This window comes from Lathyrus oleraceus, chromosome 5 (assembly GCF_024323335.1).
Source record: "Lathyrus oleraceus cultivar Zhongwan6 chromosome 5, CAAS_Psat_ZW6_1.0, whole genome shotgun sequence".
Lineage (NCBI taxonomy): Eukaryota > Viridiplantae > Streptophyta > Magnoliopsida > Fabales > Fabaceae > Lathyrus > Lathyrus oleraceus.
Genome location: NC_066583.1, coordinates 296,494,403 through 296,566,491, shown reverse-complemented (window position 1 = coordinate 296,566,491; position 72,089 = coordinate 296,494,403). Strand labels below are relative to the sequence as shown.

The 72,089-nt window shown below is 34.6% G+C and overlaps 1 protein-coding gene across 2 annotated transcripts; it reads left to right on the top strand.

Annotated features, from left to right (window-relative positions):
- Positions 1–38,441: 38,441 nt before the first annotated feature.
- On the top strand, positions 38,442–47,361 carry LOC127084078 (uncharacterized). 2 transcript variants are annotated; one of them, XM_051024467.1, is made up of 16 exons: positions 38,442–38,870; positions 39,017–39,148; positions 39,415–39,582; positions 39,720–39,989; positions 40,152–40,246; positions 41,285–41,369; positions 41,453–41,680; positions 42,405–42,464; positions 42,784–42,863; positions 43,472–43,791; positions 43,881–43,972; positions 44,074–44,203; positions 44,926–46,076; positions 46,168–46,463; positions 46,617–46,784; positions 46,885–47,361. In XM_051024467.1, exons 1-16 carry the CDS (start codon positions 38,631–38,633, stop codon positions 47,018–47,020), a joined length of 3,651 nt encoding a protein of 1,216 aa, XP_050880424.1. In that variant the 5' UTR covers positions 38,442–38,630; the 3' UTR covers positions 47,021–47,361. The 2 variants fall into 2 exon arrangements, with proteins under 2 accessions (XP_050880424.1, XP_050880425.1); XM_051024468.1 differs by lacking the exons at positions 38,442–38,870; positions 39,017–39,148 and having other exon boundaries at positions 39,439–39,582; positions 39,699–39,989.
- Positions 47,362–72,089: the final 24,728 nt, after the last annotated feature.

The window sequence follows — 72,089 nt, the reverse complement described above, 5'->3', positions numbered from 1 at the left end:
CGATTTAAAATCATTTAAACCAATTTCAAAAATAAATCACATATCTCTCGATTCAAAGTCAAGCCCATTTTCAAAACACCTTTGTAAGTCGATTACTTGTAAAAGTATCGTCATCAACCTCACATGGCTTACTTTTGGGCCTTCTTACAATGAGACATATTCGGTTTTTAGATTAGATGAACTATTCACTAAATATATTCAATTCATTCACAAAATACAAATTTAAAACCTCGATCCAACATCGAGTATTCTTTATTAAGAATTAAAATACCTAATCACAATCAAACACTATTTCACTTAGGAATAAAAGAGGAAATGGTTTTGAGTTTTCAACTCCTCTCCTCGATTATTTAAACTCTAACTCTTGTACTCGATTAATCGAACAATCGTCATTCCTAATCTACCTAAACACAGATAAATCAAACTCCTTTACAATAAGAATTAAAAAAGGAGATGACTTTGAATCTTCAATTTCTCTCCTCGATTATTCGAATACAAGTTTTCTTACTTGATTAGTCAAATAATTGTCATTCCTCTATAAATTTCCAAACCCCGATTAAATCAAAATATTTTCACAGTAAGCTAAATGAAAAGGGAGTTGACTTTGAGTTTTCAATTTCACTCCTCAATTGGACGAATACGAGTTGTCTTACTCGGTCAGTCGGACAATTGTCATTTTTCCGCAACTTAATCAAATCATTTTCTTAACAAACTATACGAAAAAGGAGATGGTTTTGAGCTTTCAACTCCTCTTTTCAAATGCTTGGATACGAGTTGTCTTACTCAGTCATTCAAGTACTTGTCGTTCATTCCAAAAAACGACAACTGTATACAACCTTATTTTCATAATATTTAGATGAAACAGAAAGCGGTCTAGAGTCTTCTATTCCTTTTCCGATTATTAGGATACGAGTTGTCTTACTCGATTATCCGAGTATTCGTCATCCGTCCAAAACACCTTAACTATTATCAAATCTTTCCTATAATTAAGGATGAAAAAGAAAGTGGTCTAGAGTCTTCTATTCCCTTTCCCGACTGTTAGGATACGAGTTGTCTTACTCGATTATCTGAGTATTCGTCATCCGTCCAAAGCACCTTAACTATTATCAAATCTTTCCTATAATTAAGGATGAAAAAGAAAGTGGTCTAGAGTCTTCTATTCCCTTTCCCGACTGTTAGGATACGAGTTGTCTTACTCAACTATCAGAGTAATCGTCATCCAACCAAAAACATCTCAATCAAACTAAACATCAAATATATTAAGGCAACTTGTCACCCTTGTGTGATCAAAACTCTTTTCAGAAAGAACAATATTTAATCTTTTCTAATGCGCATAACAAACCAATGCTTAAGCCTCTGCCGAGAGTAGACAAGCCAATGTTTAGCCTTTAGAACGCGATCTAAACGGTTGTTCACTAAAAGACACCAACCAACCGTAGTTCCCCGAACTACGAATGCTCTGATTTCCTTACTACACCATAAGGATACGTAGGCCGGAGATTGATGTATCTTCGCGGGCACACTAATAAAAAAACCTCCAATTTACCTTTATGAGGTTCTCATCCATTTCTATTTTCAATATATTTATAACCCGAATAAAACAAACAAACATAAATTGACACTCAAATCGCAAATTAGAACTAAAAGGTTCCCGTTGAGTACAACGGACGTGTGGGGTGCTAATATATTCCCCTTGCGTAATCAACTGCCGAACCCGAATATGGTTACGACGACCATTATTCTATTTCCTAAAGATTTTATCGATATTTTCATATTCCTTCATTGGGATAAATAAAGTTCAATGGCGACTCTGTTTGAACGTAATTTTTTCCGCGACCATCGCGAGGAATCGTATTTTTCGATATGCGACAGAATGGACCGCGTAAGCTTCGATTCTATTTGCACAAACTAGGACAATTCTTGGTGTAGAATTTGCTGGTAGCGCCCTTTTCCGTATTCGACGTCACCGAGCAATCATCCACAAAGCTACATGCTTAAAGCTTTCCCTAATTGCGTCCAGTCGCGACGAATCTAATCGGGATCGAAACGAAGCAGCCACACAGACAGAAATAAAGTACAGATTACAGCGAGGGCGACTTACCAGATTGAAGTGACGCGGAGGTTCCGGTGTCACCAATGTCGTTCACAGGTAATCTTCTGCCACGCCTTTTGCTTCTTCTGGATTTCGATCTCTTCTTCTCCTACGACGTGGGTTGCGAATCGATGCGTCTTCGCTGCTCCTGAATTTCTTTCGATTATTTTGTTCAATCTTCTATCATTACCGTGCGGGAATGCTTGGTGGTCTACGTTCCAAAATGACAGAGATTCTTGATGGAGGCTAGAAGCTCCATTGTGCAAAGCTTCAAATGTTGAAGCTCTCACAGTGATGGACGGAGCGTATGGTGAGGGTTCTGAGAGATTCTGCAAAAAATGGTGATTGGAAACTGATTGTTTAGCTTATATAGGAGCCTGATTTAACAGATATTAACTCTGTTAAATCTCTATTAGTTCAAATCAGTTAGAGGTTAAATTACCCTGTTAGAATGAGTTGGTTTAAAAGTCTGTTAGTTGGGGAACGGTTAGGAGGTTAGAGCTTGTTATGTGTTGAGTTCTGTTTTCGGTTTTTCTGTAACTTTCAGTTGGTGTTGAGTTTTTACTTTGACACCTTTGTGCATGTACTGTTAGCCGTGAGTAAAGTTCCGCAAGATTCGTGTCGATATGCAGGTTGAAGGGTTAGGTTCGATTATCTCCTTAGGTCAGATGGCCATTCCCAGTTATATTAGTCTGCTAGTTATGTATTAGGGATTGGTTGATGTTAAAACATTTGATTTGGTTAAAATAAAAATGGTGAAATCTGGCTGTTGAATTCTGAGTTAATTAAAATTGTTTTTTTTGCTGCAGTTAGTAATTAATTTTAACTTCCATTAATTATTAGAAACAGATTGACAGTTAGGGGGGTTGTTGGACTGAATTTGAGTTCATGTTAGTTATTGGCTTCTATCATTAACCTGGTTTTTCATACCGTTACAAGTTGGTGCACATGGGAGCTTGGAGGTTTCAGAGAAGATTTTGCTCGATTGTTATGTCCGGTTCAGAAGGATTGTTAGAGGAGCTTTCTGTAAGCTCTCTTAGGCGTGATGGAGAAAAATTCCATTGTGAAGTTGGACTTGGGTCTTGTCTGTATCGAAGGGAAGTTAGATGATGTTTTGGTTTTGCAGTGAGTTAGAAAAATGGAGGCCCCATCTGTCATAGAAGTTAGTAGTAAGGTTGCTAGGGAATGATGAAGGTGGATTTTAATTAGTGGATTGGATATTTAAGTAGATATTGGATTGATATTCAAATGCAATTATAATTTCTAAAATAAAAGATAGTTAAAATCAAATTGGAATTATAATCAACTTAAAATTCATTTGAAATCAAAAATCAATTATTTTAAAATTGGAATAAATTTGATAATAAAATTAAATCGAAATTAATTTATTTAAAAATTGAATCATTTTGAAATTAATAGTCAATAAAAAATCAATTAAAGATTGGATTGAAATTCCACGATTAATTTTGAAATTAGACTCGATTTGAAATTAATTAATTTGAAACTAAAAATCGAAATAAAAGTCAATTAAAACCAATCAATCAGAACCAAATTTGCAATTAAAAGCATGGTGATCGAAAAGGCGTAGATAGTGATGGACTTTACTGAAGTCAAGACGATGTGGACTTAGGAATGGATTGTTGACTTTGGTCAACTAGTTGACCAGAAAGTCAACAAATGACCTCAATCAACCGTTTGTATTAAATTAGGGTTTCAATCAAGTACTGATTTTGAATCTATTAATCAATGTCAGCGTGAATGTATATGAATGAAGTATGAATATGCACAGATGAATTTCAAGTCGTAAGTCAAATGAAAAGTAAAAAGGAGAGGGCAAATTTTGGGGTACGACAGTGTTATCGTCCACATAAATCATCCCTTGATGAACAAGGGCTTCCATGTCAATCTTACTTTTTCCTTCCACAACAACATTCCTGGACAAATTAAATTCAAAATCAAGGTATTCAGCGGTTTGGGTAATCATATCCCTTACCAAAATGTCTATGGTAGCGGCTCTAGAAACCTTGCCCAAATAACTACATGCAAATGCGGCGACCTTAACAATTCCGCTATTGGTCATGCAATGCATAAAAAATAGCTATCTTTGGGTAGCAACTCTGGTACTATCACCTCGTCTAGATAAGGTGTAGGCAAGCGCCTTTTGAGCATACTAGAAGCATGTGTTTTGAATTAGGGAGGCCTTGCCCCCCGCGGCGGTATAATAGGGATCACCGAAAATATAACACCAAAAGCTAGTGGTATCAAACTCTTTTAAGGACATCACCCAGCCCACAGATGGGCAATTGAAAGATACACCATAATTCTTATACATTAAGCTCATGGTCTTGGTTAAACAACTGGAGTTTAAGTGTACCGTAATAGTACCTCGTTCCATCAATATACTTCCTTTGCAACTTAAAATCTAAGGTGTTAAATGAAGGAGAAGAGCGATCCAAAATGCAACGGAATTTAAAATTTCTGCTTTAATGATCCTTACGAATGGACATGATCAGTGATAGAATCGTTATCTCTTGTGGCGATTGTAACCTTTAATGCAGATCTACGGAGCGATCACGAACGTTGACCAATGACAATGCCTCTACTCAGTCCACACGAACGAAATCTTTCAATCTCAGTGCTAGCTGTTACGAATGAAGGCTTTGAGCGTGTGTGTGTGTGTGTGTGTGTGTGTGTGTGTGTGCGTGTGTGTGTGTGTGTGTGTGTGTGTGTGTGTGTGTGTGTGTGAGAGAGAGAGAGAGAGAGAGAGAGAGAGAGAGAGAGAAAGAGAGAGAGAAACGAAATTGCAACTGCACAAATGCTTCTACATAAGGGTTCTATTTATAGAACCACTTGTGTGGGCTGCAAGCTAAAAATTGTTGGTGTAAGCCCTAGAGGCCAATTTTGGTACTTGTATCGAATTATTTAAAGGCATTTTCTTTATTATGGTTGATTAATAAAGTCCCTAGAATAGATAGTCCGTTTAATGTATTAAGTGTGACTTAATCATGAGAACACATTAAACATAAGGGCATTGTTCTTAAAGTATCCGTAGTCGAGCTTTAATGTGAAGTGGGATAACATTAAAGCATTAAGACTATTATGTTTGTAGACTGATGATCACATCTCATGGATCATGGATAAAGAGTTATCAAGTCTTAAACATAGGTATGAATATTAGGAGTAATATTTATACCGGATTGACCCGCTATGAGAATACTATATAGAAAGTTATGCAAAGTGTCATAAGTTATTCTCATGGTGATAATAGTGTATACCACTCTTCGACCTGAAACCACTATGGATCCTAGATGTAGAGTCGAGTGCTTTGTTGCTGATCCAACGTTGTCCGTAACTGGATAACCATAAAGACAGTTGATGGGTACTCCACAAAGCATGCTGAGGGACATGAGTGTCCTAGATGGAATTTGCCCATCCTGCGTAACAGGATAAATGTCTATGGGCCCAATATTGAACTGGACAAGGATGACATGGTCTATACCTTGTGTTCAATATAGACATAAGGGCAAAGGGGTAATTATACACATAATTATTATCACAGGAGGTTTTGTCAGATCACATGACATTTTCGTGACTTGGGTAGCAGTGATGTGTTGCTAGATACCACTCACTGTTTATTATGTTAAATGCGTGATTTAATATAATTGCCAACGCCGCGAAAACCTATAGGGTCACACACAAAGGACGGATTGATGAGAGATAGAGTAACTAAGGAACACCGTAAGGTACGGTGCACTTAAGTGGGAGACGAAATATGGTAAGGTACCAAATACTTAAGTGATTTTGGGCATATTATAAGATATGGGCCAAAATACACTTAAGTGGGCTTTTTAGCTTGAAGCCCACACAGGTGGTTCTATAAATAGAACCCCTTGGGTAGAAGCAGTGTCACTCCAATCCACTCAGACAGAAATTGAAGTAGAGACTTGGAATTTTGTTTCTCTCTTTCTCTCACTCAAAACCTTCATTCATAACAGCTAGCACTGCGATTGAAGGAATCCGTTCGTGTGGACTGAGTAGAGACGTTGTCATCGTTCAACGTTCGTGATCGCCCCGTGGATCTGTATCAAAGGTTTTGATCATTATCAGAGATCTGCACCAAAGGTTTGAATCGCCACAAGAGGTAACGATTCTATCACTGATCATGCCCATTCGTAAGGATCACTAAATGGAGAAATTTTTAAATTCCGCTGCGTCTTGGATGGCAATTCTCCTACAGTGGTATCAGAGCCACTTACGAAACCATGAATCTGATAACTGTTTTTGTTCTGTAATAATATGATTAAAGACAGAATGAATCAAAGGTTAAATTGAGATCGATCAAGTTACATATATGTGATATATGTAATCCTGATGCAAAATACATTATATATGATATAGTATTCTCGTTTCGTTCATTCAAACCCTCAATGATTGTTTTCCTTTGAGCGATCAATGGTCGTTTGCTTCTTGATCCGACATTAGTATGGTGAAGCAATGACGTGTTGATCAATCATACTGAAATAACAATCGAGATGTGTTTGACGGTCTGAAATTGGTGCATCAGGGTTAGTGACGGCACAAGGGTTGTGTTGTCAGAGAGTTATGCGATTGGGGTTTGACTGCACAAGAGTTGTGCGTTCTAAACACTTTTCCGAACAGTGTTAATCGGTTAACGTGTATGGTTAACCGGTTAACGCAATACGAAATAAATTTTTTTAATTTTGGAACAGTGTTAACCGGTTAACGCATTTGGTTAACCGGTTAACGCAATGCGAAATAAAATTTTTGAGATTTTCAAACAGTGTTAACCGGTTAACGCATTTGGTTAACCGGTTAACGCAAGGCGGAAAACAGTTTTCCAAGAAATTTTTCAACAGTGTTAACCGGTTAACGCATATGGTTAACCGGTTAACGCAAGGCAGAAAAGAGTTTTCTAAAAGTTTTCAAACAGTGTTAACCGGTTAACGCATATGGTTAATCGGTTAACGCAAGGAAAAATTCACCCGTTCGGCTAGAAAAGTGCTTTGAAGTATCAAGTGTTGATACGAAAAACGACGTCAATTTTAAATGAATTGTTCATTAAAATTTTCGAGCAGGGGCGCTGCCCCCTTGACCCCTGTCCGCTGACCGGGCAGCGGACCCCCGGCTAACTCTGCGTAGTGTGATCGATCGTCGAAATTTAATTTGATTTTAATTAATTAAAAGAATTAATAATGATAATAATAAAGTGTTTATTATTGTCTTGTGGTGATCGGTTATGGTCTTAGTTTTCCTTTGTTTTGTTTTGGGTTTTTTAAATACGACCTGCGTGTCGTGCCTCTCTCTTAATCTCCCAAATGTAACTTCTTTTCTCATCTCACTCCCTCGTATGTAAAACGAGTTTCTTTCATACAATGTAATGATATGAAGAAAGCAAAGAAGTCAGTGCCAAAGGAGGACAACCTTGAAGATCTTGCTTGGAGAAGCTTAGATCGTTGTAGGTTAGCTTGGGTTCTCTCATTGGCTTGGGAGAACAATTGCGCTAGGGGCCATAATTGTTTCATTATGTATGTATGTATGTTGATGCATGTGAATGTATGTTGATGCATGTGAGAGACGGTTTATATGATAAACAAGCCGGTGAGATCAGAAAAATTGCAATTCCCTCAAAATAAATATTAAGTTTTAAGTTTTCCAAGTTTTAACACTCAACAAGACTAGTATCGAATAATGTAGGTTTCGCCTACGCGAGGTGCATGTTCTATATTAGTAAGGTGCGATGGGATAATTGTAATATCCAACTGTTAAAACAATGGGTCAAACTTAACTAAACAAATTATAATAAGATTATATATATGTTTAGAAGCAAGAGTTGGGAATGATCCATATGATGGATTGGAATAAGGAGTTATTCACCCAACTGAAATTTTCGAGAGTTGTATGAGATACAATTGGAAGGAGTTCCTACCTAAATAACCTAGTTTTGTGTAATCCGCCTACGCGGACTTAGAACGAAGTGAAATATGGGTCTAGACCCACTAGAAAATCTTCCAACGGGATTTTCCGAATCAAATGATGAGGGTCATTTGTTTTGAGTAAAATAGTGGGAGCATATTTAATTAAAGGCCTAATTGAATATGTCAATGATACTTATATTTTCATTAATCCTTATGTAAATTACCATGACAGCAAACACCTCTAACAACATCCTGCGATCAATCCTTGATAAGGAAAAATTGTCTGGGACAAATTTCCTGGATTGGCACCGAAACCTGAGGATTGTCCTCAAACATGATAAAAAGGTGTATGTCTTGGAGACACCTGTTCCTGAAGAGGAACCTCCTAGTTCTGCACCTAAGGCAGAAAGAGATACTTATAAGAAGCATGTCGATGATGCCAATGAAACTGCTTGTCTCATGCTGGCTACCATGAACTTAGAATTGCAAAAGCAACATGAGAACATGTCAGCGTTCGATATGATCGAACACCTGAAGTTGCTCTATCAAGAGCAAGCAAGGCATGAGAGGTTTGAAGTTTCAAAAGCCCTTTTTCAAGTCAAGTTAGCTGAGAGAGCCCCTGTAGGTCCCCATGTACTCAAGATGATTGGGTATGTGGAAAACCTTGAGAGATTGGGTTTTCCCCTCGAAAAGGAACTTGCAACTGATTTGATCTTGCAATCGTTGCCAGATAGTTTCAGTCAATTTGTCCTAAATTTCAATATGATTGATATGGACAAATCGCTTCCTGAACTGCTCGCCATGTTAAGAACTGCCGAGCAGAATCTGAAGTCAAAAGGGAAGTCCATTCTGATGATCGGAAATGGAAAGAGACAGAACAAAAGGCCCACTAAGCAGAGTGATAAGGGGAAGGGCAAGGAAGTTACCAATCCCAGACCCACTACTGCTTTGAAGCCTAGTGGAGGCATAGCAAAAGAAGGCACCTGCTTCCATTGCGGTAAGACCAGACACTGGAAGAGGAACTGCCCAAAGTACCTGGAAGATAAGAAGAATGGAGTAGAGACTTCAACTTCAGGTATTTTTGTTATTAATTTATCTACTTCTGTATCAAGGGTATTAGATACTGGATGCATTTCTCACATTTGTACAAATGTGCAGGAACTAAAAAGGAGTAGAGATTTGGCAAAAGGTGAAGTCGACCTACGAGTTGGCTATGGAGCAAAGGTTGCTGCTTTAGCCGTAGGAACTTTTGTATTGACTTTACCTAGTGGTTTAATAATTCAGTTAGAGAACTGTTATTATGTACCTGCAATTAGCAGGAATATTATTTCCATTGCTTGTTTGGACAAGTTTGGTTTTTCATTTATAATAAAGAACAATTGTTGCTCAATTTATTTGAATGATATATTCTATGCTACTGCATAAATGAACAATGGACTATATGTCCTTGATCTTGAAATGCCTATTAATAACATTAATACAAAAGGGTGAAACCTAACGAGTTAAAACCAACTAGGTAAGAATATTAAAACTCTTCGATCAGATCGAAGTGATGAGTATTTAATCCTAGAGTTTGATGACCATCTGAAAGAGTGTGGGATCCTATCCCAACTTACTCCTCCTGGAACATCCCAATGGAAGGGTGTATCTGAGAGAAGAAATCGAACCTTGTTGGACATGGTCCGATCCATGATGAGTCACACCAATCTTCCAAACTCCTTTTGAGGACATACACCATTGACATCAGCTTACACACTTAACCGTGTTCCATCCAAAAGGTTGAAAAGATACCATATGAGATATGGAGTGGTAAGAGACCACATATGTCTTACATGAAGATTTGGGGTTGCGAAGTTTATGTGAAACGACAAATTTCAACTAAGCTTAAGCCCAAATCTGACCAATGCTTATTTGTGGGGGTATCCTAAAGAAACAAGAGGATATTACTTCTACAATCCTTCGGAGGGCAAAGTGTTTGTCGCTCGAACTGGAGTTTTCCTAGAAAAGGATTTTAATTCCAAAGGAACCAGTGAGAGGAAAGTAGAGCTTGAAGAAATTCAAGAATCACAAAGCATCGATACACCTATGGAGGAATTAGAGCAGGAAACACAAGTAATTGTGTAAGAGCAACCTGCTCAAATAGAACAAGACCAGCGTAGGTCAGGCAGGATACGTCACCTACCTGAGATATATGGATATCTGATCAAGGTGATGTATTACTCATGGATCAAGATGAGCATGTGACCTACTCATGGAATCTTCGTTTTGATGAAACAGTAAAACTGTATGGATTCATCAAGAACGAAGATGAGACTTGTGTCTACAAGAAGGTTAGTGGGAGCATGATCGTATTCCTAGTATTATATGTAGATGACATATTACTCATTGGAATCAATATCCCTACCCTGCAACAAGTAAAGTCTTGGTTGGGGAAATGCTTTTTTATGAAGGACCTAGGTGAAGCAGCCTATATATTAGGAATCAGAATCTATAGAGATAGATCACAAAACTGTTTGGCCTAAGTCAAAGTACATACATAGACAAAGTGCTGAGACGCTTTAATATGAATGATTCCAATCTGGTTATGTGTTTTGCTTAAATGGTGGCACTGTAAGCTTGAAAAGTTCAACGCAAGATACAGTTGTTGATTCTACAACTGAGGCCGAGTATATTGTTGTCTTAAGTGCAGCAAAGGAAGCTGTTTGGATCAATAAATTTGGCATAGTCCCTAGCATTGTGGATCCCATTGGTCTCTATTATGATAACAATGGTGTTATCGCACAAGCTAAGGAGCCTAGATCTCACAAACGATCCAAACACATACTTAGGCGTTGTGCGAAAATATGTAAAGTACCTACACTTGACAATATAGTTGACCCACTGACAAAGCCTCTTGCGTAGCAGAAGCATGATGGCCATACTAGATCAATGGGCATACGGGGTATGCCTGATTGGCTCTAGTGCTAGTGGGAGATTGTTGGTGTAAGCCCTAGAGGCCAATACTTTTGGTACTTGTATCGAATTATTTAAAGGCATTTTCTTTATTATGGTTGATTAATAAAGTCCCTAGAATAGATAGTCCGTTTAATGTATTAAGTGTGACTTAATCATGAGAATACATTAAACATAAGGGCATTGTTCTTAAAGTATCCGTAGTCGAGCTTTAATGTGAAGTGGGATAACATTAAAGCATTAAGACTATTATGTTTGTAGACTGATGATCACATCTCATGGATCATGGATAAAGAGTTATCAAGTCTTAAACATAAGTATGAATATTAGGAGTAATATTTATACCGGATTGACCCGCTATGAGAATACTATATAGAAAGTTATGCAAAGTGTCATAAGTTATTCTCATGGTGATAATAGTGTATACCACTCTTCGACCTGAAACCACTATGGATCCTAGATGTAGAGTCGAGTGCTTTGTTGCTGATCCAACGTTGTCCGTAACTGGATAACCATAAAGACAGTTGATGGGTACTCCACAAAGCATGCTGAGGGACATGAGTGTCCTAGATGGAATTTGCCCATCCTGCGTAACAGGATAAATGTCTATGGGCCCAATATTGAACTGGACAAGGATGACACGGTCTATACCTTGTGTTCAATATAAACATAAGGGCAAAGGGGTAATTATACACATAATTATTATCACAGGAGGTTTTGTCAGATCACATGACATTTTTGTGACTTGGGTAGCAGTGATGTGTTGCTAGATACCGCTCACTGTTTATTATGTTAAATGTGTGATTTAATATAATTGCCAACGCCGCGAAAACCTATAGGGTCACACACAAAGGACGGATTGATGAGAGATAGAGTAACTAAGGAATACCGTAAGGTACGGTGCACTTAAGTGGGAGACGAAATATGGTAAGGTACCAAATACTTAAGTGATTTTGGGCATATTATAAGATATGGGCCAAAATACACTTAAGTGGGCTTTTTAGCTTGAAGCCCACACAAGTGGTTCTATAAATAGAACCCCTTGGGTAGAAGCATTGTCACTCCAATCCACTCAGACAGAAATTGAAGTAGAGACTTGGAATTTTGTTTCCCTCTTTCTCTCACTCAAAGCCTTCATTCATAACAGCTAGCATTGCGATTGAAGGAATCCGTTCGTGTGGACTGGGTAGAGACGTTGTCATCGTTCAACGTTCGTGATCGCCCCGTGGATCTGTATCAAAGGTTTTGATCATTATCAGAGATCTGCACCAAAGGTTTGAATCGCCACAAGAGGTAACGATTCTATCACTGATCATGCCCATTCGTAAGGATCACTAAATGGAGAAATTTTTAAATTCCGATGCGCCTTGGATGGAAATTCTCCTACAAAAATCCCACTCAAGTGTATGTGGCCCATATCTTATAATATGCTAAAATCACTTAAGCGATTGGTACCTTACCATATTTCGTATTCTACTTAAGTACACCGTATCTTACGATGTTCTACAATTTACTTAAGGGCACCGTACATTACAGTATTCCTTAGTTACGTTATCTCTCATCAATCTGTCTTTTTGTGTGTGACCCTGTAGGTTTTTGGGGCATTGACAATTATATTAAATCATGTATTTAACATAATAAATAGTGAGCGGTATCTAGCAACACATCACTGCTACCCAAGACACGAAAATATCATGTGATCTGACAAATCCTTTTGTGATAATAATTATGTGTACAATTATCCTTTTACCCTTATGTCTATATTGAACACAAGGCATATACCGTGTCATCCTTGTCCAGTTCAATATTGGGCCCGTAGACATTTATCTTGTTATGCAGGATGGACAAATTCCATCTAGGTCACTCATGTCCCTTAGCATGCTTCGTGGAGTACCCATCAACTGTCTTTATGGTCATCCGGTTACGAACAATGTTTGATCAGTAATAAGGCTCTCGACTCTACATCTAAGGTCCATAGTGGTTTCAGGTCGAAGGGTGGTATACACCATTATCACCATGAGAATAACTTATGACACTTTGCATAACATTCTATATAGTATTCTCATAACGGGTCAATCCAGTATAAATATTACTCTTAATATTCATACCTATGTTTAAGACTTGATAACTCCTTATCCATGATCCATGAGATGTGATCATCAGTTTATATACATAATAGTCTTAATGCTTTAATGTTATCACACTTCACAATAAAGCTCGACTATGGATACTTTAAGAATAGTGTCCCTATGTTTAATGTGATCTCATGATTAAGTCACACTTGATACATTAAACGGACTATCTATTCTAGGGACTTTATTAGACAAATATAATAAAGAAAAAACCTTTTATTATTAATAAATAATTCGATACAAGTACCAAAAGTATTGGCCTCTAGGGCTTACACCAACATTAAGGAACTCCAGAGTAATGCGCTTAAAGGTAATCGATTCCTTTTGCATGAATTATAATAAACTGATCAAATGGAATATCTTATTTATTTCCACTTTTAAACCAAGAGTAGTTAGGGTGTTTTCACAAACATACCTTGACGGAGCGATCCTCCGCTTGATGAGTGTTATGTACCTCTTTTCTTGCGAGTCATCCTCAAAGATGATGTTGTGGAGATTTAGTGAATGAGAGTTTCCTCTCTTTTGCGGTCTTGACGACTCCATCACTTGCTTTTACTTGTCGGTCCTCTTTGGTGCCATTGATGAATGAAGCTTTTTGAGAATTGGAAGTGAAGGATTTTGAGAATTTATGCCCGGAAGTAGGCTTTATATGGTAAATGGAGAAGTTTTTGTGAAGGCGGTGTGATTGTTAGAGGTATTATAAGGCTAAAGTTGAAAGCTTTATGGTGGAGGTTAATGGAGTTTTTGGGAAGGTTTGGAGAAAAGTTAAGAGAATTTGGAAGAAGGTGAGAGATTTAGAAAAAGAATAAGTGTTGTAATGATGGGTTAAAATTCTGATTTGGTGCATTTAAAGATAACTAATGGATGATGATTGGTGAGATTTGAGGTGTGTGGGGTCTCAATAAAAGATTTAAAATTTATCAAATTCAAATATTCAAATTCTCCCTCTGCATTCCCTTTTATGGCCTGTTAAGAAAGAAGATGATATAATTGAAGAATGAGGGAGGGGATACAAACATAAATAGTAATCCTTGTTATAAACCTGTTTCTCTATAGCAATGTGAATGTCAGAAGATGCTGAATAATCTTGTTTCAATTTGAGAAAATAAATCAAATAAATCGAAACTATTGAATAAATAGTTTTCGGGTTTTAAATAACTAGTTTGTTTTTTAGTTTGGTTTACTTTTCACTCATGTGAAGTGCAAAATACTTTATAACTTTTCTAACGATATTGATATGAGTGAATTTTATATGATATTTTTTTTTATTCTAAACTTGTTTTTAAAAAATTAAAATTCGTTGAATGCACATTTTAGGTTTATTAAAAGTATATATTGTAAAATATAGAAATTATTTATTGGATTTTGAAAAAAAAAATGGTAAAATTTTAAATATTTTTGAATTTGACGTCGATTCACTCTCTAATTTAATTTATGAAACATAAATTAAAAAATGTTCAAAATTTAAGAACAAAGTATATAAATCATCCAATTATTATTATAAATAAATAATTTATTTTCAAGTTCAATGAATAATTTTTGTTATTAATTAATAGTATTAGAAAATAATATTAATTATAGGATAAGTCTTTTCTTTAATAAAAAAAGGCTTAATGCATCATTTAGTCTCTTAACTTTATGCCATGCTTCACTTTGGTCATTTAAGAAAAAAACGTTACACAATGGTCTTTTAACTTCACTTCTGTTAAAGTATTTGGTCATTTCCGTTACTTTGTATTGGAAAAACGTTAAAAAATGTCAGGATGGACTATTTACATCTGACGTGGAATTCCAATATTCCTAGAAAATGGTTAAAAAATGTCATGCTATAAATCGTCATTCTCTTATGATAATTGGCACACAACTTGCCAACACAGATCAAACTTAGGGCACTGAAAAAGATCCAAAATAATTTCCTCCAAAGAAGGGGGTATCTTAGGTTCATACATCGATTGCTCTTGATAATCATCCCATATGTACAAGCATACATATTCGAGTAATGAGTGTTTCCTTGATAATAGTTGTTATAATGACCCTCCATATGCATTCCTTATGCAACAAGTAACCCTCGAGAATTACATTGATTAGTCATATGACCACCTCCACACTAATCACATATTTGTCCACATTACTCAATTCGTCCCCATCTTATATCGGGTAAAAATCACACCCAAACACAATCAAAGCGGGTTTCCCTATCAAACTCATAGTAGGTTCATGTGGGTACATACAAGTACAAGTTATTTTTCCATGCCTAGCAGTGTTCATGAAAAAAAGCTAGAAGGTGGATATGTCAAACTTACCAACAAGATCTTACAACTTGCACACATGTCCCGTTAAATACTCTTACAGGGTATTAAAGGATATCTTTGTAATCTTAGAGATGCATGTAAATGCTAATATTTTTATCCTCTTAAGAACACCATTATTGGAAATTCTCATAGCCATGATTGACATAGATCTATGTGAGCTCGTGTCGAGGTTTCAAGATCATTGAGTAGTCTTTAACATTTTTAAAATAATGTGTCACAAGAATAAAGATGTTCATTGTTTCAAGATTGACACCCTTCAAGAACTAGTAGACGAAGTAACCTAACAAGCAACACCATATCTTCAACTTGAAAAAGTAAAATGAAGTCCATGGACAATTTGGTGCATGACATGAGAAAGACATAAATGATTGCCTTTTATAATTAGAAGTTTGTGAAGTTAACATTATTCATGTGAAGAAATAAAATATATGCTTTGAGGAAGTGCATCAGACTATTTCACCAAGACTAAATCAATTTTCTCTTTATTTGAAGTATTTGTTTTTATGCTAGGACTCAATGAAGCCAACAATAATAAAAAAAACTTTGTTTCCACCATGGAAGATGAAATATTGCTGAGGCAAACCAAACAAATATGTAGGTGGTGGAACAAATATATATATATATATATATATATATATATATATATATATATATATATATATATATATATATATATATATATATCTTTTTACATGCACATTATCAAGTACAGATCCGACTCTGTGTCTGTGCAAGGAGTGTCACAGCACAGGGTCTCAAAATGTAAGGGGCCTCATAATTTTATCAAATATATACTAAAGGATATGTTTATATATATTAATTTACTTCAAATTTTTGTTGTCTTTAAAACTAGAGGTAAAGGAGAGAATCTTGGCAAATGAAGGGTGCGGGTCCTATCTCTCAAATCACCTATTTATTTTGTTCTATAACAAAAACTAATATATTTCTTTCAATATTGTTTAAAATTTAAAATAAGTATTATTATTTTTATCTAAAATATTATAATTTTCTTTTAGCTAATATATTTCTTTCAATATCGTTTAAATTTAAAATAAGTATTATTATTTTTAATTAAATCATTATAATTAAATAAATAATTTAATCTTGTCTAACTTAATTTAAAAAGTATTATTATTACATTTACATGATTCTTTGAAAACCTAATTTAATCTTGTCTAACTTATTATTTGTAAAATTTTATAACATTTCTAATTAACTTATCTTTCTTTCATATTATTATATTAACTCTTAATAAAATTTATAAGTATTTTCTAATGAAAATACTAATATGTTATTAAAATATATATTAGCAGGAGTGAATATCAAAGTGTGTTTGTACAAATTCAATCAAATATTTAATATATTGTCTTAAAAATTTACATAACTCATGATTGTAAATATATTTTTAATATGTAAAACTATAAATATTAATGTGAGTTAACACACATTATGATTAATCCGGTGGTAAAAAGTTTATAAATAAATAAATCCTATAAAAAATAAATACAAAGATAATATTTATACATGTTAAATTCTAGTCGTTTATTCATATATTTTTTTAGTTTATAATGTTATTTACAATTTTTCTTTTAAAAGAAAAAGATTAGTTACTATAAACTATTAGTGTAAAAAATTTTACACTTTCAATTCATCACTATCATTCATTTGCATTATCTTATAGGTGGTTAAAATAAAAGTCAAATTTTCTCTCAACATCCAACGTTTAGGATTAATTGATTGTGTAAAATTCTTTTACCCTATCGATGCATTTTAATTAAATTCTTTAAAAAAATAATTCTCGTTTTGATTTATTTTTTTATATTTTATTTTTGAAATCTTATTTTTAAGATTCGAACAGGACCTCTGAATTGTTTGGGCCGACTCTGATCAAGTATGAGGAGTATAGGTTTGTCATTCAACCTAAGAGGAAACTAAGTCCATCAATGAAGAAAATGGTGAAGGAGTGTGTAATGTCTATTTAATACATAATAGTGAATGGATAAATCCAATGTGTGTAGTATCAAAGAAAGGTGGGACGACAATGTTGTGGACTAAAAAGAATAAATTAATCGTTACTCACATTTTTGTTGATGAATAATGTGCATTAACTACAAAAAGCCCAATCATGTATTTAACATTATTTTTTTTCTTCACAAAGATAACAATTAAAATTAATTTTTAAAGAAAAAACATGGTTGTGAATCGCTCACTCAAGGATTACACCTAGATAAAAAGGTGTTGCACTATTTCATCATTATGCCTATTGTTGAATCTAATAACTTTAAGATGAAACCCTCATAGTTGTCCGTATTTCAACAAAATATATTACGGGGTTCACCAAATGATGATCCAAACTTACATATTTATGTTTTTTTTCTTCCAAATATTACGACACTTTAAAAATGAATAGTGTTATTAATGATACCGAAATGCTAAGATTTTTCTCCTAGGAAGGTATATAGACACAACATGGCTACACTATTTGGATGCAAATTTGACCACGACATGGGAGCAGTTACCTAAGGCATATTTAGCCAAATACTTCCCATCGAGCAAAACTAGACACATATGAAACCAAATTACCACACTTGTTTAAAAGGAATATGATTATCTCTACAAAATCCTTGAAAGATTTAAGGAGATGTTAAGAGTGTGTCAGTAACATGTCTTGGATAAGGGGGTAATTGCTCACGCCACTCATAATATGTCAACGTATATCGCCTAATTGATTGTTGACATCACTACAAGAGGGGCATTTATGACAAAGAATACGGTCAAGGGAGCGTGGCAACCTAGTTAAAAAGATGACAATGCATGACAATTATGTCATTTATCTTTTGTATTATAAAATATATAAATTATTCAAAAAGATTGAAAAGTTATATATGAATTTTGTCACTCCAATGGTGTTGCACTATAAAATATGTGGAGTTACTAGCCATAAGGCCACAAATTGCCAGGTTGAGATGACCTCTTATACGAAACAAGTTAATTTTGTTAATGAACCTTGGGGAGAGAATCTATGTTCAAGTTCCTACAATCTAGAAACCACTCATTCTTTTTCAAAGAAATCTATAATTGAATACACTCTTACAAATAGGACTTAGACTTTTATACTTTTAAGGACCAATGTCTTTTGGAACCTAATCTATATGTCATACTTGAATATTTAATTTAGACACAATAAAAAAGGAATGAATAGTTTAGGCCTTAAAATAATCAGACCAGATATTTTAAAACAACTTGGTTCTAGAATAAACTTAGCGGCTACTCGTAATAAGAGGCTTGAGTCACAAATGTCCAAAGTGCTCACCGAAGTCTCCCTATCTTCTAAGACCTCTGTTATGTTTTCGGGACAACCAAAACACAACCCGAATGGTGGAATAAATATGATAAGACTAAGTACTAGGAAGAAATCAAAGGGATTTGAGGGCAAAAATGAGGATAAAAGTAAGTTATGGAAAATAGGAGCAAAAACTATGAAGCATATTGAGAGATAAAGTATAAAAAAGAAAGAGGAGAATAAGAAAGAAAGCATTTACAACTAATATAAGTTACCCATAACAAATATCACCGTTCATGCAAAAATTGTTGAACGGTTCAGGAAATTCATAAAACTTCTAAATGTTCCTTTTGAGAAAGCTTTCATACGATACTCATTCATATGTCGTACTATTGAATGAATATTTGAATAAGAAAATGGACCATTTTGACAAAAAAAAAACTTTAATATAAGAATATGGTATGTTGATGTTCACTATGTTATTCCCAAATATTAAAGAGACATGAAACTTTTATGTGCCTTACATGATTTGTAATACATACTCTGAAAAAAGCCGTAAGTGAGTTAGGAGAAAACATGAATTTAATGCCTTTGTCTTTGTTCAAAAATTAGAGGAATAACGAGTTAAAACCAATTAGCTTTACTATTTCTTTAACGAAAAAAACATAAGTATGGTCGATAAGAATATGAAAGGATGTTCCATTTAAAATTGAACACTTTATGATACAAATTGACCAAAGTACTTCCATACCTAATAATTGACGAGGATCCATTCCCATAGTGAAATCATTATTAATGTTAATGAGGATAATGTTAATGAATGCTTATGAGAATACAAATAGAGATTTTTTTCCATATTTTTAGTAATGAGCTTCGAGCGCCTTATTTACGTCCCAATACACTTATGACATAAAATTACGACACTACTACTTGCAACTTCAACAAAATTTCAAGCTTTTCACCATTCTCCGAAGTTTCAAATACTTATTTAATGTTAGATTTATTTTATTAAACTTTTTGATAAATATTTTATCGATTATGACTGAATATGTTGTACGCGTAACTACAAAATAACTCTTGTTTTAAAGATGTTATGAAAGGTGAATTCTAAGTCATTTAAGAGCACTTGTTAACATTTTCTTACATTTAAATACATGAGAATAGTATAATTCCACTTTAATTTTTTCAATCACAGCTTGTTAAAAATAAATTCTTAATCATACAACATTAGCATATGACTGGAACAACACAAAACTCCCTCCAATTTTTTCTCACGCTAAATTCAAGTCCTAACCACTCTCATCTTTTATCCATTCACCATTACCCCCAAATTCCAAAACCTTAACCAACAAATCGAACAATTTCAGTTCTACTACGCAATGGTCGATCCCCTCACAAAACTCAGTCCCTCAGGCAATACCGCCATGCCGCAGACCCGTAATGTCCGCCGGAAGTTGGTCCAATCAACTCTCTTACCTCACAAGCCATGAGAGCCCCGCAACAAACCCTAGGAAAATGGCGACAGTCATGACGAACAAGATGAGGATTATCGTGACATGAAAAATCGCAAGAAGAAAAAGTCCAAAGGAAAAGTCACTCCCACAAATAAAGGTTCTAAGGTCGGTGATCCTTTTTCGTCATTTTATTTATAGAGAAAAAAGACTATACACTGACAGTGTAAAATATTTTTACACTATCAACCAATTAGAGACGTGTATCCCGTCCAATCATACGTTTAATTTTAAAATACTGGTATGACATGGCAGAACGTTATAATTCTATTGGATGGTGGTGTAAAAATATTTTACACTGACAATGCACTACCTTTAATCTCTTATTTATATATTTTGCATTCCAATTGAAATTTCCATTGGAGTGATATGTCGATTAGAAGTTAAGACTTTGAATTCATATAATGTTTCATTTGAATCTAATTTTTCTCCGCATGCTTAAACATAGTGTTACACCAAAGAAAAATGCACAAGCTAATGGAATTATGAGGTCGACTTTACTGAATATTTTGTCTGATTTTGATAAAATTGATAAACCTCAACCGGATTTGTGGTTAGAGGCAAAGTTTCCTGCCGATGTTAGTGTGTATCAAATATGCATTATTGGTGTTTGCTAATACACAACTACCTTTAGGACTAGGGTTCTAAATGAAATTTTATGATTTGAGTTGCGTCGTTTGGAAAAAATATGGTAAACATGTGTTTGATGTAATTGTAGTTTGGTGAAGACTTGGGTATGGAACTTTCATTAGTGTATCTTTGGTTTGATACTTCTCTTCCTACTTAGCTGCAACCTAACAGTACAAGACTCTCCTGTACTCATTTCTTTTGTTTTTTGATCAGGAAAATTCAAGGTTATTTGCAGGCCGACAAGTTCATCCATGAAGGATCAAGCCATTACAAGACTCTAAAGAGCAATATAGGTTTTAATGCAAGGAAAAAATCAATAGTAGTCGTATGTTGATCCAAAAGAGACTTTGCAGTTTGGACGTCCTCATAATCTAAATCATTGGTACTCTTGTAGAAGGTCTGAAGATATTATATACTCTGGTTGCTGCCAGTAAACGCTTATGAAGAAGCCACCTCTGATACATTTTGTGTCTTCTTAACCTTCTAAAGTCCTCCGATCTTGATAGGTTTTGAACTCTGAATTTGTTATCACGTTTTTTCAACATTATTCTTGAATATTTTAATGGAAGAAGAGTTATTATGCATTGAGTTAATCAAATGTCAAATAAAGAATGTAAGACTTTAAACGACTAGAATTTTTTTCTACCAACCCAGTTTTTTTTACTTTACTTACCTACTATACAACATGAGTGTTTCTCGAAGAAAGCTCAAATCCTTATCTATCCAACGAATCTATTTTTCATCCTCAACGATAACTTAATTTATTTATTTAAAGAGGAATTGGAAGATTATATATGTGTTTATTGAGTTGAAAAGAAAAAGCATGACGCCTAAAGGAATAAGTGCACCAGAAATGAGTGGGAGAGAATAAAGTGTTCTCAAACTATAGTAAGACACTTATAGTGGTATCAAATTAATGGGTAGACATAAGATGTGTTCTCAAATCATAAGAACACTGAGAAACACACTTCAAAGATTTTGAGTTGGACTAAGTAGAGTCACCAGGAGTGGTCTCATACATTAAAGGATCATTTGCAAAAGCACATAAAAGAAAAACATTTATGTAAAAGAAAGAAAAAAGAGAAATGAAGCACTTAGAATCTCAACATTTGATATCTAGCTTAAGTGTACATTCTAATTATAACTTTGTGTAATTTGCTTAACTAAAAAGCACACATGTAAACACAAAACTATTGTAACGCAGTCTGGTTACGTTCCTCAATCAACCAGGTTGATCAAGCTCTTGAGAAGTCAGTGACAATTAATCATTTAGGAAGAAATCTTCTTAAGCGATTAGGCAGGTAAGTCTTAAGCAGTCAATGTGCGTTAAGATTTCTCAAGCGAAAAGGTAGGTCTGACTCTTAAGGAATCAGTGACAAATTGTCATTACTTTGTAATCATGATTTAATTATTGAATTAAGTCATTGTCTAAGGCAAATCACGCAAGGTGGGTAGATTGGATGTAACATAGTTAACGACGAACCAATATAAATACTCATGTTTCAAACTGGAAACTCAATTCAAACTCTCTATTTCTTGTGTTTCATGCACCTTTACCATTCCTAACTACGGTGAAAATTATTAGGTAAAATACCCATTTTCGTCCCCTAACTATACCTTTGGGTTCCGATTGATCCCTTAATTTTTTTTCCGTGTCAGATTGATCCATTACCTCTTTAAAACGTGTCATGCTAGTCCTTTTTGTCTAATTAGCACTGAATTTAGCGATCGATTTTTGAATTTTTCTATCGCTAATTAGATGAAAATGATTAACATGATACATTTTGAATAGTTAATGGACCAATCTGAAACGAAAAAAATAAAAAGGCTAATTTGAATCCAAATATATAGTTAAGGGAGAAAAAATATATTTTGCCAAATCATTATTAAGGTTAATAAGAGTAATGCTAATAAATGCTATGAGAGTATCAATATAGATTTTTGTTTGTTTACATATGTTTTAGTAATGAATTTTGAGCGCCCTATTTGCATCCCAATACACATATAGCATAAAATTGTGATGTGTAATATATTATCAACCCTTCAAAATACTATTGCATAATTTTTTAAATTTGCACTTTCAACATTTTCAATTTACATTAATATTTGGACATATAAGTAATCAACAAATGTCACAAATAAATCTCGATCAAGTCTCTATTTGCATGCCAAATGTTAATCAACTATTGACTATCTTAAATAAAAGTTTTTCTCCCTTCCCACCAAAATTAAACTCGTTTGAAAATCAATTTCAAATTTCTATTTAACATGTAATTTTCCACCTCTTTCATTACTTTCTCTTTTTATTACTTCTTTCATGATCTCCTTACAAATATAATTATTATTTATTTTATAAATAAATAAATCATTTCAAATTTTGCATGTGTATCTAAATAAATTTCATATCATATCAAATAATTTTTTTATCTTACGGGTCATTATCAACACAATATCTATTTTATTTTAATTGATAATTTACCTTAATTTAAAAGACAAAATCCTTATTTTAAAGTATCATTTTTTCTTTCTTCTTCCCACGAGTCATATTTTTCTTCTTTTTGTATGATTATTTAATAGAATTGAGTTTATATAATTATTTTTATTTTACAATTAAGTAATTCATTTTAAATTTATATTTGTAAATAAATATATTTTATATTATATTAAATAAACTTTATATTTTACAGGTCACTATTATCACAATACATATTTTATTTTAATTAATAATTATCTTAATTTAAAAGATAAAATCTTTATTTTTAAATATTAAATATTTCTTTTTTCTTTTATCTCACTTGTTTTTTTATAAATATTTTAATACAATTGAGTTTGTATAATTATTGTTCATTCTAAAATTAATAACTAATTTCAAATTTAAATACATATCTAAATATATTTTATATTGTATCAAAATAAATTTATCTTTGTAATCACACGAGTATCTAGATAGTTTAAGAAAAAAATCAAAAATTTTACCGTTTGTCAAAGTTTTAAATAATTATTTTATGTTAGATTTATTTTATTAAACTTTAAGAATATTTTGTCAATTCTGACCGAATATGTTGTGTGCATAACTGCAAAATAAGTTTTTTTAAAATAACAAAGTATTTCAATTTAATTTCCAAAATAACCACTATTTCAAGTTATTTACCGATATAACCACCATTTCAAGTTATTTACCGATATAACCATGTTTCATGCACACCTCTAAACATGAGCCAGTTGGATTGACGCATGTATGTTGTCATTGAGAATAAGCGCCAATATCATTGGCGTATGTGTCATACCCCAAAATTTCCTGTTAACCGTGCAAGACATTTTTCAAGGCACTCCAACTCATTTTTCAAGACACTGATCTTAAAGGAACAAAGACCCAGCACACAGGTGGCCAAATCCAAAAAATGACTTAAAATGGCTTGCTCGCTAGGCGAGCAAAATCCTTCGCCTAGCGAACTTGCGAGTACCAGAAATTTTGGGCTTCATTCTGAGCCCATCAGGTAAAAAAAAACTATTATAAATACCAAGACCTCATTCAGAAAAGGGAACAGACAGAGGCAGACGGACAGAAACCCTAGCAAGGAAACCCTAACAGAAGGCATAGCAAACCCTGGAGGCTAACCCAGAGAATTCAGAGCAACCCTAAAGGAAACCCTGAAGGCAACTCATCGGCAGAAAGGTTACCTCCGCCCAGCTCAATCCGACACCAACCCTAAGAGTGATCTGCCAATTCAACGTTGCAATCCAATTGCAAACAGGTTTGCATTACCACTACCGTTTTATGTTCCCAATTTACATGTGACATTATGATTAAATTTCTAAACGTATCTTAGGCTTTGCATGTGAGTTTAAGTATATATGAATATGCAAAAATAATATCTTGAATGTTTAACCATGTAATTGTTGTAATGGATGCCATAGGGTTTGGAGTTTCTGAAATCGTGTTGTCATCAAACCCAGAACCCGCAGTCGTTCGCTAGCACATCGCTAAGCGAACATGTAGCGAGTGCTCGCTAAGCCTTCGCCAGGCGAGGCAGCAGCGAACATGACAGTCGCTGATTTTTTGCTGTTTTGATCTTTGCTCATCTGACATGTTTTATTACAACCATGCATTGTTTACCTGACACTATTACTGTTGTGATTCCTTTGTTTGGTGCAACTCTTGATTGCACCCCATTTGGTATTCTGACCTGTTTTGCTGAATTTTGTAAGGGCTCACATACTCCCGGAAAGGGCAGCTTGCTAGGTATTCCACTTTATTTGTGGGATACCCTTGTGGAGATTCATCCTAATTACCTAATTGATTATAATGTGGAGATTCATCCTAATTACCTAATTGATTATAAAATATTGCCTTTGAATATGTGATCTTGGACCTCTCTTTGTTGCCTTACGGTATTACGGTATTACGGTCATGTCCCGCGAATGTGGGGATGCACTTAGCAAAGACCCTTCGGTTAAATCATCATGTCCCTATAAGATAAATCATAGTCCCTCGGATGTTGCCTGCGAATATATGATTTTTGTCCCTCGATGACCCGTCGTTGTAGCCTACGGTTAAATGATGATCGTCCATTCGAATGCTAAGGTATCCTTACAAATGTTGCCTTCAATGACCAAACGATGACCCTACGATGTCCCTTTTACATCCAAAGGATAAAACTACTTACTTCTCAATAGTAAGGACAGTTTTACCCTCATAAGGATAGGAAATGCCCATAAAGACCTTGGGTAGGTATAACTCTTAATTGCTGACTCACAACCTAAAACATTTTTCATACCTCACACTTTGCGAATACTAGAAAATCACCACTTGGTATACATTCGTACTAGAATCATTGCCAAGTTATATTTTTCTAAACCGCTTTCAAAATTAAACGAGATAAACATTTTGTATACATTCGTACAAGAATCATTACAAAGTTAAACTCTCTTTTCAAAATATTTTTTAAGCAATTCACAAACACTTTTTCAGACAAACATAAGTGATCCAGCAATTAAGAGCCCATGCATAACCATGGATACAAAGGGTGCTAACACCTTCCCTTTGTATAATGTACCTCCCGAACCCAAAATCTAACCAAGGTCTTTCCTGTTCTTTTCCTCCTTTCCTTATTGGATAAAAGAAAAGTCGGTGGTGACTCTTGCTATCCGCGACATTTGCTTTCCAAAGCAAAAACACACGAAGTCAGTTCACCGTATGACAGAACTGGCGACTCTGCTGGGGACCCTTAAAAAGAGAGGTTGCCTTAAAAAATAAGATCACTTATTTGAGTTGTCTGATTTACTTTTAAGGGATTGCTTGGGTATTTTATGCTTGAGTGAAAGATCCTACACCCGGATCTAGTGTACCTTAGGTAAGTAGCAAGAGATCATCGCGACTATCCGGTGTATACTGGAATGGTTAAAATGATGGCTACGGTTAATGTGACACTTTGGATGTCCTGATGTTCCTCATGTTTACTTGAGGAAAAATTTGGCGTCCGCGTGGTGTCATCAAAGCGTTAACCAGACCTTTAGAACCCTAATTGACTCATCCTAGCCATTAGAAAGTAGTGAGATAACTGACTTCGGTTCCGACTGGTGTTGGTTGAGACTCGATACTACACTCTTTGAGATTGGACTTTAGGGAAGCTTTGGTCAACCACTTGGTGTTGCACTGAAGTGGACTTAAAGAAAGGTCAATGATTTGAGATCCTTCTAGAACCCGGTTACTATTCTAGGACAGGTTGAACCAACCGAACTTCAGTGGGGAGGGTATTTACCTATGGAACTCATGCAAGCCTTAAAACCTAGGAATGATTGTTGTGTGACTTGTTTGTGTTTGTTACTTACTTAACATCATAACATCATAACATCATAACATCATGGCATTGTGCTAACCATTTCAAGGACTTATGGATTTAACTTTGCTCTGTTTTGTAAGGCTATGGCTTCCAGGAAGACCATCCGGATCAATTTTGTAGCGATCTCTCCTCAACTAAAAAATTTAGTGTCAGAACTTCCTGATCAGGCTCAGTTCATCAAGAAACATGGTTCTCTCCTCAATTTGGTTACCACTGGTTTCAAAGAAGATATGATGAGAGTCATATTCCAGTTCTTCGATCCTAAACATCATTGCTTCACCTTCCCGGATTATCAGTTGGTACCCACATTAGAAGAATTCTCCAGGATGCTTGGTATACCTATCCTTGATCAAACACCTTTCAGTGGTTTAGAAAAGAGTCCGAAGTCCGAAAAAGTGGCCGCAACTTTACACATGACAAAGTCCGACATTGAAACCAATTGGGTAACAAGAAGTGGATTTAAGGGTTTACTTGCCAAATTTCTGATAAATAAGGCCCGAGAATTCCTAAAGGTTATGAATGTCCATGCTTTCGAAGATGTTCTAGCACTACTAATCTATGGTTTGGTGCTATTTCCTAACCCGGATCAATTCATAGACATGAATGCTATTAAGATATTTCTCACTCATAACCCTGTGCCTACCTTGCTTTGAGACATTTTGCATTCCCTTCACACTCGTACTATGAAAAGGCAAGGGACTCTCATGTGTTGCGTACCTTTATTATCTAGGTGGTTTATTTCGCACCTTCCTCAATCAGTCTTGAAGAACGAGCAGAATTTGAAATGGTCTCAAAGGATAATATCGCTCTCCCATTCAGACATCCGTTGGTGTCCTCATCTCAAAGAAAATGTTATCATCATTGACCGTTGTGGAGAATTCTCTAACGTACCACTCTTGGGGATAAGGGGAGGTATTACTTATAACCCAGCTTTAGCCCTACGTCAGTTTGGTTATGCTCGAAGAGAGGGTCCACATGAAATAATTATCCAAGGCACTGTGTTTGACTATGACAACGATTCCCAAGGTCTCCGTCAAAGATTTGTACGAGCTTGGGGCATGGTGAAAAGAAGTACTTTAGGACAGAAAAACTTTATACCTATGGAACCTTATCTCAGATGGGTACGCGCCAGAGCTCGTGAGCTTACCATGTCGTATCTTGCAATCGGACCTCTGATTGTCGAACCAGAAGTTGAAGAAGGTGCCCCTCAGATCATTCCTTATCCAGATATGCCTACCAGTGTTGAAGAATTGAAGAAATCCTGGATCCAGTTGAGAGAGGAAAGGGATAATTTTGAAGCTCAATTCTGTGCTGAAAGGAAGAAAGTGTTAGAACTTACCAGCCAGCTTAATGAGGAACGAAGACTCAATGCATATCTTCGCCCAAAAAGAAGCCGGCCCTGGGAGACTTGAGCTTTCATTGTATTTTTATTATTCTTTTTGTAATGAACATTGATTAAAGAAATTATTAATAAAAGTTTCCCTCTTTTGGTGGTTTACGCAAAGTTAAAATCCAAAAGTCCTTGAAAACATTTCATACATTGCATAGCATAACATAACATTGCATAACAGGTACTCTAAAAGGATCAGTATTCTCACGGTTTTCATTGCAAACAGAAAGATGACTCTCGAACAAACTGTCAAAGATCTTCAGGCTCAAAATGCTCAATTCCAGGAGATGATCTTGAACTTATCCAAGGGGCAGGAGGAGTTGAAGGCCCTCTTGCTCGAGAAGAAAAAAGACAAGAAATCTGTGAGTTACATTAACCCGGGAAGAAGGCTTAAAGGACAGGCCGCAGGAGTCAAGATTAGAATTCCGAAGGATCAAGAAGAGGAGACAGAAAATGATTCGGAAGAGGAGAATGTTGATCCCTTCAACCCTGAGGACGACGATGAAGATTATGAGAATGAACAGTACTCTCCAAAAGATGATAAGTATAAGTTGCTGGAAGAACACATGCTAGCTATGGAGGGTCAGAAGGCGCCCGGTCTAGATTTCGAAAGCTTAGCTTTGGTCTCTGATGTGGTCATTCCCCGCAAATTCAAGGTCCCCGCTTTCACTAAGTATGATGGTGCGTCTTGTCCTCAGATGCATCTGAGAGCTTATGTGAGAAAGATTCAGCCGTATACCACTGATAGGAAACTATGGATCCATTTCTTCCAAGAGTGTCTGTCTGGCACACAGTTGGAGTGGTATTATCAGCTCGAGAGCTCTAACATCCACACCTGGACTGATTTAGCGACAACTTTCTACAAGCATTACCAGTATAATTCTGAATTAGCGCCTACTCGGCTACAGTTGCAGAATATGACTATGGGCTCTAAAGAAAGCTTCAAAGAATATGCTCAAAAATGGAGAGATTTGGCTGGCAGAGTCAAACCCCCATGACTGATCGAGAATTAGTGGACATGTTCATGAGTACACTGAATGACCCATTCTACATCCATCTATTGGGAAGTTCCTCATCGGGTTTCACTGAACTTATATTAACAGGTGAACATGTTGAAAGTGGCATTCGAAGTGGAAAGATACAGGTGGCTACCTCTGCAAGCACCAAAAGGTCCTATCAGGGGAAGAATGAATCAAATGCTGTGTACGGTCAAAGGGGTCATAACAAGAAAAATCGTGACCATACTATTGGAGCAGTTACATTGCAGCACCGCCATCTCAAAACTTCCAACACAGACAAGACAGGCCGAGAAGACAGTTTACGAAGATCAATATGACTTTAGCACAAGCACTGCAGGGTATGCTAAAAGCAAATTTAATTACCCTTAGAGACCCTCCTGCAAATCTCAACACTACTTCTCCTCGTTATAATCCCAATTCCAGGTGTGCATATCACTCCGATAGCCCGGGGCATGATACAAACGATTGTTGGTTGTTGAAGAATAAGATTCAGGATATGATCGATGCTGGAGAGATTGATTTTGATCCTCCGGAGACTCTTAATGTCATCACTGCTCCTTTGCCTAATCATGACAAGACTGTTAATGCTGTAGAAGATGCTGATAACGATTGTGACTTGGATAGTTGGATTTTCCCAACAATTGGTGACAGACTCGACAATTGGAAAGCTGAAGACACTATCCCGATTTCCTTTAGTCAGGAGTAATTGTTATTGCTTATTTTAATGTATTAAATTTTGTTAAGGGTTTTTTCATTTTCATAAGCATATTCACATTCAATAAATCAATGGACCTTTTTTGCATTCAAATATTGCGCTCTTTATCTTTCCTGTCATCTTTCAAACAAGCTATGTTTTCTTACACACACTCACGTAACAAATAACAGATCCATATCCACTCTGGATCCTGTTGATAATAATCCCGCTACTATTCATTATGACTTTGAAAATCCGATCTACCAAGACGAGGATGGAAGCGAGGAAGATTGTGAAGTACCTGGAGAGCTTGCCAGACTGTTACTGCAAGAAGAAAAGATTATACAGCCGCATGAGGAATCAATTGAAACTGTAGATCTGGGTACTAGAGTGGACAAGAAAGAAGTCAGAGGCTTCTTGGGGGCGCTTGAATTACATTGCTCGATTTATCTCCCATTTGACTGCTACTTGCAAACCCATCTTCAAATTACTGGAAAAAAAATCAAGAGATAGTATGGAATGATGAACGTCAAGAAGCTTTTGACAAAATCAAGAAGTGTCTCCAAGAACCTCCAATTCTGATGCCACCAGTTGAAGGAAAACCTCTAATCATGTAGTTGACCATGTTAGAAAATTCAATGGGGTGTGTGTTGGGGCAACATGACGAGTCTGGTCGAAAAGAGCATGCCATATACTACCTTAGCAAAAGTTTACCGACTGTGAAACAAGATACTCACTGCTCGAGAAAACTTGTTGTGCTTTGGCTTGGGCTGCTCGCCGACTAAGACAGTATGTGTTGAATCATACCACTTTATTGATTTCTAAAATGGAAACCTGCTCTCTCCTGAAAGAGTTATCACTGATAATGGTACTAATTTGAACAACAAGATGATTACTGAACTCTGCACGCAGTTCAAAATAAAACACCATAACTCTTCTCCGTACCGGCCAAAGATGAATGGCACCGTAGAAGCTGCTAATAAGAATATTAAGAAGATCATACAAAAGATGACAGTAACATACAAAGACTGGCATGAGATGTTACCCTTTGCTCTTCATGGTTATCGCACTTCAGTGCGCACTTCGATAGGGGCAACTCCTTTCTCTTTAGTCTACGGAATGAAAGCTATTTTACCAGTGGAAGTTCAGATTCCCTCTCTAAGAATTATGAGAGATGCAGGCTTAGATGAAGATGAATGGATTCAGACTCGACTCGATCAGATAAATTTGATTGATGAAAAGAGACTTGCGGCTGTTTGTCATGGGCAGATATATCAGAAGCGCATGACCCAAGCGTTTAATAAAAAAGTCAAGAGACAGGTATATCAAATTGGCGACTTGGTAATAAAGCGTATCATTCTACCACAAGGTGATTCTAGAGGCAAATGGACTCATACATACGAAGGGTCATTTGTAGTTAAGAAGGTATTCTCCGGTGGAGCCATGATACTTGCTACAATGGATGGCGAAGACTTCCCACATCCCGTGAACGCAAACATAGTTAAAAAATACTACGCATAAAAGAGACCCGCTAGGTCGACGTATCTAGGCAAAAGTAAGGGCATCCCGGCGAACCAAAAGGGTTCAGGCAAAAATTAGGGATAAACATATAAAAATGTACACCCGGCAAGTCGGAAACCTGAAAAGGAGGCTTGGGCAAAAAAGGGTATCCCGGTGGACTGAAAACCTGAAAAGGCGGTCCAGGCAAAAATTAGGGATTAAAGCGTATGACTATGTCCCGTTCTCAGTCAGCTTCACCCAAGTCAAAGGGACTAAACAAGCCAATCACTTCTATCCGACAACAGGAGATGAGAGGCTTAAAGACATAATGACAGTAGTGGAATTAAAATCAATAGGAATTTTTCTTCATAGCTTTTTCTTTGCTTCCTCGACAATTTCCTCTTACTAGGATTTCTGTCTCCTTGTACTCAAATTGCCTGTTTATAGGCTCTCTTTCCAAATCAATACAATTTTATTTCCAAAAAGATGCTTTTGTTTTACTTTCTCTGTTTTGTTTGCATAAACGTCCATTGATTTAATTTGAATTAATGTATGCATTTGAACATGACTAATGTTTACCGAAAATACGGGCATAAAATAGAAATAGCAAGTACTAAAAGACTTTAGGATCAAGGGTAAAGTCTAACCATGCTTTCCGATGAGTCCGGTTGCTAATCCTATTCCCCAGCAAAACCAGTTATCCCCATAAGAAATTGGCACTACTAGATAGACTAGTCATCTCTTTTATCCCCAGCCAGGTTCTGTTGAATGCTTCTACCATCAGACAGAAATCAGATATCCCCAGCTAAGAAAGGGTCATCAATACAAACATCTCCAATCAGAATATGGGGATTTATTTTCCCCTGGCAAAATTTTCAGACGCATAATTCATTCATGCATCATTTCGCATCATACGCATGCATACAATGTTCGCATTTATTTTTAAAAGCATAAAACATCTCATGCATCGTGACATGGCATGAGGCTAACTTTTTTCCAGGTTAATTATCCTCCCGATCTAATCAAAACAAAGGTTCATCCAGACGGACACCCTCATTGGTTACATTTGAGATTCAGATGCATCTTTCAGATATAATCCATATGTATATTCATTCTGATAAGCACTCTGATATCCTCCTAATGGTGGCATCTTTAAGCCCATCCCAGAAATTTATTGCAAATACAACATATGATTCCTTCAACTGTGCCAATACGGTCTAACGTACGACCCATTTGGATATTCATCCCCTAAGATACTACCTAGCGTACGGTACATCCCGAGGTGTAGTCTAGCGTACGACTACTTTTTGTCAGATACAGCCCAACGTACGGCTCATTCTGCAACTCAGATACGATCTAGCGTACGATCCATTCTGATCTTCTTTCCTCAGATACTACCTAGCGTACGGTACATCCCGAGGTGTAGTCTAGCGTACGACTACTTTCTGTCAGATACCGCCTAACGTACGGCTCATTCTGCAACTCAGATATGATCTAGCGTACGATCCATTCTGATCTTCTTTCCTCAGATACTACCTAGCGTACGGTACATTCCGAGGTGTAGTCTAGCGTACGACTACTTTTTGTCAGATACCGCCTAACGTACGACTCATTCTGCAACTCAGATACGATCTAACGTACAGCTCATTCTGCAACTCAGATATGATCTGGCGGATGATCCATTCTGACCTGTTATCCCCAGCAGCGTATGACCCATTCTGATCTTTTCTCCCCAGTGAGGTCGCCAGCCTAACGGATGGCTCATTCTGCTACTCAGAGACGATCTAACGTACGACACACTCTGAAGCCCTCATCATTATACCTTCTGGATGGCATCTTTAAGCCCATCTCCATCAAGACTAACTTTGAACAAGTGCAAATTTTAGGGGCATTCTAAGTGTTCAATAATCTTCCACCTCCAGACCACGAATGGCGTACATACCATTCTAACTCTCTCGGTTCAAGAATATTGAACAGGGGCAGCTGTCATACCCCAAAATTTGCCCGTTAACCGTGTGAGACATTTTTCAAGGCACTCCAACTCATTTTTCAAGACATTGATCTTAAAGGAACAAAGACCCAGCACACATGTGGCCAAATCCAAAAAATGACTTAAAATGGCTTGCTCGCTAGGCGAGCAAAATCCTTCGCCTAGCGAACTTGCGAGTACCAGAAATTTTGGGCTTCATTCTGAGCCCATCAGGTAAAAAAAAAACTATTATAAATACCAAGACCTCATTCAGAAAAGGGGACAGACAGAGGCAGACGGACAGAAACCCTAACAGAAGGCATAGCAAACCCTGGAGGCTAACCTAGAGAATTTAGAGCAACCCTAAAGGAAACCCTGAAGGCAACTCATCGGCACAAAGGTTACCTCCGCCCAGCTCAATCCGACACCAACCCTAAGAGTGATCTGCCAATTCAACGTTGCAATCCAATTGCAAACAGGTTTGCATTACCACTACCGTTTTATGTTCCCAATTTACATGTGACATTATGATTAAATTTCTAAACGTATCTTAGGCTTTGCATGTGGGTTTAAGTATATATGAATGTGCAAAAATAATATCTTGAATGTTTAACCATGTAATTGCTGTAATGGATGCCATAGGGTTTGGAGTTTCTGAAATCGTGTTGTCATCAAACCCAGAACCCGCAGCCGTTCGCTAGCACATCGCTAAGCGAACATGTAGCGAGTGCTCGCTAAGCCTTCGCCAGGCGAGGCAGCAACGAACATGACAGTCGCTGATTTTTTGCTGTTTTGATCTTTGCTCATCTGACATGTTTTATTACAACCATGCATTGTTTACCTGACACTATTACTGTTGTGATTCCTTTGTTTGGTGCAACTCTTGATTGCACCCCATTTGGTATTCTGACCTGTTTTGCTGAATTTTGTAAGGGCTCACATACTCCCGGAAAGGGTAGCTTGCTAGGTATTCCACTTTATTTGTGGGATACCCTTGTGGAGATTCATCCTAATTACCTAATTGATTATAATGTGGAGATTCATCCTAATTACCTAATTGATTATAAAATATTGCCTTTGAATATGTGATCTTGGACCTCTCTTTGTTGCCTTACGGTATTACGGTATTACGGTCATGTCCCGCGAATGTGGGGATGCACTTAGCAAAGACCCTTCGGTTAAATCATCATGTCCCTATAAGATAAATCATAGTCCCTCGGATGTTGCCTGCGAATATATGATTTTTGTCCCTCGATGACCCGTCGTTGTAGCCTACGGTTAAATGATGATCGTCCCTTCGAATGCTAAGGTATCCTTACAAATGTTGCCTTCAATGACCAATCGATGACCCTACGATGTCCCTTTTACATCCAAAGGATAAAACTACTTACTTCTCAATAGTAAGGACAATTTTACCCTCATAAGGATAGGAAATGCCCATAAAGACCTTGGGTAGGTATAACTCTTAATTGCTGACTCACAACCTAAAACATTTTTCATACCTCACACTTTGCGAATACTAGAAAATCACCACTTGGTATACATTCGTACTAGAATCATTGCCAAGTTATATTTTTCTAAACCGCTTTCAAAATTAAACGAGATAAACACTTTGTATACATTCGTACAAGAATCATTACAAAGTTAAACTCTCTTTTCAAAACATTTTTTAAGCAATTCACAAACACTTTTTCAGACAAACATAAGTGATCCAGCAATTAAGAGCCCATGGATAACCATGGATACAAAGGGTGCTAACACCTTCCCTTTATATAATGTACCTCCCGAACCCAAAATCTAATTAAGGTGTTTCCTGTTCTTTTCCAACTTTCCTTATGGGATAAAAGAAAAGTCGGTGGCGACTCTTGCTATCCGCGACATTTGCTTTCCAAAGCAAAAACACACGAAGTCAGTTCACCGTATGACAACATGCATGCAGTGAAACCAATGCAATTGACACATACTTACTATATATATATCAAGTGTACGAGTCATTACATGTGGCGCATGCTCTCTCTCTGTGTCTCTCTCTCTCTCTCTCTCTCTCTCTCTATATATATATATATATATATACATAAATTTTTATATGTTATACTTATAAATAAATAAAATAAATAGGTAAATGAAAATAATTATTAATATTATGATATAAAGTTAAAATACAAAACAATTGACAAGAAAATTAATGATTCGCCTGATCGAAACACCCCCTCTGTTCCATATCCTAATGCGTTAGTCTACCTTCGAGGTCTCCCACGATTTCTCTGAGGTGTTTGAGGTATTTGAGTTCTAACATGATGCAATAGTGACTAGTGTAAAGGTCCGGTGGAAGGTTCAACGATATTTGATAAATTTGCCATCATTTCTCCCTAATAGCTAGGGGTGTTGCCGCCAACGACGCTTCCGTAATTGAGTTCGATGCCCATGTTTTCGTAGTTGGGTCGTTGTGGTTGGGTTGTTTATGGATGGTATGGTTGCCTGAATTGGAACATTGGATCGTTTTGGAAACGAAGCAATGTTTCTTGTGATGTAATAAAGTCAAACAATGGTTGAGTGTTGTGGCGATGAGATGTTTGGGTGTTCATAAATGGGGGGTTATGATGGCATGAAGTTGAATCCTATAAATCATTCGGGCTATAGACAAATGTGGTGGCTGCGTATGGTTGTTGGTGGTTAGGGTTCGGTTCCTGGTTTTGAGTTTGGGTGTGTGACATGAATTGGTTGCGAGGTTGGGTATTTGGTGGTTGGGTATTTGGTGGTTGGGTGTATATTATAGGGTGATGCTGTGAGGTTGATTGTTAGGTTTGTGTGGGTTGACATTGGGCGGGGATTTGTTATTGGACGTTTGATGACGAAGCTCGTTGGCGTGGATCAATCAAATACCTTGGCTCAGACACAAGCTGTGACATTGTAACCGACCTAAACCATGCCATATAATGTTGAGTTGGTCTAACACCATGTATGATTGGTTCGTTTAAGATATGCTATCGTCAATTTCTCCAATGACGACACATCTCTTTTGTGAAGTCTCTCCAATCGGAATAATCCAATTGGCCATCGACTCTTTATTGATGTCAATCTCTCAAGCACGTTGGAGATTATGGAATTTATTATTGCATGCCGAACTGCAGTTTTACACGGGCACTCTGGCGCATCTCCACATTAGTGAACCGAATGATTGATGTTTTTACTGTCTAAACTGCATCATCATCATCACGGTTAACTTGATGATCAAGACTCAGATACGACCTCCAGATAAACTGTATAAGAATTTGACATGATTAAATGATATGTAATTGGATAATTTTTTAAAATCAAAAGTAGAGTTACTTAGTAGTAATACATCGTCTAGTCCAATATGGTCTAAAAGATTGTGATAGACTACTACAACGTGTTTGAGACACCTGTTGTAGTTCATCCCCTTAATTGACCACCTAGATCGAAAAGATTGAAATATATCAGTTACAGTCAATTGTAGTATAAAATCTAACAAATTAGAAGATTTAAGATAAACTTATTCTATTGTGTAGGGGAATGTGAATGGCTTCTCGTTGACCGGAGCGAGTGACGACATTCTTGACCAACCTCATGTTTGTAGCAAATAAGCGCAAGAATAAAACGTATAAGTATTTTTTTTTGGCATTTTTATACAACGAACTATATAGATGAGACAAAACAGCTGAACCTCGACTATATGTGCCTACTTTATTTATGTTTCGTAACAACGACAAATATATAATATTTACCGTATTACCAGTACTTTTAGAAAATAAAAAATTACCAAATAGAATCATAATATAACAACGAGCATTAATTATGTTTTCATACTCAGTAGATTCTTTATTTAATGTTATACTTGAATAATACTGTTTAAGATATTTTAAATTAATACCTTGACCCCTAGGTTAACCCGAAGTCTGTCCCATAGTTGTGTCTTCACACAAAGGGGCACCAACAATTCATTGCATATAGAGTTATCTTGGTTAACTCTACCATTTACGGCCTTACCATCGATAGATATACCTAACAATATGTAGACGTCCTCAAGTGTGACGGTACACTCACCGATATGAAGGTGAAATGTGTGGATCTCGAGTTTCCATCTTTCTAACAAAGCAAAAATAAATCTGTAGTCAACTGAGTATGAGACTATGTTGAGTAGATTACCAAAATCGCATCCTCGTAGATATGGTTCTACCAGAGGATCGTGTGGTACATATTCATGTACACGATATCGAAATCTCTTTGAGTTATGACAAAAGATAATTAAAAAATAAGTAAGAATAAGTAATAAACAATAGAAATATTTTGTTAGGAAATAAGAATAAGTAATAACATACAAATGTCACAATATTGTCGATTGTTCCTCCATGTTCATCACCCATGATCAATAGGTACATTTTGTTGCAGATAGGTTGAGTGTTGCAGAAATATCGAGTGTTACAGATAAGTTGAGTGTTGCATAAAGGCTGAAAAACATCAATATCTATAGATGTGAATGTAAGTTAAATGTAAGGTTGATGGTAAGTTGCATTCACGTGAAAGTTTATTTTGCATGTGATGTTTGTGAACACGCGCCATTGGTAAAAACGCATGAATCAAGGGGGCATTCTTTGACATAATGAAATAATATAAAGAAAGAAAAATGGCCGCCCAAACAGCACCCGTATTCGAACCGAAATGGATACGACGAATAAAATAGTTAAATTATGTAGTTCATGTCGCCAATCCGGGCATAATCGTACAAACTGTCCCAATGTTGGACCAAACACAACAACATAATTTTTATTGTAACTCTTTTGCTTTAGATTAAAAACAATATTCATTTCACATGATAAGGAGAACAAACACAATAACAACGTGATGCCCACATGCATTGGCGCACACATAGAATGGACTATGCATGCGCCATTACATGTGATGCCTACACATGCATGCGCCATTCCTAACAACGCCATGACCAAGAATGCGCCATTGCATGTGGCGTTAATGAATAATATTTTCATTGGATGCGCCAATGCAACTGACATCTATATTAGATTATTTAAATTTTTTTCCCCAAAATAGCTCTCATTTTAAAGATAATACGAAAGGTGAATTCTAACTCAGAGCACTTGTTTAACATTTTCTTACTTTTAAATACATGAGAAGTATATTTCCACTTTAATCTTTTTCAATCACAGCTTGTTAAAAATAAACTTTTAATCATACAACATTAGCATATGGCGGGAACAACGCCGAACTCCCTCCAATTTTTTCTCACGCTAAAATTCAAGTCCTAATCACTCTCGTCTTTTCTCCCTCCACATTACCCCCAAATTCCAAAACCCTAACCGACAAATCGAACAATTTCAGTTCTACTACGCAATGGCCGATCCCGTCACGGAACTCAGTCCCTCAGACAATACCCCCAGACCGATGACCCGCAATGTCCGCCGGAGGTTGGTCCAATCAACTCTCTTCCCTCACAAACCAGCAGAGCCCAGCAATAAACCAGAGGAAAATGGCGACAGTTGTGACGAACAAGACGAGGATTACTGCGACACGAAGAATCGCAGGAAGAGAAAGTCCAAAGGAAAAGCCACTCCCACAAATAAAGGTTCCAAGGTCGGTGATCCTCTTTCGTCATTTTATTTCTATATTATGCAGTTCAATTGAAAATTCCATCGGTGTGATATGCCACTTAGAAGTTAAGACTCTGAATTCATACAGTGTTTCATTTGAATCTAATTTTTCTCTGCGTGCTAATACAGAGTGCCACACCAAAGAAAAATGCATCAGCTAATGGAATTATAGGGTCTACTTCGCTGAATGTTTTGTCTGATTTCGATAAAGTTGATAAACCTAAGCCTGATTTGCGGTTAGAGGCAAAGTTGTCAGCTGAGGTTAGTTTGGATCAATTCTGCATTATTGGTGTTTGTTAAATACACAGCTGCCTTTAGGACTAGGGTTCTCAAATGAATTTTATGATTTGAATTGCGTCGTTTGGAAAAAATATGGTAAACCTGTATTTGATGTAATTGTAGTTTGGTGAAGACTTGAGCCTGGAACTTTCATTAGTGTATCTTTGGTTTGATACTTCTCTTCCAACTTAGCCGTGACCTAACAGTAACTGACTCTCTTGTACTTGTTTCTTTTGCTTTTTGATCAGGAAAATTCAAGGTTGTTTGCCGGCCGGCAAGTTCATCCATTTTTTTCATCCTGTAAAGCGGGGAAGAAAGTTCAGGAGCTGTCTGAATCAGGAAGTGATCTATACAAAGCTAAGAGTGGTGATGAAAAGATTACCTGTGGTCCTATTCATGTATTTGAAAATATCAAGGTATGGTACTTGTGGCTTGTATTTCCTGTTTGCTTTGCTTTGATGCGATCAAAAGAAGGTAATATGTAATTGGTCACTGGGTTTTGAATTCTATAATATCACATTTTTTCATTCAGGTGTAAAATTCGTTAATGCAGGATGATACCTCATCCCTAGACTGGAGAAACTGGACATTTTTGAGAAATTCCACCCATGTGAATGGTGGATTAGAAAGTTCAAATTTATCTGTTTACGAGGGTTCTGTTGAATGCTTAAATTTTGATAAACTTCTTAGTACTTTACATCCATTGGCGGCTTCAAGTTATCATTCTCCGTGTCCAGAAAATCTGCAAGAAACATCATTATCAAACTTAACTTTACAAGAGGAGCAAACAAAAAGTGCTCAGATGCCAAAAAATGCCAAAGTGGTAATATGATTTGTTCAATTTTATTTTTTTAAATGAAATAATGCCTCCTATACATAAATGTGGCATGTAGTGGAAGCTAGTTTGTAGGGTCAATACATACTCTCATGGTCTCATCTAAGTCACCTTTCTTTATTTGCTGACTGTTGACCGAAAATTGTTCAGGACTTGGAGGTGGATGAATCTGATACCTTTTCTGTGCTAGCTGGCTATTTTAGAAAGTCATGTACTGAGCCGTCTAGTAGATTTCTCCAAGAAAGGTAAATGTATGCCAGAATCAGGCAACAATATAATCACAGCAATATGATCTCTGTACATTTAACTGTTGTAATTATGCCTTCATTTATTTCACATATTTGCTAATTCTTATAGGTAGGGTAAACCCTCTGTTTAAGTTTTCTCTTTAACCTTATAATCCGAGTGAAATACGCGGAAGTTCTTTGTAAATGATTATGATATAGTGAAAAGATGGATGTTTAAATCATTAAATTCCCAGAAGTTCTTAGAAAATGCTTATGATCATTAATGTTCTTTGCTAATGTTTATTACAATCTCTTTACTAAACTTGTTCATTTTTCACTTTTATCTCTTTTACTTGTTAGTTCAGCGAAGCATTTTATTAATTATAGCTGCCTTAATCTTACAGAATAAGTATAATGCTCGTTCCATATAGATCCCAAATTGCTACTGTCTTGTCATAAATCTTTTATCATAAATTTATGACACAGTAGGAAAGTTCCCAAGTCTTACTTTAATTTATGCTGAAATCAACCCTGTAGCACTAATGGTAGGTCCTTAAAATTCACTCAAGAGATTGGAATGATTTTGAAAAACTAGAAAGTGTTGCAATGATTTTGGTCCTTCAGTTCATTCATTTTTTCACTACCATTGTAGCCAGTAGACAGTTTTTGACTCACAATTGTGTGACTCTTAACGTCTAGCAAAAATTTATGCCATTATTCATTGGTCTACTCGTGATTCTCTTGTGTTAAAGCAGAGCGGCTGTGGATGATTTTTGGTGCTGATATCTTAATAATCAGCATTTCCCGATGACAGCATTTTATCTCTGCTATCTTTACTTTCTTTACTCTCTCTTAGCCTACTTAAGCATTGTCTTGTGTACTTGGTTTCCATGGCTAGTTCAGGGTTCAGAAGTGAAATTTACTCATCTTTAAAGATATGATATTTGTACTCTGTTGTTTTCTAATGAGTATGGCTTCATTTTTAGTTCAGCAAGCTGTTTTTGACAATGATATTTTCCCCCTGATAGTGGAGTTTCAATGTTTTCTGTATTGCAGTCTGAGGTCATACTATGTTGGTTGTGAGGATAAACCAGAAGGCAGCTTATGGGCATACAAATACAAGCCAACTAAAGCCGTTGAGGTCAGTTTTTTTAATTCCAGTCTTGTATTTTTTTGAATTTTCATGATCCTAAATTACACTGTGTTTCATGAATTTTTTTGCAGGTATGTGGTAATGACGAAGCTGTGAATTTCTTGAGTGACTGGCTACATCAGTGGCATGAAAGACGTTACAAACCCAGGAAGGAGACATGTAAGAGGGATACAAGGGTCATGCAAGATGATGATGATGATGATGATGATTATATGTGTTCTGACAGTGACTATGATTCAGAAGATATGAATGAAGAGGATTCACTGCAGAATGTTCTTTTAATTACAGGACCAACAGGGGTATGTTGAAATTTACTTTGTCAAAAATGTGGCATGCACTTCATTACATGAATTGCTTCCTATGCTCATCAGTTATGCATCTATTCTAGGCAACTATTGTTCAGCAGTATAATTGCCACTTTCTGAAATCAATATTAAAATATGGGCATAGTTACATGAAAAGAACCAGATCTTGAGATTCCAGAGCCTTCAATTAAATATTTCTGTCAAATCAAGATAGAAGCTATTGCCCAATTGAAAAGGGTAAACCCATGAGGAAGTAGCATGCAAAAGATCAAACCAACATAGTGGAAAGAAATATAATCATATAACACTGAGCTATTTGAGTTATACCAATATAATTTAAGAATTGCATGTGTTATGGGGAATGAGTAACAAATAGAGACTAGCTATCATTGCATTTTTCACTCAAAGGCCATGAAAAAACATTAGATCTGGTCTCTCGTGCCCTTGTTACACAACCACGTCAATAATGAATACAGAGCCAATATTCTTGAATTTCTATTATTGAATCCTAGGTAGCAAATCTACATGTACACTTTGTACCATCTATACTTTGTGTAAGGGTCCTTACTTGTTAATGACCCTTCCCCCCTTCGAGTTTATTTGGCCGTCACCCTGTTCGTAGTTTATCGTTATCTACCAGTTGCTAGAATAAATGTTTTTCAGTATAAACACTTCTTACTCTTATTGGTACTTAAGGCACAGCTCTATCATTTTACAGAGTGGCAAGTCCGCAGCAGTCTATGCTTGTGCCCAAGAGCAAGGCTTTGACATATTAGAGGTATGACTGGTTATTATTAATATATTTTACTATTTAATTTATGCCATAACTGATACACATTGTAAATAACCACAACGATTTTTCGAATGCACCGCTGAAGATCAAACATATTTTTTAGCAAGATTTGGATTTGGTCGGATGCATTATGAATTTGAACATTGGTTTTAAGATTATCCTTTGCTGCCCAATGCGAAGAATGGTAGTCTGGAAGTTTGCTATTTTTTATAGTTAAAAAAACATTGAAAATTTTCATTTGTCTGTCCTTTTAACCATGAATATAACCAAATATAATGGAGTCTATCATTTGTTGCTTCCACAGCTCAATGCATCAGATTGTAGAAATGGGACTGTTGTAAAGCAGTATTTTGGAGATGCCCTTGGTTCACATGGGTTCAAAAGGTTTGTTAATCTGTGCTGTCTATGTTTGTTGAGAACTTCATGTTAGTGATATATAATATAAAAACTCCATGCGTTTCAATGTAATAGCTTAAGCTTTAGTGCTAGTTAGTTCAAACATGACATTAGAACCTCTATGATCAAGTGATGGCTTGATCCTTATCACTCCCATTTTTCGAATAAAAATGTTGAATTTCTGGTTGGGCCTATGCACCACACCAAGTTTGAAGGACCCTTATGGGAGCAAGTGAGAGATATAATGTGGAAACCATTTATGAATTTCCACCTAACAGTTTAAGCTTTAGAAATAGACGGCATTTCCAATCTTATGAAGAAATAGTGTTGTAGTTCTTAGATGTCTTAAGTTATAACTTATAAGCTTTTGATTTGGGTCTGGGAAGGTTCTCCATCCTTCAATCTTCACTGAGATATAGGAAAATGAAATAGCAGGTTTATGGAAAATGAGAGTATTGCACTCATAATTAGGTCTTATAATTAAATTGCCGTGTACCATGATTCAATCTAATTTTTAGTAGAACCAAGGTACTCATTATAAGCATTTCTGTGAATCTATTCCGTGATAATATATCTTACTCAATGTTAATATTCAGGTTATCAGAACATACTTTGAGTTCACAGAAGATAACTACAAATTTCCCCCCAGCTCCTGCTTTGATTAATGATAAAGCTGTGGATGAGGTGAATGATGGAGTAGTTGAACCAATACCGTTATCTGATGATGAAGCTCATAGCCCACTTAAAACATCCCAAAAGTTACTTGGCAAGAATGACGCTGTCGCATGTGATAAAGTCCAAACTTTGATTCTGGTTGAGGATGTGGACATACTCTTTCCTGAAGATCGTGGATGTATTGCCGCCATACAGCAGATTGCCGAGACAGCAAGGGGTCCAATTATATTGACCAGCAATAGTAAGATTACTAGTTAGAATAATGTATTTTTGCTTAAGATATAGCATTTATCAGTTATTCATATTTATGAAAAATGCATTGTTGTATAGGTGATAATCCTGGCCTTCCAGATAATTTTGATAGGCTTCATGTTTCGTTCTCATTGCCAACGCCAAAAGAGTTGCTTTGTCATTTGTACTCTGTATGTGCACTGGAACTTTCCTCCTTCCTCCCTCAAAAGCAATAAAGAAAATTGTTGACCCAGTTTATATTAATGTTATATATTATATCAATGAACTACAGGTTTGTCTGGGAGAAGGAGCCCCCATCCATCCTCTTCTACTGGAGAAGTTTATACAGTCCTGTGGCGGAGACATCCGGAAGACCATTATGCATCTTCAGTTCTGGTTGCAGAGTATAATATTTAGTAAAGGTGCCTCACATATAATTCTCGTTGTCAGACACTTGTTTATTGATATTCAATTAAGACCAGCTATTGTTAATTCATTTTAGCAGTAACCCATAGCATGTACACATCAAGATTTTTTTTATTTGTATGTATTTATTGGCTATCTTAGAATTTTAAGGTGATACTAGCCACATTTTAGGGGTAATATGAATAAAATTATGCAATTATGATAAGTAAAACTATGGGGAAACCAGCAAAGTTCATTGAACCATAATTTGTTTATTTTTCAAGTAAATTGCTTGTTGGTGATTTGTCTTCCTTCATATTTCCATGATAAGAATTAGTTTTTGAATCAGCATGAATTCCCCCTTCCCTCCCATGTTGATTTTTGGTTTCCACATTGCTTTATGTAGTGTAAAGACTTCAGGAAAATGTCAAGTAATTTTTTAGTCATAGTATTAATATATAATACACTGTTAGGTATCAGCACTGTTTACTCCATAAATTTTCTGGTAAATATGTTTTCTCCTTTACTCGCTCTCCCTTTTACACTCAGTTTAGACTCCAATTTAAGATGAGGACTTTTTCACCTAAGATAAGATGCAATCAGAGTTGACTCTATTATTTTTTTATGATGTTTGTGCTTAGGGAATTAATTTCAAAATATATTATTATACACAATTCACATTATAGTATTACCACTTTAATGGCTTAGGAAACCTTATGAATGCCCCCTTCTGGTACAGATCTAAAAGCACAGACAGGATATGTCTCACTTCCATTTGATCTTGAGGGTGGTCATCGGATACTACCAAAGATAATGCCATGGGATTTCCCTTCAGAGATATCCGAACTAATTGAGAATGAATTTGTCAAATCAGTAAATATAATGGAAGAGAATTGCAGTATGCAAGGGTTAGATGAAGAAGAGCTTCTTCACATAAATGAAGGCCAAAATGATTCAGATGAGCAGTATATGGAGACTGATTATATAAAAGCGAAGAAGGTGGAGATGATTAAGAGAAATGGGTCTGTAACAGATTATGACGAGCTTGAAATTCAATACAAAGCTATCTCTGAGTTTCCCAATGCTTCTGGGTCCCCTGAAGCATCCTATCTGCAAAATGGTCGAAGGAAACTTGTAGTAATGTCCTCTGATTCTGAGGAGGAGGATTCAAATAACCGATATCCTCAAGACACAGAGGACGAAGCTAACAAGAGACATTCCATCAAAGGAAATAATGAATGTACCTCTGACATTCAGTTGAATGAAAACTGCCCCAACACATCTTTTCGTAAACTGGTTTGTTCTGAATTGGAGGATTCAGATGAGGAACGTAATGAATATTCAAAAACAGCTGATGTTACATGCATAAATGAGACATCTAAATCATTTGATGTATCCTGTGTACCAGAATCATCGTTTGTTCCTGAAACTGCTATTGAAAGTGGACCAGATACAATGTCTGGAGCAGTGTCTTCTGGTCAGTGTCTAGAAGTTTCTATGAATAACGAGTTGAAACCGTTCACTTTAAGTGCTCGGAGGCGCTTAACAAAATTATCACACAATTCAGATATGATGGATGCTGAAATTCCAGATTCTTCTCCAAAAGAGGCTCTACAAGATTTTATAGATGAAAATATGGAAACTACAATTATCAAGGTGATGGATGAGTGCAGTCGTGTGGATTTCAAATTAAAGTCAACATTAGTTGAGTCCAGTCCATTATTGGAGACAGATATGGTACAAAATTTATGGAAGAAACTCCGACAAATGGATTTAAGACAGCATACTATCTCAGAACAGCCAGGGGCTTCTCAAGTTGTTAAACTTGCTAGTGGGTTGAGCAATCTAATTTCAGAAGCTGATTTGTTTCACAATTACCAACATAAACACGTAAGTGCTTTTTATAGTTGAAATGAAAATTGTGAAAATTTTCTATCTTTTGACGTCCTTCACTAAATTATAACAATTCATGAATTTGCAGGATATTTCGGAGCCCCGGAGCTTTGTTTCTAATGAAGCTACAACTAGTTATAATGACGAAACAATGATGTCCACAGTTACTGTACATGGGTTTTGTTCTTATGTTAAACTTATAACAGATGTTGGATCAAAGTTTGGTTGTGCGGACATGATTGATTTAACTTCTGAGATGTTGGCTTCCACAACTAATACAATGGCATTGGGGAAATTATCCAGACAGGATCTTGCCAAAAACACAGTTATTTATACTGGGAAGGAATTAGAGTTGAACAACCCCATAAGTAATGTGAAGAAGAGGTATATAGCCTTACTTTATTTTACGAAGGTTAAATACACAATTTCATCTGAGTTATGACACTTTATGATAGTATTTTTTACTGTTTCTTTTATTTTTATTGTTTTCTGCCACATGTTAATGTCAAACCCTTATTTTGGGAACTTGTAATACAGTGAAAATAAAGCATCTCTGTTTGAGGCTGTCCAATCCATTGTTCCTGCAAGAATATCCTTAGCACTGAAAGGTGATATCTTCTATGAATATTTATCTTCAATGCGCCAAATTTCAAGGTCAGAAGCAGTCCGTGTTTCACAATGTGTTGAAAAGAAGAGAAGAGGAAGGTAAGTGTGCTGCAAGTTCAGTTGTTTACCGCCTTTTGATTGCAACAAGTTAACCAGATATCCTTAAATAGTTGCTCAATCACTTGATGTTTAAATTCAGGTCGCAGGGGTTTCAACATTATTTGAGCAGATGTACAATGTTGTCTCCTGAAGCTATAACGTTGGTCAGTAATAGTGATCTGTACAAAAAGATTTCTTCACAACATACAACTAACGTGGAAAGTACACCATTGTAGCTTATAGGTTTAGTAATACAGCTATCAGTTCTCTGATATATTGGTAATTGGTTCCTTTAAGCAAACTACAAGAACACCCCTATGAATAAACACAGTATGGTGAAATGCTATGCACTGGAATGTGGGAAGCAAGGCTGGTTGTCACACACCTCAGGCTGTTAAAAGTCCATGTCTTATGTTTTTGCAAATGATGACTGTCTTTAGGCTGAAGTTGTAAACTAAAACTAGAACAGTGGTTGATAGAAGTTACAAGTAGGAATTGCTCCGTTCTTAAAAATAATTTACTAGTCATTTTTTTGTAAAGTTTAAATTAGTATTATCTATGTATGGACGATTTGTTATTGGCTGCTTCATACAGTACAAAATAACATCTTACAAGTGATTGAGTTGCAAAACTGTATTTGTTAATAACATGCATTATTCGTTAGAATTGTAATAAATTAGAAAATTGAAATGGGAAGTGTTTTTTTCTTGTGAGATTCATAATCTGTAGGAGAAATTTTTTCATAAAGATTGTTCTGTGAGCTACGTTTTACAGTTACCAGGGTACCTTGCAATTTGCTTGGGGAGTCTTAAAAATCAAACAATTTTACTATAAGGATCAGTGTATACATCTCAGTTCATTAATATGGTCAAGGATATACCTGGACTATACTCAAGTGTAGTGACTGGTGACAAACATACAAATTTGAGGCTGTTAAGGAATAAGCAAGACAGTTAGCCTGTCTCGTGATAAAAAAAACCCATACGAATGTACATAATATAGGGGGTTTGCTCTTTTCACCTAGTGAAGAGCTGCTCCATAAAAATCCAAAATTGTCCCTCAAATTTTTGGAAGTGTATTTTTGAGCATGTCATTTCATACTCCATCCATTTTTACACTCTTAATTTATTATAAATGAGTTTGGAGATGATTTTAAAAATAATATACAAAAATATACTTCCGTAATTATCTTTTAGACAATATAATTTGATATTTTTAGAAAAATACATTGATGTTATAAGAGCATCTCTAATGAGAGAAATAATTTTTGATTGCTTGAGCTATTATTGTGTGACACCAATTGTCATATCATTTAAGCAATCTAAACCAATTTTACTCAAATGATAATTTTAATAAGCAATCTATATCTAACCTAATTAATTGATATTTGACCCCATCAATTATTAAGATTAATATTATTTAATGATAAACAACACATTTTTTGTATTATTTCATGAAACAACTTACACAAAAATTAAAGCAATGAGAATGTCACATGTACTTATGGTAAAAAATATTAAGCATGAAGACTTATAAATCCACATGCATTAAGCAACCTCCATCGGAGATACTCTAAGTATACAAATGCTCTAAGTATACAAATGTAATAGACCATCTATACTATCATAATAAATTTGTTATCATTTAAACCATACATTAATGTAATAAGATTAAAATGTCATATATTAAAATCACTCCAAAATTCACAATATTATCGATATGACAAATTACAAACTATAATACTATCCATAATTCATAATACAAATACTATTAAATACTATTGGGTATATCTGACTCTCATGTTCCTTCTTTGCCTCCTATACTGCAATATCGCGTGTGACTCAGATATACATGCTCGCACAATGACCTATATACTACGACATGCAGGTAACACATCAACAACATGAGCTGCCATAACCCGCTCCTCTAATATCTCCTGACGAGCTCACCTTGGTTGATCTTCGAACATCTGGTGTCTTGTAAGGATGTGATACTATGAAATGCCATTGGATGTAGTCGAATACACTACTCCATTGTTGAGGTGCTAGCACATTTCGTGCTTCATATGGTACTAGTGAGTATATAAATCATGATATATCATATGACACATATACATCTCTGCAAACCATAGTGGAAGAAACATACACAAAGGTGTCTCTTGGAACAATCTGTAGATACCCGAATTGATACATGAATTGCTCAGGAAGATGTGGATACATCAGGTGTGACCCACAAGCCAACCATCTAGAATAGAAAGCTATGCCATTCAAGTGTCGCGTCTGACAAGGTTCGTTATACAATGTGTAGCTTATATAATCTACTGTAGTGCAATCAAGAAACACTCTAAAGGGCTCGATCGCCTGAATCCCTTTGAGTTGGATGAGTGCACAAGCACATGGTTGATTCTTAATGTAGTCATCAACATATGACGAACCTAAGATGTGTGGAAACTGCTGGAGTATCCATGCCTGAAAAGGGTACAACTGAAATATTAGTAATGACGTAGTACAAGTGTTATGAAAATGGTACAATAATAGGAAATGTGCAAATATATTACCTTAAACAACATGCAACTTGTTATCATCTATCTGATATTCCAAATACAATCCTCACTAACTTCGAGTGCAGGTAAACCAAACAAGCGGCTCCCAGTTGTACTCATGAATGCAGTCGAAGTCAATGAAGTATCGAAGGTAAATCACATAAATTTAATAAACAATTTTGTTCACAAAGATGGATGTGTCAACCAAGTACTTGAGGTATGGACTCAATGCACTTGCTCTATGATGCATAACCTATGAATCATCACCATCGAAATCCACTTCCCCAACCAAGGGATGTACATAAAGGTTCTCTAGGAATGCAAATTTAATATAACACATTTTAGTGTCTTCTAACTCCTTTAGGGCATCCTCAGAGTCAACTCCCAAATATGAAGTGGTATAAAAATCTTCCCTTGATTGGAAGATGTAATGGGGGTGACACATTATCCAGTGTGATGTACATCTCACCATGCAGAAGATGAAAATATGACGCCCCTAAAGGTCATATCTCAACGAAAGCTGACAACATACCATGATTAATAATAGTATGATCAATCAAGCATAAATGTCATAGTTCAGATAGCTGCATGGCATCATGAAACCATTGCTTCTCAGGTTGTTGCAGCCTCACAATCTTCCTACCATGGTTGATGCATTTTAAAGCACCACGGTGCTGCAAAAAATACATCGTTGTAAAAAATTTGAATATTATAAAACATATGTTTCAAAGAATAAATACAGATAAATTTTAATTCATCATCCACACGTGCCTAGCAGCATGGTTTGCATACATATGCAGTAGTGAAGTTTCATAGGGGCCTTCTCCAAATTCCTTAGGAACGACACCATCGACAATAGGTGCATCAACCTGGACTAGTGGGGCTTTCAGGGTAACAACAAGTGACACCTGCCTTTAGAAAGACGAAGTCAGAGATATCTGAACCCTAGTATAGTGATGCCCACTACGAGGCCCCGATAAAACTAACCGGGGTCACACCTTCTTCATCACCATTCACCCTAATCACTGTTACATTCCATTCATACACCTAGCCACCTTCAACCATGGTCAATAGGAGAGCTCCGTCTCTAACACCAGAAGCTACCAACATTAACGGTGATGTCGACACCCTGACAGAGATGCATGCCGCCATGGAGGAATTACACATTCATAATCAGATACTAGAGGACTATGCCCACAATATTAGACAACGATTACGACAATTTAACTTAGTCATTATACCCAATTCATTGGTGTATAACTCATTATTCTAGACTACAACTCCTTAGTTCCTTAGGTTAGCTGAATAGTTGAAGTAAACAAATTTAAGAACGCTAAACCCCAAGTCACAACTTATAATCTCTTATTCCTAATAAATTATTAAGTTTATCAATTACTTTAGATCCGATTCATATGGTTATGGTCAGTAAACAATATGAGTTATGAGTTTGAAATATGAATTTGTCAACACATATAAAGCAATGAACATAAAAGTTATTGAATAATAATACTAAATTAATCAAAAATCCAAAGAGTAAAAACGCAAACATATGATCCAACTGATTCATACAAGTTCATCTAACAAGCCCTAACCATATAAAAACTTAACTACTCGTACTACTAGGAATTATAACTGAATACACAAATCTTTGCTTAGAATTTATTAAATTATTAGACAAAAATTATGATATAAATTATGCTGAAAATACTCTTTTCTTTATAATTTCTTCTCATTTTCATTTTTTCTCTTTGTTCTTTCAATTCTTCATATTTTTTTCTTATTTCTTCATAAAACTTAAATATAATTTATTAAAAGTCATTAAAAATATATATTTAATAAAATTACATGATGACCTAATACTCTCTCTCTCTCTCTCTCTCTCTCTCCTCTCTCTCTCTCTCTCTCTCTCTCTCTCTCTCTCTTCTCTCTCTCTCTCTCTCTCTCTCTCTCTCTCTCTCTCTCCTTCTCTCTCTCTCTTCTCTCCTCTCTCTCTCTCTCTCTCTCTCTCTCTCTCTCTCTCTCTCTCTCTCTCTTCTCTCTCTCTCTCTCTCTCTCTCTCTCTCTACATACATGATGACCTATACATATATATATATATATATATATATATATATATATATATATATATATATTATATATATATATATATATATATATATTATATATATATAATATATATATATATATATATAATATATATATATATATTATATATATATATATATATATATATATATATATATATATATATATATATATATATATGATATCTTCAATAATTATTTGTAAAAATCAATATTTTATGAAGCTTTATCAGACATATTAACTTTGACTTATTTTATTAAAATATTAAATAATTTCTTAATTAGTTAAATATATTAATAAACATTTAGTATAAAGGTATATTTTATTATACACATCTATAATAAAGAATTATTAAAGATATCATATTATTAATAATGTTGGTTAATTAATTTTGATTAATTTAAAATGTTTTTTCTATAGAAAATGATTTATAATTTAAAAGTGACGAGTATATCATCCAAACTATATTTAGCCTAATCATATTCTCTAGGCTGTATTTATGTGATATGCATTCTCTCAAACTTCTTGTGCGTGATTTATCCTTCATGATTTTGTTTGTGAAGAGCTTTAATTTTATAAATATTTAAAAAAATCTAAATACTCATAAAAAATAATAAATATTTTAAATTTTGATGTATTAAATCAGTTCAATTAATACTTACGTAGAAACACCCTTGTGTTTAACCAACATAGAACATAAAATCACTGGATAAAAACACTAAAGTTTTGTCTCAAATGTTTATGCATCTTCCTAAGAAAAAAAAAAGTGGTGGTGAGGGATGTTTTCAATTCAAATGAGGTTGGGATACAAAATAATCATTTTAAGCTTCTAAAAAGCCTTGTTGTGTCTTGTTGGAGCAGTTCTTTTTCTTTGCTTTTCCTGCCAAATCCCCAAGCTTTGCCTCTGTCTCAGTCTCACACAGCTCTTTTGGGGCATAGACCCTTCATAATTGCCATCACTACATTTTACTTTCTCTTTCCAAACACCATCACTACCCTAAACACATATTGCAATGAAACATTGAAACCATACACTAGCACTATTCACCAATAGTAAAATTAAATATTATTTTTCAAATATTTTATAAGAGATCTAAACTATGTCCTTTAAATTTTTAAAAAACCAATATTTTAGTACTAAAGTGATAACCACCCAAAGAAGAGATTATGATTTGTATGCCTTATTATTTTTTTGCATGTGATGAGATGATATCATTGGTTTTTCTTTAGCAGTTCACGAGTTGCGAAGATTGATTCAGAGACTTGACGCTGAACACTAATTCGTCTCTACTCTCTTTTTCTTTAGATTCCTTCCCTCTTTTCAATGCTTAATTCGATGAATATGAATGTCATGCCCATGCTCCCTTAACCGTCCTTTCACGTTTTCTACTTCAAAAGTATATTTGTATTTTTTTATAGTAGTATTTTTTAGTTTTAATATTCTTTTTTTAGCTTGTATATTAATTGAAGGGTTTATTTTGGATCTTTAATTTTAAAAAAAGTTATATTAGTTTTTTAATTCTTTAAAAAGTACTATGTTAATTCTTTTTGTTTGCAGTAAAAAATTCAGAAATTGATCGTTAAATTCGTTGATGGTTGGACGTAAATGACTGATATAATACGTTTTGAAGAGTTAAAAAATCAGTATGAAATTTTTTAAATTAAGAGACTAAAATGAAAAGGTATTGAACCTATTTTTTATTATGTAGTGCAATTTAGTTAGCGGTGATAAACGAGCATGTCCGCCCCGTTAAGATTTACTTTACAAAAGCCAACAAAAAAAAAATAAAGTGGGGTGTGGCAGACATTTTTTAGGGTGCATATCTAAAATCTTAAACCTAAAAATGCAAAAATTTATGTTAATATATGTGTCTGCAAAAAAAAAAAAAGGCATGGCGAAGCAAACACATTAGATGGTGTGGACTTAAAACCTTGGTCGATCCGACAAAAACATGTGTGCAAAACAAGCGTATTTGCCACCCCTATGTATAAAGTGTTTTGGAGTATTTAGACTACTTGTAGGGTTAATTCTTGTAGAGTGAAGAGAAGCTCCGTGAGATCTTTTTGAAAAAAATGGAGGTCTTTCCCTCATTACGAGAATGTAGTATTTATAAAGGTTCCTTGGCCTGAATTCGAGAGTTAGATGATAACTTACCCTAACTTCACGATCAAGATAGTTGGTCATTAGTGGACTTAGTCTACTAGAATTCTGGAGAGAGCGGTTTCTCCTCTTTGACTGACCATAAGTCAGTTAGTATTTGACACACGCCACTGTCCCTTCACATAACATTTCTACATGAGTGAAGTTAATACAAAGTGGACCAAACTCAACTAAGCAACTAGGTATCCATGTCAAACGGGTACTGCCTGTCTCCTGACATCATAGGTCAAGGCTTTAAGAAACCCAAAGCCTTATCCATATATTCGTCAATCCCAATGTGTATGACCTTTATTCCTTTCTCTTAAATGATCTCTTGTTGGAGCCTAATAAAATTATACTTATACAATTATTGGACTTGAGACTTCACACACAAGAGGGGGTGAATTGTATGGTTTGAAAAATATTGATTTTAAAAAACTTTTAGAAATAAAATTAGAGTTTAAAAACATTTTAGAAAACTTTGTAGCGGAAATAAAATACATAAATAAAATGAGTTAAGGGAAGAAGAAGAACACTAAGAGTTATATTGGTTTAGTAGAAAAATGACTTAGTCATGTCCCCAAGAATTGATTTTGAGAGTTTTCATTAAACATTGAAAGCTTTTAGTAGGAAAGACTCGCGAACCCCCTTATACAAGGAATGATGATTGATCTCTAACCAAGAGATACAAGACGATATATATGAGCGTTTGTGTCTTTTCTTCAAAATAAACTTGAGATTGAAGTGACCAATCTTCCTTCCCAACAATGGAGTGAATCAGTTAGTCTTCTTTCCACAAACACGGATCTTAGAGCTGTTAGTCTTCAAGTTCCAAAACCTTTGAACTCAATACTTGATTTTACATGGGATAACAAAAAACCTGAGAGATCTCCAACCTATGAAACTTTTAATACCGGGTTGAGATTTAAACCATCTTGGTTTTAACATCAGACTGACCAAGAACCTATGAGATTTTATCATGGACTGATCTCCAACTTAAATTGGGACTAAATCACACAATCCAAATAAAAAAGTTTTTTACAGGTTTAACTTTTAACCCAAATAAATCCCTAAACTGATAGTATTCAACCAATGTGTATACAAAAGATTTCCTTAGTGAATTTACAATTCTACCATTTCTAGAATTACAAAAATAATCTCACTCACAAAAGGATTTTTCTCACAAAAGCACTTAGGCTAAAAACATAGTGAGAGAAAGTTAAAGAAATGTTTAGAGATAGAGAGTGAGAGATAAAATGTCAAAACATGATTCTGAATGAGAAATGAAACATTTACTTATATGCCCGAGGTTGGCTTAAAAAGGAAATTTCAATAAAATCATTCTGTAACTATCTAATCGATTAGAGCATACTCATAATCGATTAGAAGGTTCAAATAATCATTTGCAAGTTCTCAAAAAGGAAGGTTAAAATATGTAGTTGTTATACAAAATCAAGGTGCCTTCAAGACAACTTGGGCCTTAAGTTTTCATATTTCTAATTGATAGGACAAATGTTCTAATGATTAGAAAAGTAAAAAATTTCTCTATAGCTACTTTGACTGCTCCCAGTTCATCTACCACAACTTCCAAATATTTTTATATTTTCTTTTTTTAAAGAATTTTTGAAAATAGTTTAGTGTGTGTGTGCGCTTTAGCCACATGCTTTTATGATAAAGTCCTTTTGCCTTACAATCATTCACTCATTACTAAATTTGGAGATAACCATATTGCTTCAAGACTTTGTTCGATATTACTCTTTATGTTGACACATGCTTGAGTAGTTTGAGATGAGGCTTTAGCTGTAATCTTGTTTGCCATCATCGAATAGTCAAGTTTATCAAACTTTAAAGATAAGTTTGCATCTTTATTCGTTTAATTGTTCATGCTTGACTTATCATTAGTTGTCATTATCAAAAGTTGATGTCCCTGTTAAAATCATATCACCTGCAAAATGAGTTTCAGAATTCTCCATCTTTTTGGTGATGACAACACATCTCTCAGGGAAGGTGGTAAAAGAAACAATAAAGATATATTTGGAGTGATAACTCCCCGTGAATTAGATAGAAAATGTATCCCTCTCCCCCTGTGAGTATACTTCTTGTCCTTTGTCAAAATAAAAAAAGGCGGATAAAGATGAATTGCAAGAAGTAAACACTACTACAAAATAGACTCTTCGTTACACTAAACTAAAATGATATGTATGTTAATCGTGGTAATACCTCAATTACAGACGTGTTTTTTTAATTTATATTTACGAAAATACGTTGCACTATTGTCAAACTAATAAACCGTGATTATATATTTTTTTATTTTTTCGTTACAATTGATGTTGTCCTTATAATTATAATATATAAATTAAAATTGAAATACCTATCACCGCAGTTGATAGTGAGAACCATTGTGAAAGTCATTACTTATTTATATTATAAGCGAATTAGCTATCGCTTCTTGACAATATTGTCGTATCTATCATAGCAAAATCCTAGCACACGTTTTCTCTCTTCTTCGTCATTAGTTATCACTTCATACATAAAAGATATTCTTCTTCTTCCTTGTTTGAGGATTTATGTTTGTTTTTTGTTGTATATTGTTGTAGTTGTATGTTGTTGTTATTGTTGTATTTTCTGATTTCAGATCCTTCTCTCATCATAAATAGTGGGAACAACAAACTTATCCACGAGATTCAGGTTATAAAAGAGGTTATTGATATGGTGGAGTTATGGTTGAAAAAAGCCAAGGAAGTTGGATCTGTTAGGGAACACATTACTGTTGTTGTTGACAAGTTTTTGATTTGTTGTGGGTAGTTGTTATTAGTTGTTGTTAACATGTTGTTTTTTGTCGTGGCATGATTTACTTACTGCTGGTTGTTGTTGCTTGTTATATTACGATGTTAATGGTAGTTATGTTGTGATTGTTGTTGCTTATTATGTTACATTGTACTACTTATTTATGTTAACATGCCACTTTTTGTTATGGCATGATTTACTTTCCTAATGCTTTGTTGTTGCTTGTTATGTTATAATATTAATTCTAGTTTATGTTTTCAAAGCAAGTTAAATCATATTATGGATGTGGTTCATAAATATTTTGTTTTTCTATGGAGAAACAATACAAGAAGTATGAATCAATTTTGGAAGCTTCACTCGCCTTGTACTTTTTCTTCATGGAAATACAAAGTAGATCAACTTTAGATAATTCCATGAATCCTTTTCAATAAAAGGTATGTTATTGTTGTTTTGTTGATGTATATGTTGTTGTTGAGTTTATTATAATGTATATAGATTGTTTGTTTCACTCACCCTTCATTGAACATGCATTCATTTAAAGTGATTTAAAAAATAATAATCTAAAATTAAGTTATATTTGAAACACGACTTAGATCAAACATGATTTTTGAATTGCATCCATCTCGTAATTCATTAATCTATATCGCTCTTTAACACGTACAACTTGGTTTATTTCCCCAAATTCTTCAAATCAATGATTCCTTCTCTATTAATTTATATTACAAAACATCAAATGTGTTGAGAATTTGGATCATCTTCATCGTTGTCATCATAATAAGCTTCATTATTGATTAAAGTAACGATGATGATAGCGATGATGATGATCCTGAATTAGTCAACATATTAATGCATTGCAAAATAAACTAGGAATGAATCGCTGCTTTGAAGAATTTGCGGCATTGAATCAAATACTACGTGTTAAGAAGCAAGAGATGAATTACTGTATGAATGCAATTTGAAAAACAATGGTTCATTTAAGTTGTTTTTCAAGAATAATTTAATTTTTCAAATTATTATCCTATACATCAAGTTTTATGGTTGTATATGTTTAGTGAGGTGTAAGGAAAAATAAGCAATCTACATATTTTATAATAAACTCAAGATACTTTTCACAACAGTTATATTCTGTAACCGTGATGAAATGTTAATTATTTCTGTTGCAGTTGTTGGGTTTCGAACCCATGACCTTAATATATATCACAAAGGTTGTTTAATATAATTGTTGTGATAGGTTGCGCTTTACCTTGCTTATAACAACGACAACACGCCCGTTGTGGAAACCACCATACATACAATCACACGCTACCTAACATCGGACGTGAAACCGTCATTTTATGTGTTTCACAATCGTCATTATATGTGTTTTTCATAGTAGTGAAATATGAAAACAAGGGAAATCTAGTTATTTAGGGTAAGAACAACATCACACTTATGTTATTGCTAGGAAATTTAAATTACAATAATTGAATTTGCAAAAAAATAGAAGGTACATGAAAGGAAATTTGTAATTTTTAAGTACAATAAGGGAAGATATTGAATTGAAAATTTGAAAAGCAAATAAGAAGTCTAAGTGAGATTATGCTGCATCAAGATCATCACAGTGGAATAAGTGATCTAATAGTTTGGTTTGGTCAGGAATGACATGGTGTACTATGAAGTCTATTTTGCCATTGAGTACATCCATTTTTTCCACTTAATATTTTCCTAAGGTCTTTGGTTGTGAGTATCTGAAGGGAGTTGTCTGAGCTCTCGATCTCTACGGGTACCTCTTGACTTTTGGATTTTCTTTTTATTTTTATTTGATGGTGCATTTTTAGTGATCTTTCCATCTTTTAGTTCGTAATGCATTGATGGTAGGACAAAATTCCCTATTATGGTTGTTTCTTCCTTGAACTCTTCATCTTCAAAGTTGTACCCTATTTCTTCCAGTATTTGACTAGATTTCCATATGGGAGGTGTTTCCTTTTGACTTGCTTTCAATCATATGTTTTGCCCAATTTACCTTGAATTTGTTTTCTATCAACCATACTGTTTCTAGATCTACTTGGGTTAGGAGACCGAAGTTCCCTTGTCTGGGAAAGAAGGTGTGATTCATTACATAATGAGTCATCTGATTTTTAGGGTGGATGTATCTGGAAGTGAATGGGTAAGGTATATATGATGACGGTTCCTTGATAAGGGAGGATGCAGTGGTCATGTAGTTGTACCTTTTGGTTTTGTCTCCAAGCTCAATGATTCTATCTTCATGAGGAATGTTTAGCAATATTCTAAATTCTTCCACTGAGAGATTTATCATATGTTTTCTTACTTCTCTTTGAAGTACTCCATTAGTGAGATGAATGTTTAAAAAGAACATTTTCACAAGAGAAATGTATATGCTTTTTGAAGACATACAGAGAAAGGTGGAAAGGTTGAGTTCTTTAAAGTTTTTGAAGAATTTGCATTCTTTGAAATCTTATAAAGGTAGGGTATGAACTCCTATAATGGTTCAGTTAGAAAAGTGTTGAAAGTATCTAATTTCTTGTTGTTTGGTTGTGAAATCATCAGTGAGAGGGCTGGAGGTGAAACTTAACCTTTTGGGATTTATGATGATTTTGAAAGAATAATCTCACTCATATATTGAATATAAGTTATGTGATGCAAAAGAGTGAGAATTAAATACCTTTTATTGTGTGCTTATTTAGAATTTGAGTGTGTATACTAAGAAAGCTTTAATTACAAATTATGTTGTTCAAAAATCAAATCTAAATTCTCCTTTTTTGAGTCTCTTAATCAATTAACTTATGGCTCTAATCGATAAATTTTATAATATCTCTAGATTCAGTGAGATCTTCATAAATGCTTCGATTTGGTTTGCTTTAGGCACATGTTAAGCTTGTATTTGATTTGAAATTAGTTGTTTTACGCTTTTCTAATTGATTACCATTTTGTGCTAATCGGTTGGGCTTACATACTTCTAGCTCCTTGGTGCGAATTGGGTCTTGTGTTGGTTTTTCTTGTTGTAGTAGCACCCATTGTTGTTGTTTGCACCCCTAATATATAAAACACTTAAAGTACTCATCTTTATGGGTTAGAAACACTTAAATATTGATGATTAAAATATTTAAAAATATTATTTTAAGGGTTTAATCAAATTTTTATGATTACTTCAACCTTAAAATAATTTTATATCTATTATTAAGAGATCATAATAAGTATTCCCAAAAGGGAATACACCAAATGGTGTATCCTTATTTACACGTTGTTGGATGCAAGAGTCAGTAAAACCACAAAACGAATAAGTTCACTACAAACATATTCATTCAACTCATCACTATATATCACATGCTTTGAAATAGTCTCAAAGGGATGTTTTGATCATAATTGTTGCCATTTGGCAACATCGTTTATCTTTGGGATCAAAGACTTCATCAAATGTAAATTATAAAAATATATTATTGCTTTGCACTACTTTCAATAATAACCGTCAATAATTTCAAGCAGCAAAGCCTACTTGTAAAACACTAAGGTTTCACCTTTGGTGCCCTTACACTACTACAGAAAACACATACAATATGACGGTTGTGAAACACATATAGTGGCGGTTGCACGTCTGTTGTTAGTTACCACAACGGGTTTGTGGCAGTGGGTATAAGCTAGGTAGCATACTACCTATCACAACACTTATATTAAACAACCATTGTGTCATGTGTAAGAGTTTATTATAAAATATGAGATTCTTGTTTTTTCCTGCCCCTCATTAACCATATACAACCATTCAAATAGATTTTTGAGATAATAATCAGAAAAATTAAATTATTCTTAAAAAATAACTTAAATGGTCCAATGTTTTTCGAATTGCATGCATCTTGTAATTCATGATTTCCCTATTAACCCATATAATTTGATTCAATCTAAAATTCTTCAAAAGTAATGATGATGAATGAATGTTGATTCTAATTCTTTCACACAAAATTTAATTTTCTTTTTTTTTTTCTAGTTTATTTTGCAAACATCAAATTTTGTGTGAAAGACTCAGACTACCATTCATTTATCATCATTGTTTTGAAGAATTTATGGCATTGAATCAAATTCTATGGGCTAAAGAGGAAATCACGATTACAAGATGCATGAAATTCGATAAACATTGGATCGTCTAAGTTGATTTTCAAGAATAATTTAATTTTTCTAATTATTGTCTAAAAAATATATTTAAATGAATGCAAGTTCAACGAGGGATTAGTGAAACAAGCAATCACCTATGATATAATAAATTCACTAACAACACTTATCAACAGAAATATTAATTAATTAACATAGATTGGGAGAGCTTGATAACTAACCGTTCCTAGAATCTATTAGACACATGAAGGGAAGTCTTCAATCTTCTTAGCTAGTTCCTAGAATCTATCGGATACATGAAGGGAAATTTCAATCTTCATGCCTAGTTTCTAGAATCTATTATATACATGAAGGGTAGTCTTCAATCTTCATGCCTAGTTGAATTCGTGCAGTTCTCAATGTCTTCATCTGATTCAGAATCAATTTCATCCAAATTTATTAGGTCCTTCACAATAGCCTTTATCTTCTTTATCTTTTCAGGGTTAAGATTCTTGATAAGAATCTTCTTATAGCCTGTTCCACCAAACGGTTCAACAACAGTAATATGATCCCTAACAACTTCAACTTCCTTGGCTTTGTTCAACCATAACTCCAACATATCAATAACCCATTTGAAGCCTCATTCTCATGAACAAGTTTTCTCCCACTAGCTTGACCTTGATTCATGTTAAGAGAAGGATATGAAATATGAGTAAAGCATATCTAAACAAACAACAAAACATGTAAAACCGAAGTAAATAATATGAAAATCATGTGAAACATAAAACTACAAAAAACCATAAACTCTCATACAAGAAGAAAATCATGTGAAACATAATAGCAACATACACGAAAATGAGAGAATAAGGAAGAAGAAGAATACCTTTATGTATGAAGAAAAATATTGAGGCTATACTGTAGAATAGGAAAGTTAATGACGAAGAAGAAGAGAGAAAATATGTTCTAGGGTTTTGCTGTGAGAGATACGACGATACTGTCAAGAAATGAGAGTTAAATCGCTTATATATGGGTAAACAATTTCACCACGGTCATATTCAAAAACCATGATGAAATATAATGCATTTCACAACGGTTGACATTACCAACCGTGGTGACAGGTATATATATATATATATATATATATATATATATATATATATATATATATATATATATATATATATTAAGGACAACATTTACTGTAACAAAAAAGTAAAAAATTATTGGAGTTGGGATTCCAACCGTGTCACTCCATGAATGTATAATTACGGTTAATTGTTTAAACTATAATACAATGTCTTTTCGTAAAAATAAAAAAAAATAAAACGCGTCAAAAAATGAGGTATTATCACAGTTAACGGTAAGAACGTTGTAATTTAGTATTACCAAATGTATATTTTGTAGTAGTGATATCTTCTTGGGCCCAAGCGCATTAGTCACAAAAGATCTAAGTGACCTATTCTCTTACAATGATTGCACTTATATATGTGATGCTTCTTTATTTTGTGATATAGTTTCTCTTTAAAGCCTATACCATTTTTATTTAAAGAGAATATTTTACTCAATAAAATTAGGTTAAATTTCTTCTTACTTTGGGTAAACTTTTCTAGAGTTTCTCGTAGATCAACTACTTCTTTTATAAGGGACTCACATTGCTTACATTCTCTTTTCGAGTTTTAAAACTTAGTTATCTCTATTTTGAAGGAGTTGTTGACTTTCTTAAGATATCTTAGGGATTAATTAATCCCTAGGATACGCTCTATTAGTTTTTCATTTTCTTCCACTAATTTGTCCACTCATTTTAAACAATTGTACATAGAAAGGTTTGATATATCATTTCAAGAGTATCCCATATTTTCTTGGCGGTATTGCAATGTCGAACATAGTTAAATATTGTGTCATTTAAAGACATTGTTATAAATCTTTTGGTTTTGAAATTTATTTCAAATTTTCTCTTTTCCTCTCCGGTCTAAAGAAAATTGGGTTTATCTACTATTTCATCATTTACTTGATCAGTAAGGATAAATGGACCATTGACAATAGTTTTCCATAATTCATAGTTTATGATTTGAAGAAAAATTCTAAACCTAGCTTGCCAAATATTAAATTTAATTTTTTCAAAAAGTGGTAGTATGCTTAAGAAAGATATTTTGTTGAAAGTCATCTTCCTTCTGATACGATTAGTCCTTAAACATGAGTTAGACTTTGATTCCGATTGTGTGGCTTAGAAAAAATTAGTTTTAAAAAACTTTTAGAAATAAAATCAGAGTTTGAAAACATTTAAGAAAACTTAGCAGCGAAAAATAAAATGAATTAAGGTAAGAATAAGAACACCAAGAGTTACAGATGTTTAGTAAAATACGACTTAATCATGTCCCTATGAATTGATCTTTAGAGTTTTCATTAAACATTAAGAGCTTTTAGTAGGAAATTCTCATGAACCTCCTTATACAGGGAATGTTGGTTTATCTTCAACCAAGAGATGCAAGACAATAGGTATGAGCGTTTTCTTCTGTTCTTTAGAATCAACTTGAGATTGAATTGGCCAATCTTCCTTCCCAATGGAGGATTGAAGCGGTTAGTCTTCTTTCCACAAACATAAACCTTGGAGAGATTAGTCTTTAAGTTCCAAAACCTTTAAACTAAATACCTTGGTTTAACAGGGTATAACCAAAAACCCGAGAGATTTAAATATCGGGTTGATCTCCAATATATGGAGCTTTTAATATCGGGCTGAGTTTCAACCTATCTTGGTTTTAACATTGGGCTGACGAAGAAACTTAGAGATTTTATCATAGGCTGATCTCCAACCTAAACTGTGACTAAATCACACAATCCAAAAAAATATATTTTTATGGGTTTAACTTTTAACCAAATAAATCCCTAAATGGATAATATTCAACCAAGGTGTATACAAAATATTCCCTTAGCGAATTTACAATTCTACCATTTCCATAATTAAAAAAATAATCTCACTCACAAACGAAATTTTCTCACAAAAGCACTTAGGCTAAAAACATATCGATAGAAAGTTAAAGGAATGTTGAGAGAGAGAGAGAGAGAGAGAGAGAGAGAGAGAGAGAGAGAGAGAGAGAGAGAGAGAGAGAGATGAAAGTGTCAAAACACGATTCCTGAATAATTTTGAATGAGAAATGGAACCTCTATTTATAGGCCTGAGGTTGGCTAAAAAAGGAAATTTCAATAAAATCATTTTGTAACAATCTAATTGATTAAAGCATATTTATAATCGATTAGAAGGTTCAAACAATTGTTTGTAAGTTCTCATAAAGGAAGGTTAAGATATCTATCCGTTGCAGAGAATCAAGGTGTCTTCAAGACAACTTGGGCCTTAAGTTTGTGCATTTCTAATCGATTGGAAAATGTTCTAATCGATTAAAAAAGTAAAAAAATCACCTATAACTATTTTGACTGCTCCCAGTTCATCTGTCATAACTTCCAGATGTTTTTCAAAATATTTTCTTTTGGTAAAGAATTTTTAAAAATAGTTTATGTGTGTGTGCTTTAGCCATATGCTTTTATGTTAAATTCCTTTTTCCTTACAATCGTTCACTTATTACTAAATTTGAAGATCACCACACTGCTTCAAGACTTTATTAGATATTACTCTTTATGTTGACAAATTCTTGAGTGGCTTGAGATGAGACTTTAGTTGTAATATTTGTTTGCCATCTTCGGATAGTCAAGTTTATCAAACCATAAAGGTAAATTTTGTTAGAAGTTGTAATTCGAGGTTCTATTGAAATCTAGCATTCGACTATGTCGAAGTAGCTAGTCGGGGTGTAAGAGTCAAATGTATTCGACTGAGTTGAATACAACATATAATTGTTATGTCGAAATGTAACTTGTAGTTTTATACTTTGCATTATGTATATTTTGGACTTGGGTAGATTTATATAGTTTTGGGTATGGGCTTTAGTTGCCTATATAAAGACATTGTATGATGTAAATACAACAACTTTACTCAATACAAGTCCTAATTTCTACAATTCAGTTTCTATCTCTTTTCTCTCTTCTTCTTCGTCTTCTTTCATCTTTCTTGAAAAACCTTTTGTTCCAACAAATTAGTATTAAGGAGCTCGGGTTGCAATTCAAAAAGAGAATCTGTATTAGAAAATGGAAACACAACATCAACATAATTTCCCGAGAATCTACCAATTTTCAAAGGTGAGAACTACGAACCTTGGGTTACGTAGATGAAGGTTATCTTTAGATTTTAAAATGTGTCTGAAATCGGGAATGATGGAGTATCGACATTGGAAGCGAATGAAAATGATGTTCAACAAGCTACACACAAGGAACAAAGAAAGAAATATGAAAAAAGTTTGTTCTTGATTCACTAGTGTGTGGATTCTAATGTGTTAGAGAATATCATTGAAGAAGAAACAACAAAATGAGCGCGGGACAAGTTGAAGAGCTTGTGTGGCATAAATGAAAAGTTGAAAAGGGTGAAAAATTACAAATGTTGAGAAACTCAGAGAAACTCATAAAGGCTCATGAGATGAGGCTGACATAGAGAAACTCAGAAAGGGAGAAGGTGGTTGAACATGCACTACAAGCAAGATTCATCAAGAAATCTAGGAAAGAGAAGGCGAAGTAGGGACAAAATATTGCTAATGATGAGACGTCAAACAAGAACTCAAAAAATCACCCTGATTCAATCAAGAAAGCCATAGACAACAAGTATTATGGGAAGAAAGTTGACATAAAAGGAGGTACTATTTTACAACTGTCAAGGATTCGACCACTATGCTCGAGATTGCCGAAGAAAGAAGGAAGCACAGACGAAAGATAGTGATGAAGTGAAGTATGCACATGCTGAATATATGGATTTTAAGGATGTGCTACTCATGGCCAACACTTAGTCAAACATCGGCCAAAAAAACATGTGGTACCTAGAGTCAGGATGCAGTAACCACATGACTGGTAATAAAAATTGGTTCACCAAGCCAGATGAATCAGTTGAGAAGGTGATAAAGTTTGCAGATGGCAGACACATCACATTAGGTGGAAAATTTGATATATATATTGTCATAAAGTATGGTCTAAAGGCCAGCATCACTGATGTGTTGTATGTACCTTCGATGATAAGTAACTTGATAAACGTAGGTCAATTATTCGCAAAAGGGTACAACATGAAGCTAGAAAAGAATCAGATGAATGTGTTTCATGGTGATGGAAGATTGTTTCTGAAGACACCATTGACAAACAACAAGACCTTCAAAGTAGAGATCAACACGGTTGATCACAAGTGTATTGCTTCTATTGCAGAAGAAGACAAAAATTGGCCATGGCATAACAAGTATAAACATCTAAACTTTAGAAGTTTAGGTATGCTCAACCAAAAAAAGATGGTGTATGGCTTACCTCAGGTAAAAGAACCAAGTCAGGTGTGTGAGGAATGTTGCAAATCAAAGTAGGCTAGGAAAGCATTCAAACATGACTTGTCCATGAGGTCGAAGTAAAAGTTGGAGCTAGTTCGCTCTGGTGTGTATGGACCTTTTGAAGTAAGGTCGAATGGAGGTAACTACTATTTCCTAATTTTCATAGATGAATTCACCAGATAAATGTGGATTTACTTTATTGAAAGGAAGAGTGAGATGTTCACAAAGTTCAAAAAGTTTAAATTGCATGTCGAGAAGGAAACTGGATGCAAGTTAAAGAAACTGAGAATTGGTGGTGATGGTGAATACACTTCTCAAGAATTTGCTAGATTTTGCAATGAGGAAGGTATAAAGAATAAGGTCACTGCACCCAATAAACCTCAATATAATGGCATAACTGATAGGAAGAATCAAATTATACTGAACATGACTATGAGCATGTTGAAAGCTAAAGATATGCCAAATAAATTTTGGGGTGAAGCAACTTCGACAATAATATACATTCTAAAGAGATGACCAACAAAGAAGATGGCCAAGAAGACTCCTTATGAGGCTTGGACATGTGTGAATCCAAATGTTAGTCATATTAGAGTGTTTGTATGAATGTGCTTCAGGCATGTACCTGAACAATTGAGGAAGTAACTAAATGATCGAAGTCAGACTATGATACTCATAGGTTATCATTCGAATGATGCATATAAGTTATATTCACTAAATAATAAACTTGTGATCAGTCGAGATATTCTAGTAGATGAAAGCAAAGGGTGGGATTGGAGTTAAGGGCCAGTTCGACAGGAATCAGATATAGGTAGAACTGTGTTTGAAGAAGACCAATACACTAAAGTCCCAACCAATCAAAATGAAGAACCACCTGAGGATACTGTTAGGAGATCGACTAGGACAAGAATTGAGTCGAAAAGGCTATCTGGATATGAGGGATTTCTAGATAAATCAGTCGATGCAGATGATGGCTTAATAGAAGAAGCAATGATGATGGTTGACGCAGAACCAATCAATTTGGATCAAGCCATGAATGATTCGAATTGGGTAGTAGCCACTGAAAGAAGAACACATGACAATCGAGAAGAACAAGACCTGGGAGCTTGTCGGAGAGTCAATAAAGAAGCCAATTAATGTGAAGTGGGTTTACAAGCTGAAACAAAGGCCGAATGGTAAAATTTCCAAGCATAAGGCAAAACTAGTGGCGAAAAGTTTTATGCAAAATCCTGGTATTGATTTTGACGAAGTGTATGCACCCGCTGTAAGGCTGGAGATAATCAAAATTGTTTTGTCGACAACAGCATACACAGGGTGGAAGATACATCAGTTGGATGTAAGATCAAAATTTCTGAGTGAACCTTTAGAAGAATAAGTCTATGTCAGTCAACCACCAGGATTCGAAACCAAAGAGAAGGAATCAAAGGTGTACAGATTGAAGAAGGATCTCTATGGTTTGAAGTAAGCCCTAAGAGATTGGAATAAGAGAATATATAGCTTCCTGATCGAAGCAAGTTTCACAAAGTGTGTCTCTGAATGCGAAGTGTATGTCAATGATGCAGACAGGGTGAGTCGAATAATCTCATGCCTGTGTATAGATCACTTGTTGATTACAAATGCAGATGAAACAAAGATAAGAAGAGTCAAGTCGAAGCTGATGCATGAGTTTGAAATGTCCGACCTTGGGAATTTCTCATATTTCTTAGGAATGAAGTTCAAATACACAGGTGACGCAGTGTTCTTGCACCAAAAAAAGTGTGCCTAATTTATCTTGAAGAGGTTCAAGATGAGTAACTGTAACACAACTTCTACGCCATTAGAAACTAGAGAAAAGTTCAGGAAGGAGACATATGATGAGTGTCTGAGTGCAACATTGTACAAAAAAATCATTGGATCCTTGAGGTATCTTTGCAATACCATGCCAGATATTCGTCAAAGTGTTAGACTGTTGAGCAGATTCATGGAGAAACCTTAAGAATATTATGTCACTGCAGTCAAGAGAGTACTGATATACATCAAAGGTACGATTAATCATGGTGTTCTAATGCCGAGGAAAAAGAAGACCAACGCAGATGCAAAAGTATACGACTACACTAATTCAAATTTCAGTGGAGATCAAGACGGGAAGAAGAGTATTGTAAGCTACATATTCATGATTAGAGGTGCTCCGATCTCATGGAGCTCAAGGAAGCAATGTATTGTGGCGTTGTCATCTTGTGAAGCGGAGTACATGGCTGTATCATATGCAACATGTCAAGCAGCATGTATAAAGATGTTGCTCGAAGATCTCAAGATAATGGAACATAGAAAAATGAAGTTGTTTGTCCACAACAAGTTAGCTATCGACCTGACAGATCATCTAGTGTGTCATGGTCGAAGCAAACACATAGAGATGAGGTATCATTTTCTGGGGGATCAAGTTAGCAAAAGAAGGCTTGAACTTGAGCATTGCAAGACAAAATGGCAACTAACTGGTATACTCACCAAACCCATGAAAAAAGTCAGGTTCGACGAGTTGAAAAGAAGTATCGAGAACATAAATTAAGAGGCGTGTTAGAAGTTGTAATTCGATATTCTATCGAAAGCTAACGTTCGACTATGTCAAAGTAGCTAGTAGAGGTGTAAGAGTCAGTTGTATTCGACTGAGTCGAATACATCATATAATTGTTATATCGAAATGTAACTTGTAGTTTTGTACTTTGCATTTGTGTATGTTTTTGGCTTGGGTTAATAATATTTCTCTTTTACAATTTAGTTTTCATCGCTTTTTTCTCTTCTTTTTCTCCTCTCACCTTTCTTGAAAACCCCTTTGTTCCAATAGATTTACATATTTATCCATTTAATCGTTCATGCTTGACTTATCATTAGTTGTCATGATAAAAAATTAATGACATTATTAAAAACATATCATCTGCAAAACAAGGTTCCACAATAATAAAATTATACCAATACAATTTTCAATACTAATTTTAACAAAATTAAAATTGGATTTTTATTTATTTATTTTAAAATTCAATTTGACTAAATTTTTTTGTTTAACTCACTTTAATAAAAATATATCTAACTATAAATTAATTTGTCTTCAAATCACTTTTAACCATATTTATATTTACAAATAAATTAATTCAAAATTATTTTTTGTTATAGTAGAACTAAACATACTTCATCATGTGAGTGAAATGAAGGAAATTGAAAGCAATGTCCCTACTTTCAAATGCATGCCAATATATATGCAAGCAGCTGCTGCTGCACAGGTTCATGCATTAACAACTCACATAGTTTTTTTGTGTTTAGTGAGTTAAATACAATAGAGACTAGGGACTGAAGAATTGGGTAAGGATGGTCTACTTCATTTCAGTATTTATAAAACTGATCTACCAATTTAGGAAATAATGTTAATGCTACCTGACAGCAAACATAACGATTCTCTTCCATAGAAAGTGATCTTCCTACGGCAAAAATAATTTCGTTATGTTTGATTATTTTTGTGTTATCAAAATTTATATTAGCTTTACATCTTAGTTAAATTAGAACTAATAGATAATAAATAAATAAAAAGATTGACGAATAAATTTATTTGACACGATATAAAATATATTTAGATATGTATTTAAATTTGAAATTAATTATTAATTTTAAAATAAATAATAATTATATAAATTTAATTATATTAAAATATATAAAAAAAGACATGTGAGATGAAATAAAAATGAATATTTAATATTTGAAAATAAATTTTTTATCTTTTAAATTAAGATAATTATTTATTAAAATAAAATATGTATTACACTGATAGTTAAAAGTGAAATATAATATTTATTTGATATAATATAAATTGTAGATGTAAATTTGAAATGAGTTACTTAATTGTAAAATAAAAACTAATTATATAAACTCAATTCTATTAAATAATCATATATAAAAAATGACTCGTGAGAAGAAAAAAGAAAAGAGAAATAAAATTTTGATATTTTAAAATAAGAATTATGTCTTTTAAATTAAGATAAATTATTATTTAAAATAAAATAGACATTGTGTTGATAATGATCCATGAGATAAAAAAAAATATTTGATACGATATTAAATATATTTAAATACACATACTTGAAATAATTTACTTATTTGTAAAATAAATAATAATTATATAAATTTAATGGTATTAAATAATCATACAAAAAGAAGAAGAAAAATATGAGAAGGAGAAAGGAAAAAAAATTAATATTTAGAAATAAGATTTAGTCTCTTAAATTAAGACAATGATTGATTAAAATAAAATAGATATTGTGTTGATAATGATCTATGAGATAAAATAAATTGTTAATTTTATTAAAATTAAAAAATAGGTTATTAGTATTTTTAGTGATAATAAATAAATAGAAGAAAAAATTAAAATAAAAATGAGAAAGTGTGGGAAAAAGAAATGTAAGAGAGATTTCAAATTTTAATCAAGAGAGAGAATGAATGGATGTAATATTTAATTGTGATTTAGTTTATGAAGATTAGAAAATGAATGTCACGTGTCATGCTTTCATAGGAGATGAAAATGTAAAAGATAAACATGGAGTACTTGATTACTTAAATGCCATTTTTTAGTGTAAATAATTTATAGTGAAAAGACAATTTATAAACTTCATGCAATTGATTTTTAATGAGTTGATAGTTGAAGTCTCTTAATTTGCCTATAATATCGATAACATGGAGCCTGGCTTTGACTCATTAGAGAGCGTGGTAGATGACTCACTTTTCAATATAGGAGACGTGGTTAGTCAATCATGAGATTTGAGACTATTTGGTTCGGACCGAGATATTCCAGCTAGTTGTTAAGTACTATATGTTTCACCTCTTAATATGTAAAGATGTGTGGCGAGCTCACCCCACGCCAGACACATGTTTGATTTCGCCTAACCTCTTTTTAATTCTCAATATGAGAAATAACTAATAGACCGAGACAATTAATGCTTAATGGTTTTGTGTTATAACATAATAGTCGATAATTTCTTTAGCATGGGGTATGTAAGGGAGAAATGGTTAAAGGAGGATATAATGGTCCACGGTCCCTCAAGCATAAGGCTTGTGAAGGTAAAATGGTTAAATGAGGATATATTTGTCCACAACCCCTCAAACACGAGGCCTATAAGGGAAAAGTGGTTAAAGTAGGACATATCAGTCCATAACCTCTCAAGCATGAGGACTATAAGGGCGAAATGGTTAAAAAACAACATAGCAATTTCCAATCTCTCAAGCACGAGGCCTGTAAGGGTGAAGTGGTTAAATAAAGATATAACAATATATGAATCCTTAAGCACACGACCTATAAGGGTGAAGTGGTTGAGGGCTATGTTGTGTCCAAATATGACGTAGTTTGTGTCATCAAAGTTGAATTTCATCACAACGGTCTGATTGGTGTAGACGGTTTGGCTTTCATATCTGAATGATGAATGTGAAACATTTGAATCTATCATTTAATGATGACATTGATTACATGCATATGGAGGGAATGATTGGCCTGAGCCCTTCACTTCGTGGAACACTTCTAAAAGTAGACTTTTGATGTTCTAACATAACTTTGGGCTCAAGGTACATTCATCTTCTATAAATACATTGCAAATTTATTTCCTTTTCATCACTTTTATGTCTAAAATTGCTCAACCCGCTATGATTATCACTTCAACTCACTGTCCTTTTCGATTTCAGTTTGCCCCTACTAAGCTTTTTTTTTATAAGAACTCTATGTATCCCTCTCACTATATTTCTATTTAGATCATGTTATTTATTAGGGATTGCAATGAGAATATGAATGGTTGTACCTAAGACACATGATGAGAAATGCAAGTTCTATAGTCGTTGTATAGCATTCGAGAGATAAATGGGAAGACCAACTAGAGATTTGGGATATGGAAATATTTGGTATTTACGAGAGTGGTTACAGTAGTAGCTCAGAAACTGATCTATGTAGCGGCAATATCGTTCTTTTGGTCTCTTCATTCTTGAGACCATTGAGACCATCAATGGCATCCACTAACACGTGTCTGGAATATTTCTGCGACAAAATGGTACATGCCAACTCTATTTACACCATTGAAGCAATGATAAAATATTTTAGGGACAAATTAAACATAACCTCCACAAATAACAAAAAAGATGTCTCGCTAGATCCCTGTATAGAAGGAGAGAATACCTGCATGAAGTGGAAACACAAGGTAGAAGATGATTGCTTATATATGCACACATGTGTATTATCACATCTAGGGATGTATATTCCTTTCACCCTT

Bases quoted from the DNA above. Each gene is read 5' to 3' on its own strand.
- LOC127084078 (XM_051024467.1), top strand. From the start codon at position 38,631: ATGGCCGATCCCGTCACGGAACTCAGTCCCTCAGACAATACCCCCAGA. The intron at 40,247-41,284 runs GTAAATGTATGC...TCTGTATTGCAG, and splicing joins AGTAGATTTCTCCAAGAAAG to TCTGAGGTCATACTATGTTG. The intron at 46,464-46,616 runs GTATATAGCCTT...CTTGTAATACAG, and splicing joins ATAAGTAATGTGAAGAAGAG to TGAAAATAAAGCATCTCTGT.